Source organism: Nerophis ophidion, linkage group LG04 (assembly GCF_033978795.1).
Source record: "Nerophis ophidion isolate RoL-2023_Sa linkage group LG04, RoL_Noph_v1.0, whole genome shotgun sequence".
Taxonomy (NCBI): domain Eukaryota; kingdom Metazoa; phylum Chordata; class Actinopteri; order Syngnathiformes; family Syngnathidae; genus Nerophis; species Nerophis ophidion.
Window position 1 is genome coordinate 29,581,272 of NC_084614.1, and position 72,089 is coordinate 29,653,360.

Here is a 72,089-nt window from a genome sequence, read left to right on the forward strand (position 1 = left end):
AATAGAGCCAGCTCACTGGTAATTGCTGCTATTTGAGCTATTTTTAGAACAGGCCAGGGGACTACTAGTCTGGTCCTTACGGGCTACCTGGTGCCCGTGGGCACCGCGTTGGTGACACCTGGTGCAGACTGACAGCGATACGCTCAATTTGTTTTGCCAAGTTGCCGACACACTCGATCATGTTTATGATGATTATTTCTTTAAATCGATGAATATCATCCACTTCTTCTCAACACTGTCCTTCACACTCACTTTCTTCTTTTATCCGTGCAGGGAAAAACAAAGTCATGTCATTCTCTAGCTATAAGTTAATGCTAGCCAGTAAGGCCAGATGCTTTGGGCAGATCTTAGGGGGTTCATTGTGACGGCCATTGTCATAAACAAGGGATGCAGAAAAGGCAAGCATTGTGCAGGCAGAAGGCCATTTAATTAGGAACAAGGCAAAAGAAAAGTAATACAGATCTAGCAGGAACTCAGAAAGCAACAGAACACGTTGACGTACAGATAATGAAGGAGGGAACCAAACAGGAAAATTCTGACATAGGACAGCAAATGATACCAAACACAGGAAAATAACAAGGATTAAACAAACTGTCATGTGGGATCATGATATTCATTGGAACATTCTTTTAGAATGCTTCCAACTCTGATTTTGACTTGCAACCTGAAGCATAACAATTAGCCGTGAGGATGCTCTTATCTCAAAACACTCTTGAATTGGGGCACTCTGAAGTTGAGGTACAGCTGTGTATTCTGAGGTAGAGGTCAATAGGGGAGGTCAAGCAGTTGACATTTTTTTCAAGAGTGAGACAAATCTACCCTAGGAAAGCCAGACGAGGAGCAGAAGCTTGGGGGAAATAAACAAAACATGTTTATTTCTAAACTTGTAAAGGTTTAGATACAGTATGTTATCATTTTTGGGCTCCTATACCGTGAGAGTCCAGGTCGAGCACAAAATATTGGAAGCGATGTATGTGCAGTAATTCTTATTCTTGGTGTCAGAACCCACAAACTCAGACTTGAAATTTCTTAAAGACCTTATGTCTTTTTTTTTTTTATGTCTGTCAAAAATACAGAGTTAAGTCATGTGATTAATCACAAAAATATTGCATTAATCATGTATGCAAATGTAACATGCAATTAATTTTAGTTTAACTCTGACCGGATTTTAGGTAAAACTTGTAAATAGGTTTAGAGAAAATAAATGATGCGTAATCAAGTAAAACATTTAAAAACATTGAGTTTGAGTTTATTTCCAACATGCATGCAATTACAACATGGTACATCACCATTTTCAGTTTATTTTTTTCCAACAATTTCCAAAACGAGTAAGAAGAAGCAGAGCTTATTTAATCCTACCCCTTTTCCTTTACCAATTGCTAACACTTTTGTTCACTTCCTGTTCTTAATTTATTCCTGACAACAAAATGACATCTGTGTCCGAATTTTGGGCTGTTTTTTTTTTTTTTAAGTCAATCTAAATTATGCAAGCGAATAATAACGTGTCTTTAATCGAAGTTCAAAAGTGTGATTAACCAGATTTTTTAAATATTGTTTTAACAGCACATATATTTTTAAATGTTATAAATGCCAACAATTTAGAAGTGAATGTCTGGAAGTGCAAAACACTTAAACATTTCATAAAATAAATGACAATTTCAGAAAAACACCAAAACAAAAGACGAAACACTTAACATGAATTGATTAGCGTGGACCCCGACTTAAACAAGCTGAAAAACGTATACGGGTGTTACCATTTAGTGGTCAATTGTACAGAATATGTACGGTACTTTGCAATCTACTAATTAAAGGTTCAATCAATCAAACCAGATCCATAAACCGGAAAGGGAATGACCAAAATCTGAAACTGACAGCTAAATCAGCCAATCAGTTTGTTCATGTCTGCGGTGCCTGAATGAGATGAAAATGATTGCTTTACTTAGCTGTCAATCTAGCAATTGGGATAATTGTTTTACGTTTTATGAAATGTAAGTTGTTTAGTTTTTTTGTTCTGTTTCGTCTTTTGTTGATTTGTTTACTGAAATTATAGTTTATGAGTTTGTAAAGTTTTTACTCTTTTATTTTCTCGTTTCCTATAATTGTAATTTGTTTCATGAAACGTTAATGTTATGCACTTCCGGGCCACTGTAGTTTAGTAATGAATAGCATTCTTATTTACGTTTTGGGGCTTCACGGTGGCAGAGGGTTTAGTGCATCTGCCTCACAATACCAAAGTCCTGAGTAGTACCAGTCAGGGTTCAATCCCGGGCTCGGGATCTGTCCGTGTGGAGTTTGCATGTTCTCCCCGTGAATGCGTGGGTTCCCTCCGGGTACTCCGGCTTCCTCCCACTTCCAAAGAATTGCACCTGGGGATAGGTTGATTGGCAACACTAAAAAATTGGCCCTAGAGTGTGAATGTTGCCTGTTTATCTGTGTTGGCCCTGCGATGATGTGACGACTTGTCCAGGGTGTAAACCACCTTCCGCCCAATTGTAGCTGAGATAGGCACCAGCGCCCCCCGCGACCCAAAAGGGAATAAGCAGCAGGAAAATGGATGGATGGATTTATTTTTTGTACGGAACATGATAAACAAACTCAACTGAGGAATGGGCAAGTCGGATTTAGGAGGTTCAGTTTTGCACTCAAATATTTGATTGATCTCAATAAACCTTGTTTTCCTTCACAAAAGACGAGCAGACAACAGCAGATCACATTTGCATGAACTGGACATACAGGTTTAATCCGTTAACATTACTGCCATCTGCTGGAACATGACAGCATTGCAAGTGTTACAACAACTGCCACCAAAGAGGCTACAGCAGCATTGCTTGTAAAACAGAAACTTTATTACAACACAGACAGTCAGTGTATATACAGTCACTTTCAAAGTATGTATCTTATACAGTTAGTCCTGAGAAGTGGCTGAGAGGAAAACCAAAGTGTTGCAATTGTCAAGACACACCACATGCCCATTAACATCCATTAGCTCTGGACACTTCACAACATACAGTAGCTCTGAACATGCCAGACTTCTGGAAACCAGATTACTTTGCATAATAATAAAATGTACTATACAGGTCTATTGCATAATGATGTATTGTACAAACTGTAATAAAAAGACCACATGGGACAGGCTTCAAACTCTGCAAGAGTTCCTTGTAAATAGCTGAAGGTGCATGATAAATAGTATAATGGGAAACTCTTAAATATTTGGGTCCTTCTTATGAAAAAGCACCAATTTGTTTTTGTGCTAAGGCAACAATTCATGTAACAAAAAAGCAACAATAATGTAGCTGCCACATCAACAAGTTATAAATGAATGCAAGAATTGGACACTCATACCAACTGAGTACCAAAGCTTGTTAAATGGATTACTATGACAATTGTTATGCAAATCTTAAACACACATACAGGAATGAGGCAGCCATTCAAATATTTAGCAATATTAACTGGTTGGTGGATTGCTGACTAGACTAAGATGAATGCAGCGATGTACTTAGACATCCTGGATGAAAACCAACATTTCCCATCCAATCTGCTGGAGCGAGTGAGAAGCTGCAAAGAGGAATGGGCCTAACTGTGGGACCGTAATCAAAAAGACTGGATGCTGTAATTGCTGCCAAATTTGCACCAACAGAGTCTTGAAAAAAGTGATTTTGTTAGTTTTGATAAATGTGCTTTTTATTTTTTCAAATAAACCTTTTAACATTTTAATTAAGGGGTGCAGTCTAGAATTTTGAGGACAACAATGAGTGTATTCCATTTTTAATTAAGGCGTTACTGTAACATAAAACAATGTGGGGAAAGTGAAGAGCCGTGAATACCTTCCGGATGCACTATATATTCCTTTGTTGGGTATGTTCAATAAATTTACCAGAAGTGTTTTGAACAAATATTCAATTAGTTTACATGATCATTAATATATGGCAGGTTTGCAGAGACAGAGACTGCTGGTCTCAAGACTGTTGAGTTTAGGTTTGTAATCCTTCTCTTTTCCCCTTAAATGTCTAAGACAGCACTCTGGTGTATTTAAGAATCGGTTGCAAAAAATTTGAGTTTTTTTTTAACTGAGCACGTTGGCCAAATAGCCCAAATTATGAAAAAGAGGACCTAAAATGAACATGGAGGAATACTCTTTGTCTCCTATGTTATGGACTGAACTCAAGGGCTGGTATGGTGTCATCCTTGGGCCATCCTGGTGTAGCCTAATCACGCACAATAAAGCGTTTTGTGCCACTGAATGGTCATGTGTTGGGATGCGATGCAGCAGAACGTAAATATGATTCAAATGTGTAAAATTTTATCAATAGATTCTAATTAATTTGTTTCACTTTTCTATAATGAACAACCGTCAATTCAGGGATTGTAAAAATATTTTAAATAGATTTGTAATTATTGAAGTAAAATGAAAAAGTAAGAGAAGAACACGTTTGCCTTTCAAAATATCTTTTAGCTATACTATCGTCATTATATTCATGTATAAGTAAGAAAATAGACTGCGTACGTTGAATAAATCTACAGCTTCTGAAAAACACTAGTATTTAAGGGTGGGGTAAGGGAGTCTAGTAAAATGAGGTCAATGTAAAAACAAAACACATTTGAAATCTCAAAGTTTGCCACATATTTACAAAAAAGAGCAATTTTATAGAAATAAAGTCCATACATCTCGGAAGAGGTCTGTGTGTACGTACTCGGCACATGCACAAGGACGCCTTGTGTTGCTGCGGTAATACGGTACTGTTGTCCTCTGAGGAGACATCTCAAACAACATTTTTCACTTTTGCCGTGAGACATTTTATGAGGCAAACTTTTGTTGGGGAACCATTCCCCATACCACCACGTGGAGACCTTAATAGTGTCGTGGGTCCACATGGATTGCTGCGTCCTTCTATTGGAACACATCCAGTGGCCCGTGTAGAGTCAAGACGGCATGCTGGCACATGCTGAATGCCTGCTCCAGGGTGGTAGAGCGTTCTTTAAGCAGAGAGGAGGCATTTTCAAGTCCAGGCTGCTAAAATAAATAACAGAAAGTAAACTGTAATGACCTTTAAGAGAGAACATTTCACAAAAATAGTATTGCTACAGCATCACAACAGTAATCTATCATAGTCGGCAGCCAATCTATCAGATCACTTACATGTTATGAGGAAATACAAACAATTGATGTACAAGAATACGGTCAAATTAGCTGTTCAAAGATCCAACATTTTATTTTCTCACAAGCAACTACAAAAACGTGTATCATTTCAAAGTCAAAAGCTAAGCAGAACTGCAGTGTTGTTGGATGCACAAAGTGTCACGCATTACATTACCCCCCCAGCCACAAAGGACACGGGATCAAAGTGGATACATTTTATGTATGAATGTCATCCTAATGGGGCTACAGACCTCGGTTGGGAGCATGGGTGAGCTTTGCATTCTGATCCGAGGCGGAGGTCTGTGCCGTCTTGACTTCAGGGCTAATCCCCTTCTTTCCCGCTCTCCATGCAGTATTCAGACTGGTGTTGTAGTTTTTCAGGGTGAAACTTTCATTCCTACGTGCTATTGGCAATAAGCTTCTTACACTACTTGTGTGTCACCTCTTAAAAGGCCATGCACATCATAACTGCTACTGCAGTACCCCCCAATACCAGCTGCTTTGAACAGGGCTGTTTAAAGAGCGTTAAGTGTGCTCTTTGAGCAATGGGTTATTTTGACCAACACAACAGGCTGTTACATTATCATGTTCTTAAGTAACCTTAGAACAGTTTTAATATGTGAAAAATGAACATTTAAAGGAGAACTACTTGGTCTAATACCGTGGTTCTCAAAGGGTAGGAGGCCTATAACATCACCAAAATAATGAAACCATACAGTTTTGGGTTTTTTTGACAGAAAATTGCTCAATGACTGAGGGCAAACATTGTAATTGATTGGATAGCCAAATGGGTATAGAATGAAATCTAAATATGGAATGTAGGGTTTGAATCCCAGTCCGAGTGGATGCAAACATGTCCCATTGTTATTTTTTTTATAAAACAATATTTCTACATATCTGTCTAGCTCTCAACAAAGGCAGACGCTTGTGTATTTCCTGCTTTTGCTTCTTTGTCTCATCGAGTTTGTCTTCATTTTCCTTGGAGTCTCTTTTTGCACTGTTTTCCAAAATCTAGACAATGCAATTGATCAACGTGCCTCTAAACGAAATCGACTAGATCTTCTTGATTAAAAGCTCGGGTTTGGGGGAACCTGCCTGTCCTGACGGAGTGTTTGTTGCTGGACACATGATGGACTCTTGGGAGAAGCAGAGGGTCGTGTGCCTGGCGATTTCAGTATTAGGAATACCTTACTTATTAGGAACCGTTTTAACAGGACATCCGCTGATTGGAGTTAGTGTTGCCCTGGTGTATTGACAAATTCAGAAGATGCTGGCAGCCATTCAAGGTACCCTAAAGCTGCCATAAATGACTGAAAAAAGGGCAGAGCTGTGGACACTCAAAGAGTTTTGTGGTTTCTGAACTAAATTGCGAACTTGATAACATCTTGTAGAGCTGTCTGTTCTGCAAGGCTAATTTATGATCAATTCAAGCACCAGGAATGGACAATTAGAATGAAACGTTTAAATCTTTTTGTGCACGATCAAACACAAATATTATAATGTGGATTTGATTTTCCCGCAAAAATGGCTTGACAAAGTCGTTGCTACAAGACTCCCTTTATTCCTTCCCTGTTTTTCATGGATATACACATGTTGTTTGTTGACTTTTGTTGGACTGACTGGCTGTGTTATCGAGAAACCATTCTGCGAAAGCACTAAGGTCGAGAGACAAGCGACTCTTTAAGCTTACATACACACGCGTATCCATGGAAAATACACGCCACACACGGACGTACCCCAACCCACATCCCACTCTTTCGTGACTTCACTACCTCCCGCAGTATCATGAACAAAGGAGCACCGTCCATGGTGGCGGAAAATTCGGGCCGCATAATGCCTCTTCCCCCCCGTTGCAAGTCTCGGGTTTTGTGCTAAAATGTGCTTTGTTCAAATTTTTTTTCTGTTCTCAATGACCTCGTTCACACAGCAGGTCAATTCTGAAATTGTTGCCCATACGCGTGTCAGGCTTGCCACTGACAGTTTGTTTGTGTTTTAGTTTTTCCTCTGTGTGTGTTTAGTATTTCCTGTTTTTAGTTCCTGTCAGTGCTCTTATTTTGTCTGTTCCTGTTTTTTTCCCTGTGCACTGTTTTCCTTCAGATGCGGCTGATTGGCACCTGGCCACACCTGGTGTCAATCAGCCCGCTTCTATTTGAGCCTGTTTTTGTCCTCCAGTCAGTTGCTGGATTTTTGTCATGTCGATGTCGCTCTTGTCGTTGCTACCTGTCGTGTTTTGTCAATGCAGCGTTGCGGTAAGCTTTAGTTGATTGCAGTGTTTAGCTTACTGCCTTTTGTTCCCTGCTTCCAAGTTTGTTTTCATATTTCATGTACGACTTCTGTTTCCTGCTTGAGACCTGCTAGCTTCCATGCTAGGCCTTTTTGTTCTTGGTAGCTTCCATTCTAAGCTCCGTTTATTTTCTAGTTCCCATATTAGCTCTCTTTGTTTGTTATCCGCCTTGTGTGCGCTTTGTGTTAGTACCCTGTTGTTTGTTCTAGTTCTAATATTATGATTAAATCATGTTTTCTCACTCCATGCCTGCCTCCTTCTCTGCATCTTGGGGTTCGTCAACAACTAACTCTGACAATGCGACCTGTATTAGATTTTTTCATTTCAATGTGAACAGTGTAATTCCGAATTGTTCATATCCAACCAAGGCTTCCTTCCTATGTGGAAATAAATTGAATATATATGCGATGCGTTCTTAATGTGAACGCTGCCGCACTCATGTCCCATTCATCCGACCAGAACGTCATCAAAAAGCGATAAATGTCATAATTATTTGACAAAACAGAAGGTTACAAAATAAATAGTTGACAACAGAGCAGAAAACATGTGTGAAAGGAACTCATGTAAAAGTTCAACCACTCGTCTTTGACTGCTCGCCCACAGACGCGCAAAATATCCCGTAAAACTGCCAGAGCCAAAATCTTCTAGGCGCAGTAATTCAGGTCAGAAAAGGTTGACTTTGATTGCACGAAATCCTTGAATTCGCCACAGTTGCGCCAGTACTGAGACAACTAGATTTGAAGCCATGTTTATTTCCGTAAAAACTGCAGTGCGTGCTACGTCATTATGTCATGTCTGCATACAGGTCAGGTTGCATTCACATTAGAAATCACATTTTTTTTGTAATGCGAATGGCCACTTTAAAGATCGGATCTGACAAAAAAATTTCAAATTGGACATCCGACCCTGCGGCCTCATCCCCTCATAAGAGCTTAGTTTGGGATTCGCTTTTTTTTCCTCCTTCTTCCTCCAAGTTTACCTTTTTTCTACCTTTCTACAGGGTGCCGGCCGTTGTGGCAACCCATCAGTCTTTCGGCTCTGTCTACCTGTGTCTACTGTATGTCCGTTCTTGAACGGGGTGTACTGAAAACAAATGTTGTACTTTTTAAGCGCAATGCCAATTAAGTACCATTCAATATTATTTAAAGTTGTATCATTATGATCATTACAGATGTCCGAATCTAATCATGGTATCAGGAGTGTACTGAAAGATTACTTCAAAAGGGCTGCACGCTCAGGGAGACAAAATTACATGCCTGGATTTTAGAAGGGTGCGTGTTTTGCCAGAACACCCTCTCAATGTTGAGAACAAGCTGCAACCAACACTTCTATCCACAGTGCAAATCCTAACCTCCATGTCAGAAAATAACCTAATTTCCTTTCATGTACAATACCACTGGAGGATTAGAGGAAATGGAATGGCAAAGTCTGCTAAACACACTCCGAGCAGAAGAACACAAGAAGCTAACCGCTGAAGCTTCAATGTAAAATAGGGGTGATCGATCCAGATGACGATATTATCAATACCTTGTATATCAGTATATAAAATTATATTAATGTGACTCGATTAAATTATTACAAAATATTTTTTTGTCATCTTTATTATAGTTTAAAAACTTTGGGAAGTATGTCTCTGGATACAGGAAGGCTTCAGGGGAGAAACCCAAATTATTTAAATGGGAGCCAATAGCAGTTTTTGTTTGGTTACTTTAGTTCCTTGCTGTAAACCTTTTTTATTTCTATAACCTATTTTCAAAGTATCACAATGGGACTCGAAACCGGATCGGATATAAGGTCAAAAAATCGGATCGGGGGCTGAAAATGCCCTTAAAAATTATACTTATATTTTGTTTTTATTAGCATGGATTTTTTAACGATACTCGTTGTTAAAGGGTGTACTGAAAAAAATAAAAGAGGACCCCTGGTCCAACCATATTGCTGGTTGTATTGAATTAGTTGTTAATTGTATCACTACATTTTTTATTTAAAAAAACACATTGGGCTCATTTTGATATAAACTTATCCGTAAATGGTGTTTTGAATCTTTTAAGTCACGATAAATGGCACAAGAACTAAATTAGTTGGAAATATGTCTTATTAGCTCATGGTTAATCTGGTTTGCTCATTGATAGTTTTACACAGTTTTATGAAAAATCACCTGGCTACCACTCCAGGCATGTCCATCCTTCAGGTTCGTCTCCATATATATCATCTTCCTCATTAAACATGGTATCCTCATGCTCCACCTGTCCAAAAACCAAGAAGAATATGATGGAACACTGGATTCGGTCAGTGACAGAAAAACATCCTCTAAAGAAATTCCAAGATGCAACCATTAAGAGACTGACCTTTGGAACTTCATACATGCTGAACTGAGTTCCCAGGAAGGGAATGTGGTCAATTCCCTGAGCCATGTCCACCTTAATTTCATCTCGATGCATCGGGATAGTCGTACCTCCGCGCTCCTGTAGCGCCAGGACAATGACCGTTGTATTGTCTGCTCGTAACATGCGCTCTTTCCAAAAAAGCAGTGCAGTGCATCCCAACCGGCAGGCACAAGACATTCCCCTCGGCCCCTGGGAAGTAAAAGAGATATTAGAATATGTGAGTAGCCCTTTGTTCTTCAACTGTGTTTGTTTTTAAAAGGGCTTTATAAATAAAGTTGGTATGGTAAAAAGGAAATGTAGTGTACTTGAAAGCAAAAAAGTTAACTACGCACCACCATTTTGTCATGGTTATAGCACATGTTGACCGCATTCTTGGGAGGCATCATGTTCCATAGACCATCACTGCCAAGGATGATGTAGCGATGTCGTTTTGGGTCAAGTGTCATCACGGTTGTATCGGGCTCTGGCGATACCACAAACTCCCCGCTGTAGAAATCGTAGCTCCACAAATCGCCTTGCAACAGAAAACAAAATTTGTCATTTTTTTATTCCCAAAATGCAGAAGTGTTTAAAAGACACATTTATTTGCTAGAAATTCTTTACCAAGAGACCGTGCCACTGCCAGGAAAGGGATCTGGTCAATGACGGTACTCCTCCTGACGGGTCCATTGTGGGTCAGTCGAGGTCTTTTCCACACAACACGGTTCACCCCAGATTTCTTCATTACACTGCAGTAAAGACAAGCACAAGATTTTACACATTTGTTTTTATTTATGATGATACTAGTATAACAAAGTACTGCCAGTAGCATCATGTCTGGCAAAGGCAGATGGATTTGTGGGATCCCCAAAAGCGTCTAACATAAATGTTTCAATTAACACCTCAATATCATTCGTGCCGATATTGGTGTATTGGTGGCAACAGCTGTGGCTGTAGGCAACCTCCTTTTCTATTTTTATCAACTCCAAAATAGCAGCAGCTGCAGTTGAAGTATGTGTAGGTGTTGGAGCCAAATTTCCTTATTTGTTAATATTGTTTATTTTCTTTTCTTTAATTGATTGCTGGCCTCAGCCTAGAGAGAATTTCCTTTTTTGGTGGATTGCTCCGCCCACTTCCTGTTAAGTATCAGGAAGTGTTGACAGGGAGGGGACTGTTGATACGGGGTGGTTACCATGGTAACCTCTCTAAATTGGGTTCAGGTGTGAGCACGGGAGGGCGATTGGAAGACAAACAATTTTCGACCGTGTCGTTTTGCGCCCTGGCGTGACGTGACGTGAGTTGTTGTGACAATGCTGTATCAATATGCCTTTTGTGTTATTGCATACATTTGATTTAATTTGATAGATTAAAAAACAACGGATTGTCATATCCAATAATGTCACTTCCTGTTCATGAGAAAGGACGCAAAAGAAAAAGGCTCCGCTTTTGCTACCGGAGTTTTTGTTTATTCTGAAGATTTTGACCACTTATTTGCGATCACAGCCACAGGCATCCTTGACCTCATTTTGGTCAGTTGTGAGGCACTGATATGCTGAAATAAGGCAATTTGGATGAATCGTTTGCCTCAAGCCATCGGCGCCTTACCGCAACTCAAAGCGGTTGCCTAGCAACCAAAAACTACGGCGAGTTTACAGCTGTTTTAAAGTGCTTCCAACGTCGCAGTGTTATAAATTGACAGACTAACACCTCAAATTGATCTGTGAACAACACAAGGTACGCATTGTTTGAACAACCAAGTTAAACCTGCTGCAAGTTGCTAAAGTAACTGCCGTTTAAGACACAAGAGGCAGTGACGTCATCGATCTGCCGCTATGCCAAAAGCTAAAGGAAGACTGAAAGCCCGAAACCTTCGGTGTCAGCCGACACAGGACACAACTGGGACCAAGATTTGAAACTGGACACAGGACATGATGGGGAACAAGGAGTACTACTAAAAATACTCCTTGAAATGAAAGAAGAAATTAAAGAAATAAAAAAAGATTAAAAAAAGCAATGGAAGAACACAAACAAGATGTGAAAAGTCTGCAGCAAAATATTGAAAGTCTGCAAATTCAAATCATCACCAGAAAAAATGAAGTCTCTGATTTGTGCCAACATTTGAAGACCTTTCAAGAAGATATGCGCCAACAAATGAAGACCCCTTCAGGAAGAAAACTACATGCTGTGGAATATCATAGATGAAATGGAGCAGGATAAACGAATGAATGATATCATCGTGACAGGGCACCGAATTAAACCAAGATCCTATGCGAAAGCTGTGAATAATGAAGGTGAAACAGATGAAATGGATCTTGTCTCGGCAGAACAGCAAGTGGTCAACTTCCTGCAATCAAAGGAAATTGAAATCGACATTAATACCATCGAAACATGCATCCCACTGAAAAGAAGAGACAACAACGCCACTCCAGTCGTGCTCGTGAAATTTGTAAACAGAAAATCTAAAATGGCATGGCTGAGACAGGGAAAGAAGCTGAAGGGAACAAATGTGTACATGAATGAGCATCTCACTAAACGTAATGCTGGAATCGCCAAGAAAGCACGCGACTTGAGAAAGCAGGGAAAAATCCAGGGAACTTGGAGCGCCAACTGTAAAATCTACATCAAGCTGAATGGAGGTCCAGAAGCAAGAGTAATTGTTGTCAATGACATCAAAGACCTGGACAAATTTTAAGTTTACACAGCTTCCACAACAACGATGATAATGGACTCTGACAGAAAACAACCACCTAAATTCAACATCAACACTAAAACACTGCAAGGGACGACTAAAAAAGAAGACTTAGATTCAGGACTGCATCCATCTACACTTATAGAGATTATTGAAACGACATCAAAGATTGTTGAGCAAGGAAATATGGAACTACAAAACTTCTGCAACAAAGAGCACAAAAACCAGGATTTGGAAAACGATATAGATCCAGATACAAATTTTTTTTCCCACATTAGTATTAATTGTTTTTATTACACAGTTGAGCAATATAATAGCAACATTAAAAGTGACAACAAATTGTCAATTATTAATTTTAATAGCAGAAGCTTGTATGCAAACTACAACAACATTAAGAACTTTTTGGAACACATCAACGAACCCTTCAAAGTGATCGGCATCACAGAAACATGGATTGATGATAAAAAAGGAATAGATTTTGATCTGGAAGGATATGAACTAAACTATATTAACAGAACCAACAAAAATGGAGGAGGAGTAGCTGTGTATGTGATGAAGAACCTGAACTACAAAGTGGTAAAAAACATGTCATTTGCTATAGATAATATCTTAGAATGTATTACCATTGAAATATGTCAGGAAAATAGCAAAAACATAGTAATTAGTTGTATATACCGATCACCTAAGTCAAGTATAGAAACATTTGAAGAATGGATCAAGGCAACTTACATGGACAATGGTAAAAAAATAATTTTTTTATGCGGTGACTTTAATATTGACTTATTGAACCCTAACAAGCAAAAGTCTATTGTACAGCATCAGTTTATATCCTAAAATCACAAAGCCAAGCAGAATCACAGGACACTGTGCCACGCTTATTGATAATATTTTTACTGATGATTTTGATAATAACACTACAAGTGGTTTACTTATAACCGACGTTAGTGATCCTCTGCCAGTTTTTACAATATATGATGGAAACTGCAAAAAGAACACGGAAGACAAAAGGACATTTCAAAGACTGTGCACAGAGAAGAGGATGATTGCTTTCAAAATGGAGCTACAAAAGCAAGATTGGGACAATGTGTACAATGAAGAAGAGGTTGATGAAGCATATGAACATTTCTTAAACAAGTTCATAATACTTTATAACAAACATTGTCCATGGAGACAACTCAGTAGTAAACAGAGAAAGAATAATCAACCATGGATGACAAAAGGATTAAAAAATGCTTGTAAGAAGAAGAATACGCTATATAGAAAATTTATAGTACAAAGAACTACAGAGGCAGAAGTTGAGTACAAAAAGTATCAAAACAAGTTAACAAACATACTACGATCATGTAGAAAAGAATATTACAGTGAATTATTGGACAGGAACAAAAATAATATGAGAGCAACATGGGGCATTCTCAATAGCATTATTAAAAATGGCACTAAGAGGGATTACCCCCATTACTTCTTAGACGGAAATAAACATAATGACAACATAAAGGAAGTAGTTGAAAGCTTTAATAACTACTTTGTAAATATTGGACCAAAATTGGAAGAAAGGATTCCAGACCAAGTTTCAATTGAGGACTATTATGATACCATAGAGCGAAATCCCAACTCCATGTTCCTCAGTAATGTGACACAGGAGGAAATAGTTAAAATTGTGAAAAAATGTAAATCAAAGACTTCAACTGATTGTAATGGAATTGATATGGATACGATAAAAAAGGTGATTGATGAAATCTCAGGACCATTAATGTATATTAGTAACCTATCATTTCAAACAGGTACATTTCCAAACAAAATGAAAATAGCTAAAGTTGCACCAATTTATAAGACTGGAGATAAACATCTATTTACGAATTATAGACCTGTTTCTTTACTTCCACAATTTTCTAAAATCATTGAAAAAGTGTTCAATAACAGATTAGAGAGTTTCATAAATAAATATAGAATACTCGAAGACAACCAATATGGATACAGAGCTAATGTTTCAACTTCAATGGCTTTAATTGAAATCACAGAATAAATTACCAATGCAATAGATAGTAAAAAATGTGCGGCAGCAGTGTTTATGGATCTAACTAAAGCATTTGACACAATTGATCACAATATTTTAATCAAAAAACTGGAACGATATGGCATCAGAGGGTTAGTCTTAAATTGGATAAGAAGTTATCTAACGAACAGGAAACAATACGTGAAGCTAGGCGAACACACTTCTACAATGCTAAATATTTCCTGTGGTGTACCTCAGGGATCAATACTAGGACCTAAATTATTCAATCTCTATATAAATGACATTTGTAAAGTTACAAGAGATTTAATGTTAGTTTTATTTGCGGATGATACAACAGCCTTTTGTTCAGGAGAGAATACACAGTGGATAATACAAATAATAACAGAAGAAATGAACAAATTAAAAAAATGGTTTGACAAAAACAGACTATCATTGAATCTCAGAAAAACCAAACTAATGCTATTTGGTAACAGTAGAAAAGAAAGTCAAACACAAATACAAATAGACGGAATAGAAATTGAAAGAGTAAATGAAACCAAATTTCTAGGTATAATGATTGATGATAAATTGAACTGGAAATCTCATGTAAAAAATATACAACATAAAGTTGCAAGAAATAAATCAATAATGAATAAAGCCAAATATGTTCTAGACCAAAAATCACTTTATATTCTCTACTGCTCACTAGTGTTACCATATCTGAGTTACTGTGTAGTAATATGGGGAAATAATTACAAAAGAACACTTCATTCACTAACAGTGTTACAAAAAAGATCAGTTAGAATAATACATAATGTTGGGTATAGAGAACATACAAACCCTTTATTTATTGAATCAAAGATACTGAAATTCCACAACATAGTGGAATTGCAAACAGCTAAGATTATACACAAACCAAACTATAACCTGCTTCCCAAGAATATACAACAATTCTTCTCAACAAAAGAAGAGAAATATAATCTTAGAGAAAAATGTAATTTAAAACATTTGTATGCACGTACAACACTTAAGACCTTCAGTATATCAGTATGTGGAATTAAATTATGGAATGGATTAAGCAAAGCAATCAAACAATGTACTAATATGATCCACTTCAAGAAACTCTTCAAACTGGAAGTGTTTACAAAGTACAAAAATGAAGAACCATGATAAACATTCTGATTTTACTCACCCATTCATTCTCAAAATAATCCGACTTATCTCATCGTATTGGAATAAAACTTACCTAAGCAATGATTTATTTATTTGTATTGCGATTACTTATAGAGTATACATTGTGAATACATTGAGAACAGGAAGTGAACAAAAGTTTTAGCAACTGTTATGTAAAGAAAAGGGGTAGGATTAAATAAGCTCTGCTTCTTCCTCCTCCTTTTCGAACATGTTGAAAAGAGAAACTGGAAATTGTGATGTATCATGTTGTATGCTTGCATGTTCGAAATAAACTCAAACTCAAACCGTTCTACAGTACCGGACATTCTATCATTTACATGCGTCAAACTGGTCAACACCACAGTTTGCTCACAATTAACAATAATAATAATAATAATACATAATATATGAATAATATAAATATATTCTACATTTAAGTGCAGTCAAGAAGGAACATATGCATTATACAGTCTGATGGCTGTCGGTCTGAAGGACCTCCTGTGTCGTTCCGTTTTACATTTTGGGAGTCTGAACCTTCCACTGAACATGCTCATTCTCTCCGCAAGGTCCAGGTGTAGTGGGTGGGAGGTGTTGTCCATAATGGCTAGGAGTTTTGCTAGACTTCTCCTCTCTGACACCACCGCCAGAGAGTCCAGCTCCAATCCCACCATGTTACTGGCCTTCTCTACCAACTTGTCCAGTCTGTTTGCGTCCCTCACTCTCAGCCCGCTGCCCCAGCAGGCGACGGCGTACAAGAAAGCGCTCGCCACCACCAAGGGCTACACAGTAGGGATGTAACGATAAACGGTATAATGATAAACCACAGCAAACCGCCCCACGGTTAGTATTACCATTTTGAACTTAAATGATCGAAAAACCATAATTGATAACACTTTGATAATGTCAAGGACTGGTGACACTGCTCATTTATTGGAGAAGCAAGCTAGCACTAGCTACCTTGCTATAAATTGAATAACTACACTGAGTGGGCTCTTTTGGCATCTTGGCCATTATCCCGTGGAAATACCGCAACCAATGTTATACATCTGAAATATATATATATATGTCTTACTTAGCCGTCTTTGTTTGTGTGTTAGCTTGAAAAATGACAAATCTGCTATTTGGGTTGTCAAGTTGTGCAATTAATAGTTGAACAGTGTCTCGAGGACATCATTAAAGTGCAATGTACATGTATGGGTGTGAGTTTTCCTTGCCCTTATGTGGGCCTACCGAGGATGTCGTAGTGGTTTGTGTTGTGGTTTGTGCAGCCCTTTGAGACACTAGTGATTTAGGGCTATATAAATGAACATTGATTGATTGATTGATCTTGATTATTATATTGGCGGATAACCTCGGCTCGTCTCTCAGCATACTACAAAATTTGTTTTTTTTCAAGTTAATATTTATTTTTGGACATGTGGTATAAATAAATAAATGATAAATGGGTTGTACTAGTATAGCGCTTTTCTACCTTCAAGGTACTCAAAGCGCTTTGACACTACTTTCACATTTACCCATTCACACACACATTCACACACTGATGGAGGGAGCTGCCATGCAAGGCGCCAACCAGCACCCATCAGGAGCAAGGGTGAAGTGTCTTGCTCAGGACACAACGGACGTGACGAGGTTGGTACTAGGTGGGAATTGAACCAGGGACGCTCGGGTTGCGCACGGCCACTCTCCCACTGCGCCACGCCGTCCCTGGTAATAGTAATGTGTCTTGCTCTTGCTCTACTGTCTTTATTAGTAACGGTAAATCAGTACAGTATGCGTAATTTCGAAGTATTAGCTTCAGCATACTTACTGTTGCATAGATGTCCAGACGGTTAGCCTGCAGAGGGCGCTTCAAGTTGGTTGTATTTTTTTTGAAGAAAATCGAGACACAAGGTTTACAAGTTGTTCTGTTGTTTACTTCGCAAAACATGAATGATGTCCATATGTGTTCTCTCTTCTCTTTCTTCATATTTGTATTGATGTCTTGTATCGAGAATTGTTTTCCGGATGAAAAATCAACACAGCGTGCCTTACAAACACAGTAGCTCTGATTGGATACCCTCCATGCTTTTCCACCTTTATACCACATGCAACTGGGATTAGATATTTCGTTCCACCCGCTTAAAGAGGAAATTAAATATGATTAGATTGTCAACATTTTCGTCTCGTTTAAATTTGTTGACTAAATCGTCAATTATTTTGTCATTGTTTTAGTTAACGCGATTTCGTTTAGAGGTGGAACGATTCCTTGAGTAACTCAAGTAATTTGATTACAAAATATATTTGAGGAATTCTCGCTGCCTCAAGGCGTCGTCAAGTTTTGGGGGTTTTTACGGCATTTTGCCTCGTTATGTAGTCAAACCTCACGTTTCGCACGGACTGTATAGGTATATTGCACAGCGTGTGTACGTCAGCTCATACGGCCCCTGCACTGCACAACACGTCTCCTTTAAATGCGCTTGAGTTTAGTAAACTTTTTCGCCGACATGACTCGCAATGGCAGATGCCGCAGAAAGCAGTGGACAAAAGCCATAGCAAAACGAGGGGATTAAGAAGCGACGGAAAGTGTGGGAACACTTCACACTAAAATCGAAGGAAAACGTATGCAAACATTGCAAGGTGAAGCTCGCATACCACAATAGCACAAGTTCGATGCTGCAGCACCTGTTGAGAGAGCATCCGATTTGAGGGATGTTCGGAGGCGAGGTAAGTCATCCATCCATCCATCCATTTTCTACCGCTTATTCCCTTTTGGGGTCGCGGGGGGCGCTGGCGCCTATCTCAGCTACAATCGGGCGGAAGGCGGGGTACACCCTGGACAAGTCGCCAGCTCATCGCAGGGCCAACACAGATAGACAGACAACATTCACACTCACATTCAAACACTAGGGCCAATTTAGTGTAGCCAATCAACCTATCCCCAGGTGCATGTCTTTGGAAGTGGGAGGAAGCCGGAGTACCCGGAGGGAACCCACGCATTCACGGGGAGAACATGCAAACTCCACACAGGAAGATCCCGAGCCTGGATTTGAACCCAGGACTGCAGGAACTTCGTATTGTGAGGCAGACGCACTAACCCCTCTGCCACCGTGAAGCCATCTATTATCAAATATAAACGCAAAAGCTATGTTAGTAAAATAAATTTCATTCTTTATGAAAACCAGGATGTGTTCTCTCACTCAAGCAAAGTCATTAAATGCCGCCAAAAGGTGTTGAAAACCAACAAGGATCCGAGCTGTCGTTTTCAATTAGCCTTTCATTAGTAACCATGCGAAAGTAGTGGTGCAAAGTTATTTGGGTTATTCAAGTAATGCAACCACATGCTACTTGGATAGCTTGCACTTCCACCCACTATAGTCTCTATGTCAGGGGTAGGGAACCTATGGCTCGAGAGCCAGATGCAGCTCTTTTGATGACTGTATCTGGCTCTCAGATAAATCTTAGCTGACATTGCTTAACACGATAAGTAATGAATAATTCCGTTGGTAATCACAGTGTTAAAAATAACGTTCAAATTATAAAACATTCTCATTCATTTTAATCCAACTATCCCTTTTCTATCACACCTGTTCAAGAAGTCGCATTAATGGTAAGAAGTATTTTATTGATTATTGGTTAGCTTTACAATAACAATGTTATTAAAAAGAATAAGATACTTATTATACTCTAAAAATGTTGGTCTTACTTAAAAATACACGCATTTAATTGTATTCAGTGTTAAAAAATATTATATGGCTCTCACGGAAATACATTTTGAAATATTTGAAAAAGGTTCTCTAAAGCATAGGCGCCGATCTATCTGAGCATGAGCGCTTTTTGCTTGGTGGAGACTCACCACTTGTTGAACATTTCAAATGCAGTATTAAAGGTACTACCTAATCCACTTTTTTTGTTTGATATAATGAAAACTGTTTTTATTGTTTTATTTTTGATACCAAGAATATAGTTTTATTTTAACTTTCTCAGGTAATATTACTTTTGAACTAATTTTATATATGTGTTTTCATCTCAAACATGTTAAGATGGCAAAATGAACTTTGATAACTATATTGCATGCAAAGAATGCAATGAACTGTAATGCATTCTTAAAATTTTAAACTGTTGTTGTCATTATTAAGTGGTTTGTCTTTTTATATTGTTTATGTATTGTTGGCAGGTTGAAAACAGCTCAGCGGATTTGCGCGGAGAAACCACCATTTAAACGGCACTGTATAATAATCATCAAAAAAGCAAGAGAGACAAAACCTTGTTTATGCGGTCATACCACACAGCACATAGGGCTGTGAGCCCACCTGTTTAATAAGCACACACAAATTGGCCCCATCAACCACGGACGCATTTCAGCTGTGCGTGTCAGCCTTCAATAATGAAAACAGGCGTTTAGGAAATAAAAGACAATTAGGCCAAACGTAATAATTGAGGGCACATCTTAACATGTATAATTGAACCATAATTAAGCAAAAATATTGCTCCGTCCCGGCTGCACCAAATAATTATATAAATCCATTTAATAAAGTCAAAATACAAAAAAGGCAAAAAGACAAGTATCCCACACTTCTCTTTTGGAAAGTAAATTTGTACAGCCGATATGGGCATTGACATCAACAATATGATTTGCCTGAGAAGCCGGACAGGACGAAAAATAAAAATAAAAAATAAGCAAAAATATAAATTATTCGATTACTCGATTAATTGTTTGGGATATTCGATAGAATACTTGATTACTAAAATATTTGATAGCTGCAGCTCTACTTTCGTTTTTATTTGTTTTTGTTCTAATTTTGGCGAGAGAAAATAGGTCGTTGAGGATAACAAAGACGAAAATTTTTGGTGAATAAAATTAACATTGGTGGTCAAAGAATCCATATTGTCCTTTGCACTTTCTAATACACCCCAAATTGTTATGGTAATCTTACAAAATGTGCTTTGTTGGTCTGTTTCGTGGTTTTTAAACACTTACCTGCCGCCCAGTCGCTCGATCCTTTCCTTCTCTTTAGGAAGTTCAGGTTTATGGTCTTGGGTGACTTCAAGCGCCTGGAGTGTGATATCAGAGTCATTTTCTTTCACTCCAACGACTACTGCCGAGTCTCCCACATGAGCGACATACATGTGTACTCCACGGATCACAATCACACTTGCTGTGGTGCCTGATGTACTAGGAAGGCCTGTTATTGTTTTAGGCCAATCCGCTGTAAGGAAAGAAATGCAAACAAAAATCACTAAGTATGGTAAACACTAGGGCTCTGAAACTTTGGCACCACACGGTTTGATTCTTGGGGGTAATGATTCGATTCAAAATCTAATCTTAATTCAAAACGACTCTCTATATTCAATGTCTATACTTTTTTAATAACACTTAATGCCAGTTCTATGATTAAAAACATTCCACCATTGAATATATAAAACAGCTCTAATCAATTTCTATATTACTTAAAAGAAAACAGGTTTTGTTTAATAAAATGCTTCCCAAACAATAAGTTGAATACAAATATGGCAACAAGAGAAGTATCCAAGACTCCTCTTTTCTAAAGTAAATCTGTCAAGCAAATATGGGGCTTCAACATCAACAATATGATGTGCCTGAGTGGCTGGACAGGACAGATTGATAAAAATAAACAAAATAAAATAGATTTTTTTTTTAATCGATCATGAGTCATTACAAATAAGAATCATGATTAATCTGAAAATAAATTTTGTTGACACCTCTTAATGAACAAAATAAAACCAAATAGTCTTTTATAGAAAATATTGGCTGCTTCCATAGAAATTACCTTGATAACGATTGTTGGCATACCTCAGGAATGTTTGGATACATGAGCTTAACCCGCAGTTCAGTGCAATATTCACCTTTGAACATGCATGACTTCATTGTTGTCTCAGACATTTGCATTGCAAAATATGCTGTACAATCTGCGAGGTCACCTGATCATCTGAAACAGCCCATTTTGTTCTGCTGACTTGCTCACAGTGTTTAATTTAACAATACATTAGCAAGCCTCGCACTTAATTGATAATTTACCTTGGCTATAAAGTCATCTGGCCAGTAGCTGATTATTTTTCTTCCAAATAATTTCTCTGTGCCAAATGAGGGGGCCGTAAGGGATTGTCCCTAAGATTACGTCCATGTCATGCTTGTGGTTCTAGTACTAGCTAATTTTGTGGGTCAAATTTTGCAAATTTCAATATTTGTAAGTCATTGGGCATGTTTCCAAAGCAGGAACTTTCAAAAAATCAAATACCCCCTTGTAATTACAAAAAAAATTACACTGGTAAGTAAAGTTCCACAAGGAACTAATTTAATCCCCAGTCGTTAGTTAGGAACGTTTCTTAGGAATTTTTGAGGGCAGGCTGTGCTGTCCAACGCTGACTGGTTGAACACAGTTGAGACATTTCTAAAACTTTGTACTCATAATTTCAGAACATTTTAAAGTAGTCTGTGAAATTCAAATTGTAGCCTCAACCCAAGTAAAATAAATGCTAATGCTGAGAGGTAGGTAGCTCTGTTGTCTGTTGTTGTTGTATGTTTTCGCTGTTCGGTGCTGTCGAACGCTGATTGGTTGAACACCGTAGGGGGTGTTCCTAAAACTTCTACTTCGAACACATGACCGCCATTGCGGAGACTTGTTTATTTCTTATTTCTTGTGCATATATTAATGCAGTATGAACAAGAATGTTTTAATGTAGACACATAGAATCATCATACCGGTGTGATTATATGTATCAAACGTTAATTCAAGGCCAAGGCAAAATATCGCGATAAATCGTGTATTGTGACATGGCCCAAAAATATCGACATATTAATAAAGGGCCATATCGCCCAGCCCTAACCACTGGTACTTTTTATTACTACAGAATGCCCTTTTTGATGACAAGCAAAAAAACAAAAAGACTTTGAGAGGAAGAAATAGTTGTTGTTACTCCCACAAAATGTATCAAAAAAGATGCAACATCGTGGCCCTAAAACCAGCATGGTTACGTGTATTGTTACACCTCTAGTAAACACAATTATATATATCAACAAAATGACAGTAGTCAGCAGATAGCATATATTACCTCAATCAAACATGGTTGAAATGTTTGTTACAAGATACTGCAATAGTAAACAGTAGGGATACAACGGTGCACGGAACAATCCGTCTTGAACACAAAAAAAATTGTGATATTAATCGAGATTGGATGATATGAAAACATTTATCGTGATCATATTTTTTGCCATTTCGTCCAGCCCTATCGCGATATGTAATGTTATTGTATTATGGGCCCAGCTCTGAGTTGTATCATGAAATGCAACTTTACTCAAACAAAAACAATAAATGATTTATCCGGGAGAGTCTTGAAACTAATTTCCTTGACCCAGCCACACAAAAATAAGTTGTAGCCCGCTGAGTTTTTTCAGGTTTTCCTCTCTTTTGTCGTGTAAAATAGTGTCTGAGTACCAGATAATTTGACATGTCTGGGAATGCAACCGACAGATAATCATTGAGATCACTCGGCAAATCGTATTTGGAGAACGTATAGGGATAGATTGCATTGCATTGTTTGATATTTTTGCTTGTATCTGCTTTTAGTGGTAAGATCTAGGCCACTTGCATACACAGATAGTTTGCACTATATTTGCTGTACAGTAGCCATTTTAGTTTTGTGGCCCACCCACTTTGTTTACTTCCGTTCAAAAGTCCCATGACTGAATACAACCTATTGCTGTCACAATGAGTTCCTGTGATTTCAGCACCAGCTTGGCAAGTCAAGCAGACTGCAGCCACTGGCGGTGGCAGCCCAATGGCACCAGAGAAATGACCCGCTTTTGTGTCACTTACAAATGCTACAGCAAGAACCTCTCCTGGGTTGTAATAAAAAAATGAGTAATGAAACAAAAGTCAAAGTATTTCATATTGTTTTTTTAATACCACTGGTATGTTTAAAGTAAAAAGATTGCTAATATAGAATATTATAAACCAAATATCACACAACTTTCAAAACTCTAATCTGGCAGTGAGTTGGCTACTGTATACATTTTGTTGAAAATTACACAAATTATATTTACATTGAGAGTAATCAGAGTTACCCACCTACAGTTGTACCTATCATTGCAGTGACTATCTTTTCAAACGCGGTTACGGGGGGGTCAAACTAATGTATCTCCGGTCCACTCGTCTGTTTTGGTCAAGTACATCACTCTTTTTCTTCACCTTTTTCCAGATGTCCTACCCTGGGTTTCCCCTTAATGTATTTGATTGTGGTGGTGCGCCACGGTAACATATTAGCCGCCACACCTTAAAAATTAGGGTTGTTTATGTGGAAACAAAATAAAGTAAAATATGTATTGTAGCGTCCAGAAGACACAAAAAGTCAGACGCTCTTTTTAGCTTTTTATTTATCTCATGCGAACAGTGGTCCAAATTACAACAAGTATTTCTTCTGTGCACACTCAAAAAAGTCAGTGTTTCACTCCGAGACAAACAACACTTCTTAATTCTGAACGTATTTATTTAAAAAAAAAAAAGTCTACACAAAGGGAGCGTGCACATACTGTACACAAAAGCAGTCCCGGGCCCTGTTCACACAAACACGGACACTTAAAGGGGAACTGCACTTCTTTGGAATTTTGCCTATCGTTCACAGTCAGACAAGAACACACATGTCTTTTTTATTAGGATTTTAAAGACAATAAACAACAGTTGGAAGATGCAACTAGTGGGAGTCACTGTTGTAGCCTTCAAAGTCCTCTAAGACTATTGCAAAACCCTCCAACATTTTGTATACACACTGCAAGTCTATATATAATGTAGTAACATACATGTTCAAAACAATAAGTAATTTGTTTAATTTTTACCGTGTTTTGATCATTTTAATCAACGGGACCGGGACTGACTTCTTCCCCGCATTGATTTCCGTTTTCATAGCAGCGCACGTCCAACAATGTGTGTTCCTACTTCTGGATACAAAACGCTTGCGTGTGTTCTAATCATGACAGACTTGGTTACAAACAACAAAGACGACTATTTATGGACAAATGAGGATTCACAACATTATATTTTTGAACCTGATGAACGGAGGATGAACTGCTGCTTCTAGAAGCGAGCATGAAGAAGAGTGTGAAACATTGGAGCAGACGAAAGCCAATAGAGTGAGTTGAAAGGGAATCAAAGCTGCAAAGGGGAATTTGGAGACAAGGCAGTTTGACATAAATAGCGTGCTTACCCCGAATAAACCATAAAAAAAAGTCCCCGGCCAACTGGACCAAACAGACACCTGTCCATCCAGTGAGTCAAACTTAATGTTGATCATTATACACGCAGCACGTCATGCGTATATCATGACGGACAGCATATGCTGTCTGACTAGCTGTGTACAAACAAAACATGAAATGTGGGCTAATACTTAACAGATACTGTAATATGAGTGTTCATGTTTTTCAGTCAGTACATATTGGTTTATTATTGCATTATGTTGTGCATTACAAACTCAAATGCATTTCATGTTTTCGTAGAAACTAGCTTACCTTTTGCCGTAGTTACCTTTTACGGCTAATACCGAAGCGTGCCGATGTGTTACTAAGATGGAAGAAGAGTTCCTCAGTGTTCGCTCTTAAAAGAACAATGTCGCCACAGCTTGGTTATTCCACAGGTTAAGGAATGTACAGGTGTGTGTTCAGGTCTCACATAATGATTGCGAACGATAGGCGAAATTCCAAAAATTGTGCAGTTCCCCCTCATTTAACGCATAGTTATCTTTACGTTTTGGCCTCTTATCCATATGCAAACACATACTTTTGTCCTTACTAACAGTTTTGTAAAGGCTGGCCAATGTGAGGAGTTCCAAGACTCTCTGCTCAGGGTATGCGTGTTCACAGCTCAAACGGAGATGTGTCGTCATCTGATGCCGTCACGGTTGTGCACTGTCATTTCCAAAGCTCAACAACACTAACTTGATGCCTTTAAACACACTATTAGAGGACTTACTGTATGTTTGAACGTAAACATGCTGCTATTTTCACTCTACATTGATAAAACCGACACATCAAAATGGGCTTTGCGGCACTCCAGCCAGCTACAATGACAGTCAGCTGTTTTGTATACAATCGCTGTCAGACCTCCAGCTGATAGGACGACTTTGACAAGCAGGACTTATTTGCTTTGTGTGTTGGTTCCATTTGTTTAGATGGAGCCAGATGCGACCATGCTAAACTGTGCAGCTTCCCTTTAAGATAACCAATGACTAGTCAACTATCAAACTAGTCGATAGTTGCAGCCATCGTAAGAATTGTGAAATATAGGCAAAATTAATCAAATAAAAGTGCAGTCCCTCTTTTATTTTTTGGTCCACTGACAAATATACAAATGTGATCGCAAACCAGACCGTACTTAAGTGACCAACAGTGTTTTTTTAATTTTTGGTCCAGACTAAAGTATCGGATTACAAGTGCATACAAGTGCACCCTTAGCCGGTCCTGTCCACCTGTTTGGTGGACTGCAAACATGATCAAACAAACTGGACGAGCAAAGTAAACAAATTAGTGTTTTTTTAAACCTAATGTAGTGGTGGTTTCCCTTCATTAAAACATTCATATGATATGTGTGTGCACCTTGTGTTTGTAACGAAAAATCTGGGTCGTAAAACAATAGATTTATACTGCGATAGACACATAATCGACATCAATAAAAAAGGCCTTTGACAAATAAATATATATTTTTTCGGGTCGGAAGAAACCGGGAAGTATGAAGCACTGTTGGTTGCATAACCAAAGGCACCTGTGGTCAAGTAACATAGAAGTGATCATTGAGCAATTAGGGGGACACGCTAACACTCAATCATGCAAGAATATCAACAATCAGGTTTGCTTTCCCCATTTTGCTATCTTGCTGTTGATTCTCTACATGTAGTGAGAAAAGAATGTAAATCAAGTGCTACAGAAAGCAAATACATTGTGGATAAACAGGTAAAGTCACCCTGATTGTACGGCAGCCTTTTGGATTTTTTTCAAATGGACCGTAGTCCTTCACCGCGGTTTTACTTTTTTCGACATTTGTCCCTTCCATATTCGGATATGCAGAAACAACAAGTAAGAGCTAAAGTGTACTGTGAAGTAAATTATATTTATATAGCGCTTTTCTCTAGTGCAGGTGTCACCAACCTTTTTGAAACCAAGAGCTACTTCTTGGGTACTGATTAATGCGAAGGGCTACCAGTTTGATACACACTTAAATAAATTGCCAGAAATAGCCAATTTGCTCAATTTACCTTTAATAAATAAATAAATATATATGTATATATATATATATATATATATATATATATATATATATATATATAAATAAATATAAAAAAAGGATAGTTCTGTCTGTCATTCCGTCGTACATTTTTTTTCCTTTTACGGAAGGTTTTTGTAGAGAATAAATTATGAAAAAAATACTTAATTGAACGGTTTAAAAGAGGAGGAAACACAAAAAAAATGAAAATTCAATTTTGAAACATAGTTTATCTTCAATTTTGACTCTTTAAAATTCAAAATTCAACCGAAAAAAATTAAGACAAAAACTATCTAATTCGAATCTTTTTGAAAAAATTAAAAAAAGAATTTATGGAACATCATTAGTATTTTTTCCTGATTAAGATTGATTTTAGAATTTTGATGACATGTTTTAAATATGTTAAAATCCACTTTGAAATAAGATTTAAATTTGATTCTACACATTTTCTAGATTTGCCAGAATAATTGTTTTGAATTTCAATCATAAGTTTGGAGAAATATTTCACAAATATTCTTCGTCGAAAAAACAGAAGCTAAAATGAAAAATTTGATTAAAATGTATTTATTATTCTTTACAATAAAAAAATACTTGAACATTGATTTAAATTGTCAGGAAAGATGAGGAAGGAATTTAAAAGGTAAAAATCCTAATATCATTTTTAAGGTTGTATTTTTTCCTCTAAAATTGTCTTTCTGAAAGTTATAAGAAGCAAAGTAAAAAAATAAATGAATTTATCTAAACAAGTAAAGAACAAGTCTTTAAAATATTTTCTTGGATTTTCAAATTCTATTTGAGTTTTGTCTCTCTTACAATTAAAAATGTCGAGCAAAGCGAGACCAGCTTGCTAATAAATAAATAAAATAAAATAAAAATAGAGGCAGCTCACTGGTAAGTGCTGCTAATTGAGCTATTTTTAGAACAGGCCAGCGGGCGACTCATCTGGTGCTTGCGGGCACCATGTTGGTGACTCCTGCTCTAGTGACTCAAAGCGCATTTACATAGTGAAAACCAAAATATCTAAGTTACAATTAAACCAATGTTGGTGGTACTGGGAACAGGTGGGTAAAGTGTCTTGCCCAAGGACACAACGGCAGTGACTACGACGGCGGAAGCGGGGATCGAACCTGTAACCCTCAAGTTGCTGGCACACCCACTCTACCAACCGAGCTATACCGCCCCCAACCATCCATTTCCTACCGCTTGTCCCTTTTGGGTCGCTGGAGCCTATCTCAGCTGCATTTGGGCAGTTACACCCTGGACAAGTCTCAACCTCATCGCAGGCCCAACACAGATACGTCACACATATACTTCCCCCGTACTGTATAAATAAAATAAAAAACAAAATATAACAAAATGTGCTACTTTAAATAATAATTTGGTCCAATAATATTTCAATGATAATTACTGCATAACATGAATTCATTTCCAAACTTAAATAAAAATAACACAACAAATTAAACATTACACAGTCCATGTACATTCCTGCCAGTAAACCTGCAAAATAGTGTTCTTCTTTGGTTTTTCCATGTTTACATGTTCACTATTTTGTTCCACTTTATTAAGCATTTATTACATATTCCTTGAGATTTTAGAACTTTATTGACATTGATTTTTCGATTGTTTTCCGTGGTTGTGTTTAGATTCCCTTGCCTTTCTGCCTTGATGGCTGAGAAAATTATGATCATGAGGAAAGTTACATTCGAAATAAACATGTTAACATTTTATATATTTTATCCTGGTCCATATTTTCCATAGGTCATAAAAATATCAATTATTATCGATATTGACCGATGCTAAAATGCTTCTAACGTCATACAGTTTTCAGCCATATTACAGTATAAAATGTTTCAGGTATAACAAGTAGAAATACAAATATAAGGAGGCTTACGTAGTTGTTTCCACATTGCATGGTGACAGGCGATGAATCCTTTTCGAAGAGCAGCACAGACTTCCGAGTGATCCTTGGACCAAAAGCCCCTCTGTCTCTTCAACAAATCCCACAAATGTTCCCTGGCGAAGTGGGCTGCTTCCCGGCCGCCGTGACCGTCAAACACGGCGAAAAACGCCACAGACTTCCGAGTGTCGACAAGGCGTTCCTGCTCCACTTGTTCGTCCGTCAGCGGCGCGCTGTGGTCACCGGCGTCCCTGCTCGCTAGGCTCTCGACCCACATAGCAGAAACCGGGCCAGGCTCGGCGGGCACAGTATCTCCACGGCGCTCGCTTTCAGTCTGTTTGGAGGAGTCGCTCGGCGCGGTGTCCTGTCCTCCATGTCCGTGAGACTTGGTGTAGTCTTCACTCGGCGACGACGTCGGCTCATACTCGATTCTTATCTCGACAACATCCTCCATGTATTTCCTCCCTCCTTGCTCGGAAAACGCACTCATACGGAATATTATTGCATCGTCCATGATAGCTAGCGCCAATTGCTGCCAGTCTAGACAACAAAAGGGCGCATATAGTGCCTAACTGTAGCCCAGTAGCTAAATTTTTGAACCAATTTTGCCGCGATTGTATGGCCGAAGGCTTCCTTCCTTTTTTGTTTATCCTCTTACCACGTCACGTTGTGCGTCATGACGTCATAACGTCGCCCCATAAGTAAGCTACTGCGCATGACCCGCCCTGTCCGCTTTACCTACTGCTAAAAATACGACAACAATGTATTTATATGGGTCTTTTCTCACATCTGCAACCGCCTAAAACCTACACATTTAATTATTGTTGCATAACAAAACACAAACAGTGACCAGGCGCCTACATTGGTTGTAAATAGCAGCTATCAGCTATAACAAGGCTAATGCTAATGTGAAAACTACGGTGGCCAGCAACGTTCAAATGCGCCAAACTTTTTTTGACTTATACAATTGAGTAGGGGTGGGCAATATCGCAAATTTGGGTATCGATGCCGATCCGATACCGGCAGTATCGCCGATACCGGAAGTGTCGTCATCTGATGGGGGGGACTTCGGGGTATCGATACTTTTGAAAAAAATATTTGTACTTTTGCCTTTATTAATTGATTATGATAATAATACAACACAGGACAACAATTTAAGTAAAAAAATAAAATATTCATGACAAAAGTAATATCAATAGCAATAAAGTAATGCAAATAAGGTGCAAACAACTACTGGACCTGGCTTAAAAAAGAAAACACTAGTTATTAAACAGTTGTAAAAATGAACACAAAACAAAAGAACTGAGAAATTCAAATAAAAAAGTAATAATATCAATTACAATAAAGTAAGTAGTGCAAATAAGGTGAAAACAAATACTGAACTTCACTAGTCGCCTCACAACACACAAGAACATAAGTAAAAAAGAAAACACTAGTTATTAAACAGTTGTAAAAATAAACACAAAATAAAAGAAAAGAGAAATTCTTATCGTTATTTTAGAGCAATAAAATACTTTACAGTTTACAACCAAGACATTAAGTCGCACTGGAGACGCACGCGTGTGTGTGTGCGTGTCCGAGTGAACCTCGGAGCGAATTATACTGATGTGTGTGCGCGAACGCACCAAGCGTCATGTTAATTGTATTTATTTTATTTTATTTTGGGTTGAAGATGAAATTTTAAAGTGTTTTTAAATCTCGTCCGCGACCCATCACTAGCCTGAATACACCTGATAGAGGCTCCAGTTTGGACACCTCTGTTGTAAGGCAAAACTAATACCGTATTTCCTTGAATTGCTGCAGGGCATATAGTATGCGCCTGCCCTGAATTACTGCCGGGTCAAACTCGCTTCGCAAAATAATTAGCGCATGCTTAGTATTACCGCCTGGTCAAACTCGTGACGTCACGAGTGACATTTCCCCTGTCATCATTTTCAAAATGGAGGAGGCTGATTTCAATACCCATAATTTGAAATCGCATAAAGGGAAGATTAAGAGCTATTCAGTAGGATTTAAGGTCCAAGCTTACATCACACTCAAATTTTTACTGCATACCTTTGGTAAGTGCCAGAGTGAGAAGAGGTTTTAAAATAATTAGCGCATGCTTACTTTTACCGCATGCCTTTGGTAAGCGCAGGAGTGAGAAGAGGTTTTAAATTAATTAGCGCCCCGGCGGCAATTCAAGGAAATACGGTCGGTGGATAATGTTAATGTTAGAATAAGATTAATGAGACCAAGCATTGTAATATGCAGCACAAGCAATCCCCATATGCATTTTTTTTATACGGTGTTTGTGAGGTTTTGGTTTGGGGTCATTTTTGTGTTTTGAACTTGTAGACGTTTGCATGTATTGCCCCCCAAACAAAAATTAATCAACCAGTCTCACCTACTCAGTGGCCTAGTGCAATGGTGTTCAACTTTTTTCCTGTGATGTACCCCCTGTGAACATTGTTTTTAATTCAAGTAACCCCTAATCAGAGCAAAGCAGTTTTGGTTGAAAAAAGAGATAAAGAAGTAAAATACAGCACTATGTCAAATATTGCTCATTTGTAGTGGTCTTTCTTGAACTATTTGGAAAATAAGATATAATAATAACTAAAAACTTGTTAAAAAATAAACAAATGATTCAATTATAAATGCAGATTTCTACACATAGAAGGAGTGAAGTGAAGTGAACTATATTTACATACCACTTTTCTCTAGTGACTCAAAGCACTTTACATTGTGAAGTCAATCTATCAATGTTTATTTATATAATCCTAAATCACAAGTGTCTCAAAGGGCTGCACAAACCACAACGACATCCTTGGTACAGAGCCCACATACGGGCAAGGAAAAATGCACCGCAGTGGGACGTTGGTGACAGTGACTTTGAGAAACCTTGGAGAGGACCGCATATGAGGGCAACCCCCCCCATTATCTAAGTTACATTTAAACCAGTGTGGGTGGCACTGGGAGCAGGTGGGTAAAGTGTCTTACCTAAGGACACAGCGGCATTAACTAGGATGGCAGAAGCGGGGATCGAACCTGGAACCCTCAAGTTGCTGGCACAGAGACCAGAGGTGTACCGCCCGGGTACTTAAAGTGCCCTCTTTGGGGATAGTAATAGAGATCCATCTGGATTCATGAACTTAATTCTAAACATTTCTTCAAAAAAAAGAAATCTTTAACATCAATATTTATGGGACATGTCCACAAAAAAATCTAGCTGTCAACACTAAATATTGAATTTTTGCATTTCTTTTTACAGTTTATGAACTTACATTCATATTTTGTTGAAGTATTATTCAATAAATATATTTATAAATGATTTTTGAATTGTTGCTATTTTTAGAATATTTAGAAAAAATCTCACGTACCCCTTGGCATACCTTCAAGTACCCCCAGGGGTACGTGTATTCCCATTTGAGAACCACTGGCCTAGTGGTTAGAGTGTCCGTCCTGAGATCGGTAGGTTGTGAGTTCAAGCCCCGGCCGAGTCATACCAAAGACTGTAAAAAAAATGGGACCAATTGCCTACCTGCTTGGCACTCAGCATCAAGGGTTGGAATTGGGGGTTAAATCACCATAAATGATTCCCGGGCGCGACACCACTGCTGCCCATTGCTCCCCTCACTTCCCAGGGGGTGATTAAGGGGATGGGTCAAATGCAGAAAACACATTTCACCACACCTAATGTGTGTGTGACAATCATTAACTTAACAGTCTCAAAATCTCCATACATATTTTGTGTTCTATTAAATAGAAATTTGAAGACAATATGAAGGTCCCGAGTAGTCCTGAGTAGTCCTGAGTTCAATCCCGGGCTCGAGATCTTTCTGTGTGGAGTTTGCGTGTTCTCCCCGTGACTGCATGTGTTCCCGCCAGGTACTCTGGCTTCCTCCCACTTCCAAAGACATGCACCTGGGGATAGGTTGATTGGCAACACTAAATTGGCCCTAGTGTGTGAATGTGAGTGTGAATGTTGTCTGTCTATCTGTGTTGGCCCTGCCTTGAAGAGTGACTTGTCCAGGGTGTACGCCGCCTTCCGCCCGAATGCAGATGAGATAGTTTCCAGCACCACCCGCGACCCCAAGAGGGACAAGCAGTAGAACATGGATGGATGGCTGAAAGATGTACAAATATGAAAGTTTCACTAGTACGCAGTTGGCTTGTATATAATTAAAATAAAGTGGCTTTAGTTTGAAGACACTACTTTAACAATTCAATGCTTATAATTTAATCTACTAACCACATTGCAATCATTGTACAATACCTCATTGTTTAGATTTGATCAAACAGTCGGATTTTTTTCATTCTAAATACAAACCCCTTTTCCATATGAGTTTGGAAATTGTGTCAGATGTAAATATAAACGGAATACAATGATTTGCAAATCCTTTTCAACCCATATTCAATTGAATGCACTACAAATACAACATATTTGATGTTCAGACTCATATAATTTTTTTTTTTTGCAAATAATAATTAATTTAGAATTTCATAGCTGCAACACCTGTCAAAGTAGTTGGGAAAGGGCATGTTCACCACAGTTCTACATCACCTTTTCTTTTAACAACACTCAATAAAAGTTTGGGAACTGAGGAAACTAATTGTTGAAGCTTTGAAGGTGGAATTCTTTACCATTCTTGTTTTATGTAGAGCTTTAGTCGTTCAACAGTCGTATTTCATGGTTCGTAATGCGCCACACATTTTCGATGGGAGACAGGTCTGGACTGCGGAATGGCCAGGAAATTACCCGCACTCTTTTTTTACGAAGCCACGCTGTTGTAACACGTGCTGAATGTGGCTTGGCATTGTCTTGCTGAAATAAGCAGGGGTGTCCATGAAAAAGATGGCGCTTAGATGGCGGCATATGTTGTTCGAAAACCTGTATGTGCCCATGCCTTGGGCACTAATGCACCCCCATACCAACACTGATGCTGGCTTTTTAACTTTGCGTCGATAACAGTCTAGATGGTTCGCTTCTCCTTTGAATATTTCCAAAAACAATTTGAAATGTGGACTCGTCAGACCACAGAACACTTTCCCACTTTGCATCAGTCCAGCTTAGATGATCTCGGGCCCAGAGAAGCTGGAGGTGTTTCTGGATGTTGTTGATAAATGACTTTTGCTTTGCATAGTAGAGCTTTAACTTGCACTTACAAATGTAGCGACCAACTGTATTTAGTGACAGTGGTTTTCTGAAGTGTTCCTGAGCCCATGTGGTGATATCCTTTAGAGATTTATGTCGGTTTTTGATACAGTGCCGTCTGAAGGATCGAAGGTCACGGTCATTCAATGTTGGTTTCCGGCCATGCCGCTTACATAGAGTGATTTCTCCAGATTCTCTGAAGCTTTTGATGATATTATGGACCGTAAATTTCTTGCAATCGCACTTTGAGAAACGTTGTTCTTAAACTGTTTGACTATTTGCTCACGCAGTTGTTAACAAAAGGGTGTACCTCCCCCCGTCCTTTCTTGTGAAAGACTGAGCGTTTTTTGGGAAGCTGTTTTTATACCCAATAATGGCACCCACCTGTTCCCAATTAGCCTGTTCCAAATAAGTGTTTGATGAGCATTCCTCAACTTTATCAGTATTTATTGCCACCTTTCCCAACTTCTTTGTCACGTGTTACTGGCATCAAATTCTAAGGTTAATGATTATTTGCAAAAAAAAAATGGTTAGCAGTTTGAACATGAAATATGTTGTCTTTGTAGCATATTCAACTGAATATGGGTTGAAATTTATTTGGAAATCATTGTATTCCATTTATATTTACATCTAACACAATTTCCCAACTCATATGGAAATGGGGTTTGTATAATGTATAGCATTGCACCAAGCAATATGTCACTTTTCATATTTTACCAAAAAGCTATTTTAAGAAACACAGGGACTAGCGGTAGAAAATGGATGGATAGCATTGTGGGCATGATCTGGAAGCCACTACGTCAGGTTTATTCAACTGGCAGCCCACAGGTCACATACAGCCAGCCAAAACTTTTCAGTGGGCCCGCCAAACATTACCCAAATAGGCTTTATAAAATCATTTAAACTCGGGTGGTTCAGCGGCCCCTGCGACCCCAAAGGGAATAAGCGGTAGAAAATGGATGGATGGTTCATGTATGCTGTACTCACGCCACCCACAGGGGGAAACAGTGAGGCAAATGTGTCACAATAAAGCAGCAGTTGGGTGAGTAGAAGACTACTAAAATAAAATGGCACTATCCACCAAAATCAAAATAAACCGCGAAAATTGACCTTTTAAAAGCAACTGGACAACAATATATGAATGTTCTGCCTCGAGCCATTGTTTTCTGTCAGGCATTTAAGGGGGCGGACACACTGTTCCAGACCAGCAACAACAATAAAAATCCACATTTGTAAGTTTCATCATGAAACTTGTTTTTTTTTTTATTAAGACTTTTATTACTAGATTGCACAGTAGAGTACATATTCTGTACAATTGACCACTAAATGGTAACACCCAATTAAGTTTTTCAACTTGTTTATGTCGGGTTCCACGTTAATCAATTCAGATCTTCGTATAAGTAGAAGTTGTGCATAAATACCGTATTTCCTTGTATTGCCGCCGGGGCGCTAATTAATTTAAAACCTCTTCTCACTCCGGCGCTTACCTAAGGCATGCGGTAAATTTAGGCCTGCTCTAAAAAATTTGAGTGTGATGTAAGGATACTTACCTTTACTTATAAATGAAGTCCATGCGCATCTCCTTCTGATCAAAAGCATCGATAACTTGTTTATAGAAGTTTTCCTTATCTTTCTTCAGTTTTAAAAGTATCTCTGTCTCGATGGAGATCTTCCTTTATTACCTCCTTCTTCGATTGAAAGTCCAGTTTAGAAAACTGTTTTATTTTAGATATGTAATCCTCCATGTTGACAGTGCAAGCGAGAGGAAAAAATAAACACACGCTGCTCACTCTTGCTGCTTGTTGTCACTTCTTCTGCAGCCGAGTAGTCGCAAGAAGGATCACTAGCGCCCTCGACCACCAGGAGGCGGGAGTCATTTAATGACTCATATTTGACACACGCAGCTACAGTATGTTAATAAAACATAGCTGCTTACTGTTCTTTTTAGCATATTAAATAGATTGGACCTTAAATTCTACTGAATAGCTCTTAATCTTCTTCCCTTTATGTGATTTTAAATTATTGAAACCAGCCTCCTCCATTTTGAAAATGATGACAGGAGAAGTGTCACTCGTGACGTGATGAGTTTGACCCGGCGGAAATTCTAGGCATATGCTAATTATTTTGCGAAACGAGTTTGACCCGGCGGAAATTCAAGACATGCGCAAATAAAAATAATATTTTGCGAAACGAGTTTGACCCGGCATTAATCCTGAGCCAGCGGTAATGTTAAGCATGCGCTAATTATTTTGCAAAACGAGTTTGACCCGGCAGTAATTCTAGGCAGGCGCGTACAATATAATCAGCGGCAATTCAAGGAAATACGGTATATCTTTGTTTGTTTTATATTGAAATTGTTGATTTTGGGATTTATCTTGTATTCGTGTTCGTGTTTTCTGTCAGAGTAACTCTCTGGGAAGGAAAAGCTCCTTTTATACATGCAGCGCAAATTTGACCAGTAGAGGGCAATAACGCTACTCCCTAGATTTATTTGTGTTGAGCCATATTCATGTTTTAAAAATGTCTATATATGTGCAAACATTTGTAGGTCATTGTGTGAATATATTAACACTAAACCTTCTATTTTATTATGTAAAATACACATTAAATGTTATACTTTTGTAATGTTATTTTCAGTCTTACAAAGCCAAATTAAGGAAGAAGTGTGAACAAATAAAACTGGGGAAGAAAAAATATTTTAAAAAAGGACCGTTAACCGTGAACAAAACTTCTGGAGCTTCTGTTTCTTCATGCTGTTAAGTATCTGTCTAGCTGCACACGCTGGAAACGAGTAGCGAGGGCAAAATAATAAATGTTTTGACACTGTAATGTGAAAGCCGATTTGTTTTATTTGCAATTACGGTAAGTAAAGACAATCTCAAAGTACTTTAACCTGAGGGGGAACTTTTTGATGAAACATCCACATTTTGATGTTTGGCCCCTGAGCCCTAGGCATTTTGAAACTGCAGTCCTTTTCATTATCTAGTTGAATAGCCTTGCATTCCGTGTATCCCAGTCAAGTATTATTTTATTTCATTGACATTTTTATTTTGAATGTACTCTTTTTTTATTATATTTACATTGTGTATCTTCTGCTTTATTGCTGGTAATATAACACAAAATACAGCAGTACTTCAACTCTTAGCTCAATTGGTTCCGTGACGGAGCTCTTAACTTAAAACACTTGGATTTCAAATCAACGTTTCCAACTGAAATGATTGAAATCAACAAAACAGGAAAAATAAAACTAACTTAGAGGTATGTAATTCTGCATGAAAACAATACAATAAAATGTAGTACAAACACTTATAGTGGTTGCATGAGGTAATGTAATAATAATCTACAGCATTTACCTTGGAGACGGAGAAGCAGCTCCTTCAAAAACACCATCATCGGCGTTTTTATATTTTTATGGATAAATATCCAGCGTTTAGATATTATTTTAACAATCTTGGCTGGTGATGGACTCATTCCGCTTCAGTGTGGTGCAAGCTAGCAGTGGTACGCTGATGACAAGAATCCTGTTGTGTCTAAATACCGTGTACTCAGGCTGCTGGTAGGAAATACAACTGAGGTAAACACACGTGACATAGGGATATATTTTAGGTAAGAGCTCTGTGGCTGCCACGGGGTGGCACAGTTTGTCAATACAGTCACCCTGTAACATCTCCCTTCCTTTAGTAAAGTATCCACACCGGAACAATGCTGCCTGTAATTCAACTGTAGACCATCAACATACTAGTAAAACCAGATTCAACCTATACCTGGTTTCAATATCAACTATCAGATATCAAATATATAGCAATAGAACGTGACACTACATAGTAGCATGGTAAGAACACACCTGTCATCAAATCACAATCAATCAGAACATCACTTTTTTGTTTGTTACATCACTCTCTTCCTTTTTTTTAAATGTTTTGTTCATTTTTATGTTTTTTTTGGAATTCAACAAAATTCACAGTCAATGTGTGTTTAAAAGTGCACACAGTCCTTGCATGTTTTATTCGAGTGTATGTCAGTGTGTGTGTGTGTGTGTGTGTGTCTGTGTGACCTAGAGGTCAAGTCCATCAGGAGGCTTAATCAGCCTCCCACTCCGGCGCGGTGTGTCTCTGGCCTGCGGAGAAGATGGCGGTGACCTTAAGGCAGGTGAAGACCTTAGAGACTCCCCAGCACCGTCAACGCTGTCTCTGTTGCCACCACCACTCGTAGGCTGCTCTAGGGGCATTTCTGGTTGAGCCGACGGTTGGGCAGGGCTTGCCTTGACCAGTCGAAGATCAATTCGGTTGCGTCGATATGTGGTTCCCTCTACGTCGACCAGATAGGACCGGAGTCTCAACTGCTGCAGGCACACCCCTCGCCTCCATCTGCCCCTCCTGTCTTCCGGGAACAGCTTCATCCTGATGGGCTGGCGGACGTTCAGCTCCGGCAGATCCGTCACGGATTTATCATACACTAACTTTCCCGCCTAATGCTTGGCCCTCAGTTTGTCGGGAACCCCTGTGATGACCTGAGGTGCAAGGAGCTGGTCGGCCACCGGAAGAAGCGTTCTCAGCCTTTGTGACATGAGCCGCTGTGCTGGGCTGCAATGCATGCCCTCAGTGGCCGTGTTTCGCCAATGCAGAATGGCCTTCCAGGGGTCCTCTTTGGCACGGTCAGCCTTTTTGCACAAGCCTTCCACAATCTTTACTGCTGACTCTGCTTTGCCATCCGCTTTTGGGTGCCGCGGTCAGGACATGACGTGTTCGAAGCCCCACTCCCTCGCAAATGCCCGATATTCACTTCACGCAAACTGGCTTCCCCCATCCGAAATGGCTCGGAACTGCAACTTTCTCAGGCTCAGCCTGAGTTTAACTTCTATGCATCTGTCAAATTAGCGCAATGAGGTTTGTGTCATCGTCGCGGTTAGCCTCAACGTTTGTATCCCCGCAGCCAACTATGAGGATATCATCAACTATGGGCTCAATCCCCGTTAATCCAGCTATGAGCTCATGTTGCTTTCTCTGGTACAGTTCCGGAGCAACAGACACACCAAAGGGGAGCTTCAGCCACCGTTTTCTGCCCCCATGGTGTCCAGAACGTTGTTATCAGGCTGCTCTCCTCATCCAATCGGCACTGCAGGAATGCATCACTCGCATCCACCAACGTGAATATACATGCCTCTGGCAGCTTGTACAGCACGTCTTCTAAAGTGGGCATTAAGTAGTGGGACCATTTCAGGGCTCGGTTGAGTGGCTTCGGGTCAATACATAGTCTCAATTTAACCCTTTTTATTTTTCACTATGATCAGATTGCTGATCCAGTCTGTGTGACTGTGGTTAAATGTCCATCCTTTTCGTATCGATCGAGCTGTGCTTTAACAGCTGCCTTGAGGGCCACTGGAACTTTCACTGCACAGGAACCACACTGCTGTCCAGCTCAAAGTGAACATCACCAGGCAGGGACTCAACTGGACTGGTGAACACGTCGTGGTATGTGTTGATGAGACGCTCTTTGGTCAGGTCTCCTCGGGAATGGTGAATCGTATCAGGCCCAGTCTCTCACATGTCTACCCTGAAAGCAAAGGCCTCTGGCCTGTATGAACAACCTCAAAGTCCAGCTTGCGTGTTCTGCCCCTTATGACACACTGTGTGCTGTACAATCCCAGTGAGTTTATCCACTCACTGTTGTACAGCTTTAATCTGGTGGGACTCTTCTGAAAAAGGTGTTCTCGGCGCTAGTCTCATTTTGTCCTTCATGCTCATCACATTGCTGGTGGCTCCAGAGTCGAGCTGGCACTTCTGGACCCCTGTTGCAGTGGCAGACTGAAAACCACCTCTTCCCTTGCGTGTTTACAGCTCCCACGCTCTCTGCTGTGTACACAGCTCTCTCATCTCCATCACTCTCCTCCTGTTCCCCCGTTGACGGGTCATCCACAGCCTTAAACTGGAGGGCGTGCTAACCTCTCTACATTGCATACTTTAGCAAAATGGTTGGCAGTGCCACAAGAGCAGAAGGATTTACCAAATGCAGGGCACTGGTCTCGCCCATGTTTGTGCCTTGTGCCACAGTACTGGCATTCCCCTGTGTCTCTCATGCCCTGGGGCTGTAAACTGGTGTTAGTGTGCTCAGATGGCCTACCGGCAGACCTGCATCCATATCTTTGTCTCCCCTGCATGGCATTGATGCTCTCTCCAGACCCAGAGTTACCCAGTGACATGGTCTTTAATTTGTTGACCATGACCTCGGCTGCACGGCAGATCATGATTGCCTGATCCAATTTGAGATAATTTTCTCTTAGTAAACGACGTCTGGCGGCCTCATCAGCAATGCCAAGGACAAGCCTGTCCTTTATGAGTTCATCTTTTAAAGCTCCGTATTCACAAGAGGCAGCCTTATCTTTCAGCCCTGTAACAAAAGCATCTATGGGTTCTCCTTCCTCTTGCTTTATGTTTCCAAAAACATACCTCTCGAATGAGACCTTCCTCGCGGGGGTAAAGTATCTCTACAGTGCCTCCAGAATAGCACCCACATCTTTCTGTTGGTCAGCAGTGAGTCCCAGGTTGAATTAGTAAACTTGGAGGCAGTCGTTCCCCATTAGCCGTCTCAGCGCCGCTGCTTAGACGGGCTTTTCTTTCTCGTTGAGTCCGGTCGCCGCCAGATAATCCTCAAACTCTGCTCGGAAGTTTTTCCAGTTGCCTTGAGTGTCCCCAGCCATCTTCATGGGCTCCGGAGGCGCGATGTTGGAAGCCATTATACCAACGCAATGCTAAAGCTGACAGGATAACTGAATCTGCTAAAACTCACCAAAAAAAAAAAAACACACCCTGTCTCAACAACGGACAGAATGTGGGGCATAATCGGGTCCTGCTTGGACTTCTGACACCATGTTGTAAAGTGTGGTGCATTATAAAGATGACAAGAGTCCTGCTGTGTCTCAGTACTGTGTATTCAGGCTGCATGTAGAAAATACAACTGAGGTAAACATGAGACGCAGGGATATATTATAGGTGAGGGCTCTGTGGCTGCCACAGGGTGGCGCAGTGTGTCAATACAATCATCTTGTAACATGAGCTCAAATTCTTTCGCAAAGTTGGCGACCCGCTCGGTCATGTTTTTGATGTTTTCCTTCGTTAATGGAATGTATATAATCTATTTCCTCTCCTCAGCACTGTCCTTCACATTCGCATATCTTATTCATGGTTGAAAAAACAAAGTTATTTCAATCTCTATCTATAAGCTAATGCCAGCGAGTAAGACCAGATGTTTTGGGCGGATCTTACATTTGCTAGACTAACTGATGGCGGGGATGCTTGTAACCTAATTTTTTGCTTGCAACCTAAAGCATAAACATTAGCTAAGTGACATCTATCACCTCAAAACATCTTAAATTGGAGGACTCTTAATTTTAGGTACTACCGTACTAGCAACAGATTTATTGTGTGTTTAAACAGGGCCAATAAACAGTATGATGTGGAGAGACGCAGCCGTGGGGCCGACAGCGGGCTGAGAAAGGCGCTCTGGACCAAGATGGAGGCCAGGAGGCGGGGCATGCGGCGGCGAGGAGAGGCGTGACGCACGCGGAGCGGCAGGAGGACGGCAATCGCAGTCAGGTGCGCAGGACACACACCTACTCACAATCTGCGCATCTGCTCCTAGACTTTAAGAGAGGCGAAGGGGGCACGATCGGGGGGGAAGAGAGAGGAGGAAACCACGGCAGCCCGACCACGAGCCCGACAAACGAGATCACGCCAAAATGAGTCCCCACCACAGACGCAGCAGGCAAGCGCCGAAAGCTGCAGCGCGACCAGGAAGAGGAGCCGGCGCACTAGAAAGGGGCGCGCCCGACTGGCCCAAAGAAAGGTTGTTTGAAACAATAAATATGAATCAAACCTGCTACGATGCGTCGTGTGTCCAGTGTCACCGCAACCCACACGAGGATGGCTGGGAGGCCGTCACATATGAGTACTCTGAAATATGATTTTTAAAAATGCACGTTGGGGGGGATTTTAGATTTCCGAAACCACAAAAATGAGGAAATACCTCACCCATAGCCATATAAATGTATACATTTCTAGTATTTATTGTAATATACAGACTATACATATATGTAAAGAATATAATGATATGTTGCTTTGGTTCAAAAATTCAATGAAGTTGATAAACTTGAACTAATGCTGAGTGTAGTTATGCGTGACTACCAATGCCAGACTGTTTTATTGAGTAGTGCTGCAATGGTGCCATGAGGAGGCAGTATTAATCCAGCCAAATACATTTTTCTCCTGCTCCATCTTTTACATGGAGTCTAGACCGAAACAAACATTTTCATTAAAAATAAGAAAGCACTTTCACTTCCATCAGTGTTGCACTCCCGAAACTGTATGTTAATGTGTGTCAATGTAAACACATGAATTTTTAGTATTTCATGTTCTAACAAAATAAATGTGGAGAGGAGAATGCATGCTTTTTGAAGTAGAAATTCCCCACAAAAATCTTGCATCCGTTCCCATACCCAAAATCTGACCTTGACTTTTGTCTTGAAAACTCCATCGTTCTTCTGTTCTTTTTCCCTCCATTAATAGCCCAGCCCTCTGAGGTCCTGTCTGCACAGAGGCCACTATTACACATGAAGAGGCAAAGTGATTTCCATGTAAATGGTGTCAGGATGCCATTTTCGGGTGAAGCTGCTGAGAAAATGAATTCCCGAAGACGAGACGGATTACAAAGGGGCAATGACACCTGAATTGCATTCTTACAGATTCCCCATGCAGCTTTTGTATAATGGCCCATCCATAAAAATAGCTTTGTTTGGCTTCTTGTGTCGATGCTGAAGTGTCAGTCAACCAGACCAAAGCAGAGCAAGTGGAAATAGGGATTTGAATATTACCATATAAATATGGAAGCAAATCAAAGTTCAGTGATGAGAGGAGGCTCTCATGCCATATTTATAACAAACTTTTCTTCTTTCATCAAAGCAACCTTTAATGATGACTTAGCGAGGGGAGCAGATGTCATGTATAAGCAGACAAATTACATTTGTTACTCTGGGTTGGCTATTTGTCAAAGTGGCAGGCTCATCAACCTGCTAAACAACACAGTAATAATGAAGGAACAAAAATGCAACACGGTAAATAAAATGGTCGACTACAGGGCTATTCCACTAAATTTTATTTGGGGACGATGGGGACTGACTTCTCCCGTCACATTTAAAAAAAAAAAACATTTAATAAACATTCACATGTTTTTATTTTTACACTGCCCTACAACAGTGTATTGATAAAAAAGTTGGAACGCTCAGATTTTTCCCACAATTTTAAAGTGAAAATACCCTCATATCCCCTTTCAACAAAACATAAATGAAAAATATTGATTAATAGAAAATTAAAAAAGTTCAATAATTGACAGTAACAAAGTGGCAAGTTGTAAACTTGTTGCTGTAGCAGAGTGGAAGAAGACAGTTGTTCAGTCAGGTGAAATAAATTCATATATAAAATGTAGGGATGCAATGATATCAACAAGGGGTATGATTAAATAAGCTCTGCTTCTTCCTACCCCTTTTCGAACATGTTGAAAAGAGAAATTGGAAATTGTGATGCCTGCATTTTCGAAATAACCTTAAACTGAACTCAACATGTCATGGTACGATATCATGATATTAAGGCCACGGTACGATCTTATTGTGGTGTATGTAAAAAAAAAAGAAAATAAATAGAATGGCATAGTCTGTAAACTGAAGTGGCAGGAACATTTAAAATAAACACACTTGCTGTAATTGAACACAAAGATAATGATAACATTTTCTAATCTTATTTATTACTACAAACAAGTATTTTAAAGCGCAAATAATTGTGCGGAAAGATCCACTGTCTTTGAGAGATGCAGTGTCCTCTACAGTGACCATTTTTTCTATCGGTTTGAAAAATGCAGTTTCTCAGAAAAGTGAACTCATATTTTGACTTGTAATAATGTAAATACCTCACAAATTGACGCTTCTCTGGCTTTGTGGTGGATTACCATAATTTACCTACAGAACTTTAGTTATTCTTAGAGAGTTCCGGTGTTGTTTTTAATGTACTAGTAAGCGATGGATGTGGAGATACTGCTCCGTTGTTGATTCTGTGATTGGATGTATTCCGAACATGTCCCACCCATTTACAAGATTAAATTATCATATTATAATTGGATTTCTATGGAAGTAGTATTGTAACAACATTATTTGCAACATGTATCTCAATCTGTACACATGTACTAATTTGTGTGTCTTTATAGCAATCCGAGTGTGTATATACCGATCTACATACGTTTGTTTTAGATCTGGCTACGTGTGTTTTAAGTAATCAGAAAGAAACCCCGATACTACCTACTTACACGTTACTTTTGTGACACTTCTGCCGTGTAAGATTTGAGCGAGTGCATCCAGATTGATGAGCTTGTAAAACAACATGTGCATGCTCATTCAGAAGCGCGTGCGTGTAATACAATGCATGGGCGTGTGACTATCTATGATCTGCGAGACGCAAGAACCCTTTATTGGCTATCTTTTCTACAAGTGACTTTTGCGACACTTCTGCCGTGTACGAGTTGAGGGCATTCAGAAGTGTGTGCGTGTATTCCTGGGCGCGGCACCGCTGCTGCCCACTGCTCCCCTCACCTCCCAGGGGGTGAATAAGGGGATGGGTAAAATGCAGAGGACACATTACCCGAATAGGTTTTTCAACGTTTTTAAATCGGGGTGCACGTTAATCAATTCATGGTAAAAAGGTGATGGGTTCGAGCTGGATTTGAACAAGCGCACAAAGGAACTCAGTATAATCATCTACAGTCCTCCACTCTACCAACTGAGCTATCGAAGAGACCTTCTCTTACTGCTTTTTAATGTAACCAATAGGATGTTTGTGTGGGTGGGCTAATGCTAGAAACTTTGAGAGAACAGGATGAAACAACAAGGAAATGAACACAAATACCTTTTTTCCGATGTATGATCAAAATATTCCCACACGGTGGAAATGATCTCCGGTGACGATAAATGACAAATGACCAACGACAGAAGTGCGGCGATTCTGTTAGGAGCAGCATCTTGTTGACAGATGCGCTTCCTTATAAACACGGTTTGGCACGCAAGGATCAGTGCGACACAGTTCGCGTATCGGTCACGTGACCAAAACAGCTCATGATCGGTCACGTGACTTTCTAAGAGTGGTACGCGCACCGACACAGGGTTTCGCTCTATGAGCTCGACGCATGCGCCGATGCATCGGTGTTGCCGGGCCCATCACTACTGTATGTTCTGTGGTGGTGGTATCTCTCTTTTGGCTTTGACTTTATTGGGATCCGGTTTCACACCTGTTTTGTCGATCACCTGGCCAAGGAAGTTAAACTGGTTCTGTCCGAACACACACTTGTCTCTGTTTAGCTTTAGGCCAGCTGACTTCACTCTCTCCAGCACCTTTGTTAGATGCTGGTCGTACTCTTCTGGAGTGTTTCCATACACCAGGATGTCATCCTTGTAAACAGCTACTCCATCGAAACCATTCAAAGTCTCCGCCGTTTTCCGTCGGAAAATTTCCGGAGCACTTGTGATGCCGAATGGGAGCCGGTTAAAAGAGTATCTCCAGAAGGGTGTTATGAAGGTGGTTAACTTACTGCTTTCAGGATCTAGGGGTATCTGCCAAAACCCTGAGGCAACATCCAGTGATGTAAAAATTGTAGCACCACTCAGCTTTACAGTTATTTCCTCAGCAGTTGGGAGGACGTACCTCTCTCTCCTTACACAATCGTTTAGCCCCTTCAGGTCCACGCAGATGCGTACTTTGTTGTTCTTTCTTGCAACTGGCCCCATCGGTGCACACCAGTCTGTAGGCTCAGTCACCTTTACAATGACAGCATTTTTCTCCATACGCAGTAGCTCTTCTTTGACCTTCTGTATGAGAGGCAGTGGTACCCTGCGGGCTGCATACACTGCATATGGCTCCTTTAACAGTATTTTGACTGAGTCTGTTTTGAGAGTTCCATGTTCTCCAAATGCACTGTGCACTTCTTCAATGCGCTTCACCAGCCCCATTGCACATTCTGTGTCTCTGCCTAGCAGGTTGTTTGCGGTCAAGCTGCGGATGACATACACTGGGAATGAGTAGTCTATCTCTTTGTACTTTGCTTAAGCTTGAAACTTCCCCACACATATCAGCTGACCCTCCAGGACTGCTCATTGGTGGGATATTTGACTGCACCAGTTGCTGCTTAGGGCATGACATGTTGAATGTCTCTTCTTCCATAATATTCAAATAATCCCCAGTATCAACTTTAAATTTAACTGGTGTCACTCCAATCACAATCTGTACAGTCCACTTGTCAATATTTATGTATTGGTGAGTGTGCCTAGAAAGTATGGAGTCTGTGAGACAGGCTCTGTCCCTGTCACTTTTCTGACTGCCTTTGTATGACATTTAATTTCCCAGTGACCCACCTTTTTGCATTTGTGGCATGTCAATTTCAGGCTGGGCACCTTTCATGGTCTTTGTGCTGTATTTTTACAAATCTGCCACATTTAAGCATTTTTGTTGCTTCTTGCTCTCCACTTTCCCTTTTATTTTTCCACTGTTATTGTCCTCTGTGTGCAAATTTCCCATGTCCGCGGGTGATCTCCTGTACCGCCGTGCACGCATCTCCTTGTTGCTCGTTCACTTGTGCATTCACCTATCCGGACTGGCGAACAGTCTGTATACAAACTGTAGTTTGGGTTAGCGTCAAACCAGACTCCAGCTGCAGTTTGCGCGACAGTTCTTTGTCCACGATACCCACAACTATGCGGTCACGAATGTGGTCATCCCTCGCTGCTCCAAAGTCAGTGTTCAGATAAATCATAAAGAGCTCTGATAAACATCTCAACTTTCTCACCGGGCCGCTGTCCTCTCTGGTAGAAACATGCGCGCTCGTGGATCACGTTCCGTTTGGGATAAAAGTACTTGTCGTATTTTCCTAACACAACGTTGAACTTTTTCTGATCATCCTCTTACAACGTGAACGACTTGAAAATGTTTTCAGCCTCGGGACCCATAGCATATATCAAGCAACTGACCTGTACTTTGCTGTCCTCCTTTACCAGTTTTGTTGCTATGCGATACCGTTGGAAACGATGTTTCCAATCTCCCCATTCATTTGGTCGGTCGAACGCCAAACTATCCGGAGGATTAATCTTGGCCATTTTCTTGCCGCGACGTGACTGTCCGTCACTTCTGACACCATGTAATAAAGTTCAAACAAAAGGTATAATCCAATGAGTAACTTCACTGAGAGATTTGAGCAGGGTACAAGCACATGACGAACACTTTTACAACAAACCAGAAACATAGCAACCAGGGTAGCAACGCACCTCCTTTACGGCAGCTCTCGCAACGTTCTTAAAGAAACCGCAGCACATACATATATCCAACATATATGACAGTTGGTTAAATGTAGTGTGTCACTACTCGATCAGTACCGAAAGACAAAATCGGTCCACGCATCCGCGAATACCACGTAATTTCCTGGACTTGCATTTTCTTACGAAGGAACCTTGCGACGTCATGTCCTGTGATGTTTAAATGTTTAATTAATTTTTTGTATAAAAATGAATACTGTATTCTTAGGCAACATTTGTTTTGTCTTTAATCTTTTATGTGATATTGTGATTCAAATAAAGATGACGAAAAGAGAAAACAATGGTAACAGTAAAACAAGTTGACGGAAGTGACATAGTCTTCGTGCATGTGTGGACCGACTGTCTTTCGGTACAAATCGAGTAGCAACAGGCACACGCAATTACGCGTGTACAGATTGAGATACACATTTAAAAATAATTTTTCTACAATGGATCAATTACTTCCATAGATTTTTTTCATGTCAAAATTTTTGTCGACAGTAGTTAACTGACGGCTGAAGGGAGGGGGGTGTGTGTGTCTGTGTGCGCGCGCACTCACTGACAGCTGAGAGTCGAGAGAAAGCGATGAGGGAAGTTGATTGTATCCCCAGTGATATGAAAATTACTTGGAAAATGTAGTAAGCTAAGCTACAAGTTACTTTGGATTAAATGTAGTTAAGCTAGAGGGGAAGCAATCCCCAGAGAATTATAACCTACACGGCAAAAGTAGCTTGCAACATCAAAGCTGCATTTACCAGCATTTCAATCTATGGCCCCACATGTATAATATCAATGGTAATGTAACTTAGAATGTACAAATGGAACCAATAAGAGTCCATTACTATTAACTATCTGTCAACCGCACACCACTCTATGTATTTATTTAGTTTGCCTTTTCTTTGGCCCACCCCTATGATGTAATTCATTTTCTCTACCGACAGTAAAAAAAACAGCATCTCTCCACAGCTTGACAGAAAAAAACAATGACTTTTGTGTTGTTTGGAAACAGTAGGTAATGGTTATGTGCAGTAAAACTTTTCATGAACTCAACTCACCTTAATGTGTGTTCCACGCCTTCCATGTCAAGAGCAGTTATGATTTTGGTTTACAGAGTAAAAACTAAAAGGTTTTGTGCATTGTTTTCTCTGAACGCATACAATTGTCTAAGTATGGCCATGGACATGCATTATTGTGGGTTTCCTGCACATCAACTTCATCACTAAAGGAAAAATCTAATTTGCAAGAGAAAATCTCTGCCATTTTCAAGTGTTTCTTTTTTTTTTTTTGAGTCGTCAAGCTTGAAGCGTCCCTCTGTCTCCATGAGTACGTGTCTGTTATGATTTTGCTCACTAGTTTCAATGACCTGCCTTGTCTTGCCTCTGATTGGCCAGTCCGTAATGATCCACCCTAACCTTAGCCAATTCGTACTCATCATACAAACACCAATCAATCATTCATGGATTTTCTCCATATGTATGGATGTTCTCATTCATCCAGGTCATTGTATTTTCTCCATATTTTTTTGGGAACAGAACAAATACCCAGAATCCCTTGCAGCACTAACTCTTCCGGGACGCTACACTATAAACCCCTGCTAGCCCCTACCCACCCCCACCTCAAATATGCCCCCCCCCCAACACAACCCCGCCCACCTCAACCTCCTCATGCTCTCTCAGGGAGAGCATGTCCCAAATTCCAAGCTGCTGTTTTGAGGCATGTTAAAAAAATAATGCTTTTTGGGACTTCAGTAATAAATATGACAATAGCATGTTGGAAGTTTTTTCCATAACTTGAGTTGTTTTATTTTGCAAAACCTTGTTACATTGTTTAATGCATCTAGAGGGGCAGCACAACATAATTAGGCTTAATAATGTTGTAAATTCCACAACTGTATATGTCGGTATCGGTTGATATCGGTATCGGTAATTAAGAGTTGGACAATATTGGAATATCGGATATCGGTAAAAAAACTAATTATCGGACACCTCTACTGCTGATATTTGCCAAAACTGTCAATATTGCTCTGCATGCATGAGATCAAACTGCAACGGGTATGCAATTCTGACCACTAAAGCGATTCTTGCGAGAGAAAACCGTGTTTCCTCAGGAGATGACGATCTGTCCAATAGCACACTCTCAGCCTACTCCAACTGCAATGATAGATGGCCGTGTTATTGACTTCAGGTTAATTCAAAACTGCACTGCAGAGTGAGATGAATGGTCTTGATAAGAGCTCTGTTCATACTCACACTTAACAGTAACATATCCTTTTTGCTCTAACATTGAAGTTGTGAAACAATCTCATACATAGACATTTGGGTGGACACTGTTATGTTCCTTTAACTTGCGAATTGTTGTTATACAAGGGGTTTTAATCATGACCCAACATGATACAAAATAAAAGTGCATTCACAATTCCTGAGACCTTCATTGTGGTGCATGTGAGGTGGAATGAACTGAATAAATAGTGGAGGAGCAACCTTTAAGATCAATGTTTCTCTTTTGTTGCACACATCATTACACAGCAGAGAATGCATTCATCAGTCATTGTGGCCATGGTTTTTCAATAAAATCAAATTAAGGAAATCCCCCGAATCAATTATAAAAGTATTCAATCAATTTAGGAAGAGCAAAAAAAATGCAATGAGAATACACTTTAAGGAGACAATAGTGTGTGAATGTGAGTGTGAATGTTGTCTGTCTATCTGTGTTGGCCCTGCGATGAGGTGGCGACTTGTCCAGGGTGTACCCTGCCTTCCGCCCGATTGTAGCTGAGATAGGCGCCAGCGCCCCCCGCGACCCCGAAAGGGAATAAGCGGTAGAAAATGGATGGATGGATAGATACAAAGAAGATTTGTTCATCGATTGTCTGAGCAGCAGTGGGTTTGAACACAAAATCCAAGTTTCTTTCCAGTACATCTCAACCAAATATTGTGTTTTCTGCTTTCAGGCTAATTGTGCATGCTGGGTTCTTGCCGCCTTCCCAGTAGTACCTGGAGAAGAACTAAGAAAGGTGAAATGAATTCAGTTTCTTTTGGTGAAAGAGAGAGAGGCAAGCTTGTTTTTGCTGCAGGACCCAGTAGGATGCATTTCTGCAGTTTGTGCAGCGGTGGCCGTCCATACTAAAACAGATACTGCTGGTAACCAAACTTACAAAATATCTTAAATATTTCAGATGACAAAAAAGTATTGTTCAGTCCATGATGGCTCAATTGACCACAAAAAGGAATAAGATGAGAAAGGCTAATGTGTGTTTTTTTTTTAATTTTCATCAGGGTTAGATAAAAAAAGAAAGAGAGCTCAGTACAGAAGCGCAATGTTTCTAATGCCACAGAATGTATGAGCTGTCAAGATTGCAGCCTTAGGACCCTGAGGAAGAAGTGGACCAAGGTTGCTGCAGAGGTAGCTTTGCAATTTGTATGCACCCCATCTGATAACGTCTCTTGGATCACAGATGGATTAAGGATTTTCCTTCAGCATGGACACCTCCTTTTGATTTTGTTTCCTCCTCTTTTAGTTGGTATATGCTGAACCGTTTTTCCCCTCTTTCTTTTTCATTTTCAAGTGCTTGTGAAAGCCTGAAGAAGCAGACTGAGCATTTTTTTTTCTTTACCAAAGAGTGGGAGCCGTAACACAGGAGCAATAACCTGGACGGGTAAGTTGTTAAGTTACTATACTATAGTATATTTTGTCTATTTTAGTAGTTCAGGTAATGCATTTTTTGTCATACACACATACAGGCTGATTAATCTCAGCACTGCCTATTTATTCAGATTATTTCCAGGACTGAACTGCCCAAAGTTACATCTCAAATTGAATTTGGATCACTTTTTTTGCAATGATTGCAATTTTATGTGCTGCATAAAAGTTTGGTTTTTCTTTCAAAGCAACTTTGAAATAATTTGTTTGTTTATTTCTTGTTGTACACAGTAGCCAGTAGTCTTTCTGGGGTCCGTCACACAAGACAATGACAGCATTGAAAAAAAATCCCTCAACAATACACAGAAAAGACAATCAATTAAAACAGTTCAAATTTAAAATAAATAATAAAAAGAAAATGACAAAAAAACAGACATAAGTGTAGTATTTCTACAAGCTTCATTTTAAAAGCCCTTACATTTTTTAAACTCCTTTCAATACACGAGTAAACCTATGACACCATAGCAGTAATTGTTTTGCATAGCACAGGTTCTTGCTCCTGGTACTGCTACAGTATGTCTCCATTTATCTGTTGTTAAGTGGAGTGACTGTCTGTCACAAACATGAACACGTTTAGTGTAAGACGAGTGTGAGTATGAATGATATAAAACAATACAATGAGTTTGTTTTTTTAATAAACGCTTATCTACATGTAACCATGAGAGATCTCAATGCATACTTTCAATACCAGTCCAATTGTGCAGACTTATATTGCATTAGTTGGAGCTTTTGAATATCTTTCTTTGGCGCACACGACCAAATAACGGCGCAGTAATCGAACTGAGACAACGCCAATGACTGTTAAACTTTTTTGATTGAAATATCAGTCATACAATTACCACATCTTCTCATAACAAAAACCGTCCTGTCAATTTAGAACACAATCTTGTCCATAGGACAAGACTGTTCCCGCGTTCCAAGTGTATAAACTTTGCCGCACCTCCATTTTCGGATCTGTTTCCCTCCAGCGCACCTGTTTTCCATTGGTCATTAGGCCTATTTAAGTTCTTTCTGGTTGACCTGTCGGGCGGTGGATTATTGTATTGTTTCACTTTGCTGTATGCTCTGCTGCCACTGCGCACCTTTACACCCCCCCCCAGTTCAATTGAACTATTTCACATGCAAATCCCTGTCTATTTCTGCATCCTGGGGCCAAGACAAGCTCAACTATGCACAGCCGTGACAGAAATAGTTTTTTAACATATCATAGTTTTTCCATGAGCAGAGAACAGACCGAATCCAACTTGGTCTATTTCATTGCTATTTTACATATTTAGCCACATCTTTACTTCTCTCCCCCCCATTTTATATTGGAATGTTTGCCTTACTGAATAAAAAACAAGCGTTTACATTCCCTCAAACACTTATAACTCTCTTAGGGTTATTTTTCGCTTGATTTCTTTGACTTCTGGTATAGAAAATCCTTCTGTGGACTTGAAACCCCAAAAGGGATTAGGCTGACGACGTGTTGGAATTGCATTCAAACTAAAGCAGACTCTTAGGATCACATTGTATATGTGGTGCCCCCGCATTTTCCGGCTAGCTCAATACTACACATTTCAACATCGGAAACTGCCCATATTCAGGTACAAGGTTATTATTTATGTCCCTACGGTTTTCACTCTTTCAACGTGCGGACATTTCCACTCCAAGGTTTTAAATGCGTCAAACCGCGTGTTCATTTGCTGCTGACATGGGTCATTCCTCTTCGGGGACCAGAGGTCAATCCCCCTTGTGGCTGGTGTATGGGATCATCATCAGTTATCTTCAGGCCAGATTCACTCTCCCACCATGCCTACTCAGCTGACTATGAGTCGTTACTAAGAGTATTATCAACGCTCCAGATGTGGCCCATCATATTTTGAAGGCCCTTTGTCTTGCTCTGATAGCTCCCCCCTAATTCATGTAGTGACAGTGATGAAAACATGTAACCATTCCTTTACTCCGTTACCCCGACAAAGGTACACATTATAAACACAAGGAGGTTCTGATAGGAGCCGTGTACACTTTTGAAAAAAATAAATATTTTTGATTGACAGCAGACCTGAATCATGCAGATGAGTTGTGTGCAGATCAAATATTTGAATCTATCTCAATGAACGAAGCTCTTCTTTCGCTCACCGCCTGCGGCTTCCTCAGTTCTTCAATGAATCACACTTCCTGTCTGCCCCCTGCTGGCATTCAACACGCTGGCGCCATTGACACCGCACCTTTCAACCTGTTCACATGATGATTTAGTCGGGTTTTGTGTGACATGTACCAGGACAGATGTATTTATGGATTTAAGCGGAAACTTTATGATTGAATGCTTGAACAACTGGAAATATTGTAGAGAACGAACTACCATAGAACCGTAAAAACAATTATCACAATGTAGGAGTGTTTTGAATATACAGTAGTGTTGTCCCGATACTAATATTTGGGTACCGGTACCCGTACCAAAAGTATTTTGATTATTTTCAGTACTTTTTGGTACTTTTCAAAATAAAAGGGACCACACAAAATAGCATTATTGGCTTTTTTTTTAAATAAAAAACCTTATACATTAAACATATTTTTGTTATTGCAAGTTTGTCCTTAAATCAAATAGTGAAAATACTAGACATTTTGTCTTTTATTAGTTAGTAAGCAAACAAAGGCTCCAAATTTGGCTACTGATGTATGCAGTAACATATCATGTCATTTATCATTCTATTATTTTGTCAAAATTATTAGGACGAGTGGTAGAAAATTAATTATTAATCTACTTGTTCATTTATTGTTAATATTTGCCTGCTTTCTCTTTTAACATGTTTTATCGACACTTCTGTTAAAATGTAATAATTACTTATTTTTCTGTTGTTTGATACTTTACATTAGTTTTGGATTATACCACAAATTTGGGTATCAATCCGATACCAAGTACTTACAGGATCAGACATTGGTCATATTCAAAGTCCTCATGTGTCCAGTAACATATTTTCTGAGTTTATAAACATAAAAAAAAAACAAAAAAAAAACGAAATAAGCTGTTGTGATGCCAAAAAATATAGACGTAATCATAGTACTATCGACTAGATAAGCGACTGTACTTGGTATCATTACAGTGAATGTTAGGTGTAGATCCACCAATGGTGTTTTTTTACATTTTTGGGGCGGACTGGTACTTTTCAGAGGCGGTATAGTACCGAACATGATTAATTAGTATCACGGTACTATACTAATACTGGTATACCATACAACCCTAATAATATACAGTGGTAACTTGTTTTTTCTCTTTTAAATGAACATTTTCACCAGTGGTTTGCCCTTTTTTTTAATGTTATCATTAACCAGACATCGCACCTGACAAACTAGTCCGTTTGTCCTTTTAAAATTCCACTGAATCAAGAGCCTAAACAAATAACCCCACATATTGGTGACTCAGTCTTTCCGTGTTATTAATACACTGCTTGAGTCTAAACTATGTCTAACTGCATTAGCATGCTCTCAACTGTCGCTACACGATCTGTCCAAGTGCGTCAAACTTTCTGTTGTTGCTTTTCACTAAAATTTGTGCATGCTATCACTGTTACCATTGTATTGTTTTGTTTAATAATCTTGATATATAAAACATGTCTAAAAAACATACATCAAGTAGGAGTGTCTCAATCTGATAATCGGATATCTGGCCTATATCAGCAAAAAACAATCATATCGGCTTACATCTTTACTTTCTGAAATAAACTCCAATATCTTTTTATCTGTGTTGGCCCTGCGATGAGCTACCGACTTGTCCAGGGTGTACATTGCCTTCTGCCCCAATGCAGCTGGGATAGGCTCCAGCCCCACCTGCAAGCCCAAAGGGGACAAGAGGTAGTAAAAGGATGAATGGATGCATAAGCAGTCCTTGCTTGTGCAAAGCTGGACAGCCAGTCAACAGCTAAATGTCCTTCAATCAGCACACAAGGTTGTTTTTTTCCTAGTATTGTATGTTTTTATTGTTAATGTTAGCATGCCAATGGTTAAGAGGTGTCAAGTACTAACATAGATGACCGAGGTGTGTGCATGCAAAAGTATCAAAAAAAAGATTGGCACCCTAATGCTAGCATGCTAACATTAACATGAAAACAGTTTGCGTGTGTCAGGTACCAAGGTTATGTGACTCTGAGGTTTACGTCTATAAAACTAGCTACTAATGTTAAGATGCCGATGTGAATATGCTTGCATGTAAATATTTACACGGAACATTTTGACTTTGGAACGGTTGAATCGGTTGGGAAATGTGGAAGTAGTAATGCCCACTGACATTTTGGGGAGTGTGATCAATAGCACAATTGTCCTTAATAAGCTAAATGATTTGGTGTTGGAATTTTTTGTATCAGTTGATACATTTCGAAATGGTAATACTTTTTAATAGAGATGTCCAAAAATATTGGACTGCCGATAAATGGTTTAAAATGTGATATTGTATATTTTCGGTATCGGTTTCAAAAAGTAAAATTCATGACTTTTTAAAACGCTGCTGTACGGAGTGGTATACGGCTGTAGGGAGAAGTACAGAGCGCCAATAAACATTAAAGGCACTGCCTGTGCGTGCTGGCCCAATCACATAATATCTACAGCTTTTCACACACACAAGTGAATGCAAAGAATACTTGGTCAACAGCCAGACAGGTCACACTGAGGGTGGCCGTATAAACAACTTTAACACTGTTACAAATATGCGCCACACTGTGAATCCACACCAAACAAGAATGACGAACACATTTCGGGAGAGCGTCCACACCGCAACATAACATAAACACGACAGAACAAATACCCAGAACCCCTTGCAGCACTAACTCTTCCGGGACGCTACAATAGACACCCCTCGCTACCCTTTACCCCCCACCACCTCCCCCAACCTCCTCATGCTCTCTCAGGGAGAGCATGTCCCAAATTCCAAGCTGCTGTTTTGAGACATGTTACAAAAAATAATGCACTTTGTTACTTCAATAATAAATATGGCAGTGCCATGTTGGCATTTTTTTCCATAACTTGAGTTGATTTATTTTGGAAAACCTTGTTACTTTGTTTAATGCATCCAGCGGGGCATCACAACAAAATTAGGCATAATAATGTGTTAATTCCATGACTGTATATATCGGTATCGGTTGATATCGGAATCGGTAATTAAGAGTAGCTAATGCTAGCAGGCTAACAGTTAGCATGTGTCAAGTACCACATTATGTGATTCTAAGATGTACGTCTGCAAGATTACCTAAAAGTTATCATGCTAATATTAACATAATAATTTAACAGGGGCCAGCCAGTGTTGCAGTGCCAGGTGTATCGGGTAAACGTCACTCCCTGACAACTTCAAGAGTAGTGGTGGCAGCTGGCCTGCGAGCTTGGGCTTCTAGTTCAATGGTCAGTATACTTGCCTCTCAAAACAAATGACAAAGGTTTGAGACCTTGTGCAGAATGCGGTAAGAAGGCATTGGGGTCAAACCACCTGGTTTACTTTGGTGCCGTGACCCGGATGATAGTGGAATTTAGGGGGAGTGAGAGTAACGGGGGACAGTCAGAGCGGCTGTGCCAGGAGTAGGTTGGTATATCTCACTCCACGACGACTTCAAGGGTATTACTGGCTCGGGTTTTTAGCCCAGTGGTCAGCACATTTGTCTCTAACATGGATGAACAAGGTTCGTGTCCGCTTGTGGGATATGGCAAACAGGCAAAATAGCTGGGTTACACTAATAAATAGTATACGTAATGTACCAGGTTATACCATACTTGCCAACCTTGAGATCTCCGAATTCGGGAGATGGGGGGGTAGGGTTGAGGAGGGCAGTGTTGGGGGGAAGGCAGAGTGGTTTGGTGGTAGCGGGGGTGTATATTGTAGAGTACCGGAAGAGTTAGTGCAACAAGGGATCCTGGGTATTTGTTCTGTTGTGTTAATGTGTTACGGTGCGGATGTTCTCCCAAAATGTGTTTGTCATTCTTGTTTGGTGTGGGTTCACAGTGTAGCGTAAAATTTGTAACAGTATTAAAGTTGTTTATCCGGCCACCCACAGTGTGACCTGTATGGCCGTTGATCAAGTTTGCCTTGCATTTGTGCGTATAAGAGCCGCATATAGTAAGTGACCAGGTCGGCATTCTGTTTGTATGGAGGAATGTGACAAGTTGTAGAGGACGCTAAAGGCAGCGTCTTAATGCAGGGCCCCCAATATTGTTGTCCGGGTGGAAATCGGGAGAAATTCGGGAGAATGGTTGCCCCGGGAGATTTTCGGGAGAGGCACTGAAATTCGTGAGTCTCCCGGGAAAACAATAAGGGTTGGCAAGTATGGATTATACGCCTCTGAGGCGTACCCTGTAAAATTACTGACTCAAGTTAGCATGCTTATGTTAAAGGGGAACATTATCACAATTTCAGAAGGGTTAAAACCATTAAAAATCAATTCCCAGTGGCTTATTTTATTTTTCGAAGTTTTTTTCAAAATTTTACCCATCATGCAATATCCCTAAAGAAAGCTTCAAAGTGCCTGATTTTAACCATCGTTAGATACACCCGTCCATTTTCCTGTGACGTCACTTAGTGATGCCAATACAAAAAAAAAGGCGGATAGAGCTCCAAGGTATAGCGACATTAGCTCGGATTCAGACTCGGATCGTGTTGTTACACCCTCCGACAACACACCGACAAGGCATGATGTCTCCAAGGTACGGAAAACAGTCTAAAAAACATTTAAAAAAAAAAACTGATTTGACTCGGTGTTTGTAATGTGTTTGAGAAGATGGCAGATTGACTCCGAGAGCGAATAATAGAAAGGCGTTTAATTTGCCAAAATTCACCCATTTAGAGGTCGGAAATCAGTTAAAAAAACATATGGTCTTTTTTCTGCAACATCAAGGTATATATTGACGCTTACATAGGTCTGGTGATAATGTTCCCCTTTAACATGCTAACAGTTATGGTAAATGGGTTGTACTTGTTTGGCGCTTTCCTCAAAGCGCATTGACACTACTTCCACATTCACCCATTCACACACACATTTACACACTGATGGAGGGAGCTGCCATGCAAAGGCTAACCAGCACCTATCAGGTGCAAGGGTGAAGTGTCTTGCTCAGGACACAACGGACGTGATGAGGTTGGTACTAGGTGGGGATTGAACCAGGGACCCTCGGGTTGCACACGGCCACTCTCCCAACTGCGCCAAGTCATGTGCTTCTGGGGTGTATGCCTGCAAAAATAGCTGAAACAGTTAACATGCTTTTCAGCAATCACACAGTTATTGTGGAAACAACAATTTGTCTATCATGCATAATAACTGAAATATTGCAAGTAATGTAATTGTGTCTCAAATGCCTTAACTAAACATATAAGCACAATTTATGTCATACAGTATATAAATACCACAGGTTTAGTTCATTAAAGCGGAGAATTACAAGGTGTATCATTATTGTAGTACTGAAAAATGCCATAGGTGCTTCTAAATACGACCAATATAATTATTTAGGGTGAGTATGTGTTTATCTGTACAAAAGGAGTTGGAGGCAAGAAAAGATGCCATATCGGCTGTTGCACACGGAGCGTAGGGGGTTGCGGTGCTCCTGAAAACCGATTCTGGTCACGCTCTAGCGCCTGCTGGAGTATTGTGATCTGTCTAGGGTGGTACAAGGGGAGCTCCTGCTCTTTCTTATTGACAATATGTTAGATGGTGAGCTGTGATTATTCGCTAGCAGTCGGAGGGAGGAAGGAAATCAGCGCTCCCGTCTCCTTTGATCTGAAGACTCTGCCCTTGGTTCAGTGCACGAGAAGATCAGTCCAACAGATATTTTGTTATATCCTTCAGGAGGGGATGCCTGGTGTGAATGCTCAACATTCACTGGCCACTTCATTGGTTACACATGTATAAACCATGTGAATATGAGAGCAACTTCAAAAATCAGTGTAATACAACACATATTAGGACATACTTTGGTTGCTAGGTTACAGAGAGTGCGAAGAAACTAAGTTATTCAAAATACACCTACAGTTAAAGGGGAACATTATCACCAGACCTATGTAAGCGTCAATATATACCTTGATGTTGTAGAAAAAAGAACATATATGTTTTCAACCAATTTCCGAACTGTAAATGGGTGAATTTTGGCGAATTAAACGCCTTTCTATTTATCGCTCTCGGAGCGATGACATCAGAACGTGACGTCACATAGGTAATAAAGCCACCATTTTCTCAAACACATTGCAAACACCGCGTCTCAGCGCTGTTATTTTCCATTTTTTCGACTTTTTTCCGTACCTTGGAGACATCATGCCTTGTCGGTGTGTTGTCGGAAGGTGTAACAACACTAACAGGGAGGGATTCAAGTTGCACCACTGGCCCAAAGATCCGAAAGTGGCAAGAAATTGGACGAAATGTGTTCAAAATACAAGGTTGTGGGGAAAGCCGACGAAATGGTCAGTCGTTTGTTCCGCACACTTTACCGACAAAAGCTATGCTACTACAGAGATGGCAAGAATGTGTGGATATCCTGCGACACTCAAAGCAGATGCATTTCCAACGATAAAGTCAAAGAAATCTGCCGTCAGACCCCCATTGAATGTGCCGGAGTGTCTGCACATTTTACCAGCGATGCTAAGGCAGACATGGCACAGAGATGTATGGATATCCTGCAGATGCATTTCCAACGATAAAGTCAACGAAATCGCAAAGGTGAGTTTTGTTGATGTTGTTGACTTATGTGCTAATCAGACATATTTGGTTGCAGCATGACTGCCAGTTAATCGATGCTAACATGCTATTTAGGCTAGCTGTATGTACATTTGTAGCTATATTTGCATCCAGCGTTTCCCTCCACCCACATTTAATGCCAAACAAACACTTACCAATCGACAGATTTAAGTTGATCCAGTGTCACAAGATGCGAAAGTCCTGATCGTTTGGTCTGCACATTTTACCGGCGATGCTAAGGCAGACATGGCCGAATAGCATCAATAGCTATTCGCGCAATAGCTTCAGTTTCTTCTTCAATTTCGTTTTCACTATCTGCCTCCATAATCCAACCATCCATTTCAATACATGCGTAATCTGTTGAATCGCTTAAGCTGCTGAAATCCGAGTCTGAATCCGAGCTAATGTCGCTATATCTTGCTGTGCTATCCGTATTGGCATCACTGGATGACGTCACAGAAAAATGGACGGTGGCTTCACAGTTAGCGAAAATCAGACACTTTAAAACCGGGATATTCCGGGATGGGTAAAATTTTGAAAAAAACTTCAAAAAATAAAATAAGCCACTGGGAACTGATTTTTATTGGTTTTAACCCTTCTGAAATTGTGATAATGTTCCCCTTAAAGTACATTGTTTAGTCAAGATTCTGGACAGGTAGTTTACATTTAAAGTTAAATATTTCTTTCATAATGAAGTGGTGGTATCATGAGTAGTTACAAAACGAATTTAGAATCCTCACTTCAATTATACAGGCTTTCATGAAACAAATTCGAGCTCCACTTTTCAAATAAAGAATGGGTACCAAATTTGGTATTGGGTATCTTTTTACACATAAAATCAATCAATCGATCAATCAACGTTTATTTAAATAGCATTAAATCACACGTGTCTCAAAGGGCTGCACAAGCGACAACGCCATCCTCGGCTCAGATCCCTCATCAGGGCAAGAAAAAACTCAACCCAATGAAATACAATGAGAAACCTTGGAGTGGACCGGGCGACCGGTGCAATGGGTGTTGAGTGAATCTAGTTAATAGTGTGAGAGTCCAGTCCATAGTGGGGCCAACAGGGGATCCTCTTGAGTGGAGACAAGTCATCAGGGCAGAGACGTCCCCAACTATACACAGATGAGTGGTCCACCTCGGCGCCCTAACTTTGAACATCATCTGTGGTCACCTAATAACCTCCCCACGCAGGAAAGGGGGGCAAAGCAGAAAAGAGACAGCAGATCAACTGGGCTAAAAGGGGGATCTATTTAAAGGCTGGTGTATACAAATGAGTTTTAAGATGGGACTTAAATGCTTCTACTGAGGTAGCATCTCTAACAGTCTAAATCAAACTATGCCATATTTTCATAACTTTGTTGCTGGTGGTGTTAGGTCTGCTTACAGACTTTTGCTCAAAACACTTGGCGAGGATTCAAGCACTCAAGCAGCTCTCAGAGCAAACTCAGGCAAAGTCTCCTGACGTAATTTTGTAATTTTTTAAATGCCAACAAAGCAAACATTTCTGACAGGAAATCCTCAAACAAAAAGTCAAGTGGTCAATGGTCTGTATTAAAATAGTGCTTTACTATACCTGCACAATACTCAAAGTGCTCTACATTAAACATCACATTCATCCATTCACACGCACATTCACACAAATGGGGGAAGCTGCCATGCGAGGTGCTAACCACGACCAATCAGGAGCAAGGTGGGTGAAGTGTCTTGCCCATGGACACAACGGGCTCCCCGTTTTCAAAATGCGCTAGCGCTAACGTGAAGGCTACGGCTTTGTCATATACATGCTACTTATTAGTATGGTGACTTCAATACTTCCAAACTTGGTAATGAAAACTTTAACTATGATGCACGTTACTGGTGTGTAATACAAGTACCATACTTATGGTATACAGACGTTGTAGGGTGCAACATAATAGTACACTGGCACATTCAGTTTCCTTGCAAAGACTACTTTCTCAATAGGCAACATACAGTAGTCTACACAGCTACTGCCATCTAACGTCTTAAAATTGCAACTGAATGCAAAGTCTACGATGTAATATTTGCAAATGAGACTCAGAAATGTACAAACACCGTTTCCATATGAGTTGGGAAATTGTGTTAGATGTAAATATAAACAGAAAACAACGATTTTCAAATCATTTTCAACCCATATTCAATTGAATGCACTACATGGACAAGATATTTGATGTTCAAACTCGAAAACTTTATTTTTTTTTTGCAAATAATAATTAACTTAGAATTTCATGGCTGCAACACGTGCCAAAGTAGTTGGTAAAGGGCATGTTCACCACTGTGTAACATCACCTTTTCTTTGAACAACACTCAATAAACGTTTGGGGACTGAGGAAACTAATTGTTGAAGCTTCGAAAGTGGAATTATTTTCCATTCTTGTTTTATGTAGCGCTTCAGTCGTTCAACAGTCCGGGGTCTCTGCTGTCGTATTTTACGCTTCATAATGCGCCACACATTTTCCATGGGAGACAGGTCTGGACTGCAGGCGGGCCAGGAAAGTACGCACACTCTTTGTTTTACGAAGCCACGCTGTTGTAACACGTGATGAATGTGGCTTGGCATTGTCTTGCTGAATTAAGCAGGGGCGTCCATGAAAAAGACGGCGCTTCAATGGCTGCATATGTTGTTCTAAAACCTGTATGTACCTTTCAGCATTATTGGTGCTGTCATGATCCATGGCTCGGATCATGTCATATTCTGGTTTTGTTCTGTTTGTATATCACATCCTGTTTGGTTTTTGTCTTCTTTAGTTCCTGGTGGCACTTCCTGTTTGTTTCCGTTGCCATAGCCACACATTAGTGTCTCCTGCATCTTGTTTTTCACACACACCTGCTCTGTGATTATCTCTTTTTATTTAAGCCTGCCCTTTTTGTTCATGCAGTCTCGCAGTCTAGTTTGCTGTACGATGCAACAGGTGACGTCGCTATCCCCGATTGTGCTAAAAAACTTTTTTGTATTCATTAGCTTCCACGCTATTCCTTTGTTTGTTTCCCTAGCTTACATGCTAGCGCCTTTAGTTCCTTCTAGCGCCCATGCTAGTTCTGTTTGTTTTGTCTCTAGTGCCTTCATGCAAGTTTTTCTGTTCCTAGTCTGTTTTGTTAGTATTAATAAATCATCCTTTCTTACCTTCACACTGTGTGTAAGTCCGACTGCATAATTTGACAGAACGAACCAACACCACGATGCCAGCGAAGCGTCACAGGTGCCTTCACAGATGTGTAAGTTACCCATGCCTTGGGAACTAATACACCCTACATACCATCACAGATGTTGGCTTTTGAACGTTGCGTCGATACCAGTCTGGATGGTTCGCTTCCCCTTTGGGCCAGATGACACAATTTTGAATATTTCCAAAACAATTTGAAATGTGGACTCGTCAGACCACAGAACACTTTCCCACTTTGCATCGGTCCATCTTAGAGGATCTGGGGCCCAGAGAAACCGGCGGCTTTTCTGGATGTTGTTGATCAATAGCTTTAACTTTGCATAGTAGAGCTTTAACTTGCACTGACAGATGTAGCGACAAACTGTATTTAGTGACAGTGGTTTTTTGAAGTGTTCTTAAGCCCATGTGTGATATCCTTTAGAGATTGATCTCAGTTTTTGATACAGTGCCGTCTGAGGGATTGAAGGTCACAGTCTTTCAATGTTGGTTTCCGGCCCTGCTGCTTACATGGAGTGTTTCTCCAGATTCTCTGAACCTTTTGATGATATTATGGACCGTAGATGTTGAAATCCCTAAATTTCTTGCAATTGCACTTTGAGAAACGTTGTTCTTAAACTGTTTGTCTATTTGCTCACGCAGTTGTGGACAAATGGGTGTACCTCGCCCCATCCTTTCTAGTGAAAGACTGAGCACCCACCTGTTCCCAATTAGGCTGCACACCTGTGGGATGTTCCAAATAAGTGTTTGATGAGCATTCTTCAACTTTATCAGTATTTATTGCCACCTTTCCCAACTACTTGTCACGTGTTGCTGGCATCGAATTCTAAAGTTAATGATTATTTGCAAAAAAAAAAAAAATTATCAGTTTGAACATCAAATATGTTGTCTTTGTAGCATATTCAACTGAATATGGGTTGAAAATGATTTGCAAATCATTGTATTCCGTTTCTATTTACATCTAACTCAATTTCCCAACTCATTTGGAAACGGGGTTTGTATAAGAAACAACAACTCTCAGCTGATTTTTAAATGTTACATTAAAAAAATTAGATTTTATAATGAAAGAATTAACAATTATTAACACACTAAAGTACTGAAAATGGTAACATAGATTACCGGTATCGATTCCCAGGTACTGGTCCATAAAAGGCCCCCAGATCCCATGCAGATATTTTTTTTTATCAGTAATTTGTTATGCATTTTCATTATAACGCCACCATGCTGGTATTCTGCAGTTTGTATTTCCCATAAGACACCGTGCGTTTGATTCGACCAAATGATGCAATGTTGTTACTGTCAGCCACATTTAAATTTCAGCCGTCTCCAGAATGCAATCTCCTTTGATCATTATGTTAGATCCACATCAAGAATTTTTGTAGCAGTCCCACAGAATATTAACATGTTTCATACAGAATATGGTAAAGCTATTGGGTATTGTTTTTATGAGATGCTTTTGAATGGATGTGTCGAGTGTGTTCACACAATCTCAGCTTTGTAGCACATGTTCAGTATCTGTAGAACGCACTTTTGTATATTGACATCATAACAGCTACTTTGTCCTATTGTTTACACCCCTAAAACATTTGCTGTCCCCAATAGGCGCGAGGTGGACCCTTTTCTGCCTAAGTGTATTGACATATTTGGCCGTGGATGTTCATTTCGCAGAACAATTAGAGTGGCGCATGGCACTGGTGGGCGGTGGGCGCAAAAGACAACCCGGGAATCTGGCTGTCCATCAGACATCCGGGATGAGTTGCAAGGCTTTTTTGTGGCACAGATGGCTGATCAGCAGAACTGACGTACTATGCCTGCTGCTTGGAGCTGTCAATTTCTTTTTTTCACTGATGTTATGTTTGAGTGTGTTGTGAAATGTATGATTTATGGGTAAGACTGAGTAGATTGGACGCAGGTGTATGTCCCAAAATATGCATAAACACAACATTAAATACACCGGCACACAAATTGCCGTTTCAAATATAATAATGCATGGTTGTAAATCATTCCTGCCTCCTTATTTACCTGCGCAAGAGGAGCAAAATATACAACTTATTCATATTCCACTGCAAATTACCTCAGAATATCTCATAGATCATATTTTGACAAGGTCAATCAAAACTTGGCATTTGTATGAACAGCTCTTTGGATTAATTGTGCGAGTGAATCTACACTAATGAATTGGCTAAACAACGTATATTGTGCGCAATATTTCAGTGAAGACCAAATGGCCAGTTTCTCAGAGTATGTTTAAAAGAGCAGGTTTATAATGTGCTATGGCGGGATATAAGTAACAGTGGAGCTGTAGTAATCTGCATTTTTTCACTTTGTGAGGACGTGATCAGACTATAAGAGAATGAATCACAGTTTGACTGCATGCTGGGCGGGATTTAGAAGAAAGTCCATCCGTCTGTTTCTAGGAGGCTTGCACGGTACGTGCCAACAGCAATGGTGGGTACTAGAGTTAATACTTCAGAAACACGGCATTAAAAAAAAAGAATGCTCACCTATACCAGGGCTAAGTTGATGGCGCTGTGTGGTTACGGCATGAGATGATATAACAATATGTTCAAATGTGTTCTGATTGCAGGTCTGCTTGGATCCAATTGAAAAGGCATAGGCAGGAACCATGCTGCCTCATCCCATCACATTACTTATCATCGTCCTTGGTGTCGAGAGGATGGAGCGCAGCCATGCTGTGGACCTTTTGTCAGGTCAGAAACTGTTCAGTGAGCAAGCACAGGTTTATATTTGGAATGGGCTTTTTGGAGGGGGTTTTCTTAAAGATTTTCCATCAAAATGTTTTGTATTCAGTCATGTGACTTTCGTCTTACCTGTTTACTTCCGATGAACAAAGTAGTGGTCAACCAAACCAGAATGACTACCGTGCAGCAAACAGTGTGCAAACTATCTGAGAAGGCAAGGGGCTAAAAGCAGATACGATTTATTGAGAAATCTGAAAGAATACCTGTTTGTCACGATCCTAAATATGTCAATCTATCTGGTGGTTTTACCCATCTTTATCAAAATACATATAGATGTCAACATTGAGTGTGTGTTGAAAACTTCATGTGTTATAATAACCTTTGGTAAAAGCCTAACTGGTTTTGCTCACATTTTACTTCTTTTATTTAGATAATACCTAAAAGGGCTGTTTGCAACATTTACACAGATGCCTAGAGGGCGCCAACTTTTCAATGTATTGTACACAGTATATCCAGCCCTCTTACGGATTCTCGTATGTAGTTAATTACTTAATTACATACGTACGTAACGCATGCACGCTCATGACCTTTATGTGTTTTTAGCGAATGACTGCAATTTGGATAGCTAGCATTAGCGGTCAATAATTGTACAAACCCCGTTACCATATGAGTTTGGAAATTGTGTTAAATGTAAATATAAACGGAATACAATGATTTGCAAATCCTTATCAACCCATATTCAATTGAATGCACTACAAATACAACATATTTGATGTTCAAACTCGTAAACTTTTTTTTTGCAAATAATAATTAACTTTGAGTATCATGGCTGCAACATGAGCCAAAGTAGTTGGGAAAGGGCATGTTGTCCACTGTGTTACATCACCTTTTCTTTCAACACCACTCAATAAACATTTGGGATTTGAGGAAACTGTTGAAGCTTTAAAAGTGGAATGCTTTCCCATTCTTGTTTCATGTAGGGCTTCAGTCGTTCAACAGTCCGGGGTCTCTGCTGTCGTATTTTACACTTCATAATGCGCCACACATTTTCGATGGGAGACAGGTCTGGACTGCAGGCGGGCCAGGAAAGTACCCGCACTCTTTTTTTACGAAGCCGGGCTGTTGTAACACTTGCCTTGCTGAAATAAGCAGGGGCGTCCATGATAACGTTGCTTGGATGACAACATTTGTTGCTCCAAATTATGTATATACCTTTCAGCATTAATGGTGCCTTCACAGATGTGTAAGTTACCCATGCCTTGGGCACTAATACACCCCCATACCATCACAGATGCTGGCTTTTGAACTTTGCGCCTATAGCAATCAGAATGGTTATTTTCCTCTTTGTTCTGAAGGACACCACGTCCTCTGTTTCCAAATATAATTTGAAATGTGGACTCGTCAGACCACATAACACTTTTCCACTTTGCATCAGTCCACCTTAGGTGAGCTCGGGCCCAGCCAAGCCAGGGAAGTTTCAGGATATTGTTGATAAATGGGTTTGTCTTTGCATAGTAGAGCTTTAACTTGCACTTACAGATGTGGCGACCAACTGTAGTTACTGACAGTAGTTTTATGAAGTGTTCCTGAGCCCATGTGGTGATGTCCTTTACACACTGATGTCGGTTTTTGATGCAGTACCGCCTGAAGGGTCAAAAGTCCGTAATATCATCGCTTACGTGCAGTGATTTCTCCAGATTTTCTGAACTTTTTGATGATTTTACGGACCGTAGATGATAAAATCCCTAAATTCCCTGCAATAGCTCATTGAGAAATGTTGTTCTAAAACTGTTTGACAATTTGCTTACAAAATGGTGACCCCCACCCCATCCTTATTTGTACATTACTTAGCATTTCATGGAAGCTGCTTTTATACCCAACCATGGCACCCACCTGTTCCCAATTAGCCTGCACACCTGTGGGATGTCTCCTCTCTGAGCTGCTACCTTACCGTGGTAGAGGAGTTTGCATGTCCCAATGATCCTAGGAGCTATGTTGTCTGGGGGCTTTCACGCCCCCTGGTAGGGTCTCCCAAGACAAACAGGTGCTAGGTGAGTGATCAGCAGCTCAAAGACTTCGATGGAACTACAACAAAATGAACTCAGATTTCCCTCGCCCGGACGCGGGTCACCGGGGCCCCGCTCTGGAGCCAGGCCCGGAGTTGGGGCACGATGGCGAGCGCCTGGTGGCTGGGCCTGTCCCCATGGGGCCCGGCCGGGCACAGCCCGAAGAGGCAACGTGGGTCATCCCTCCAATGGGCTCACCACTCATAGGAGGGGCCATAGAGGTCGGGTGCATTGTGAGCTGGGCGGCACCCGAAGGCAGGGCACTTGGCGGTCCGATCCTCGGCTACAGAAGCTAGCTCTTGGGACGTGGAACGTCACCTCACAGGGGGGGAAGGAGCCTGAGCTAGTCCGCGAGGTAGAGAAGTTCCGGCTGGATATAGTCGGACTCACCTCGACGCACAGCAAGGGCTCTGGAACCAGTTCTCTCGAGAGGGACTGGACCCTCTTCCACTCTGGCGTTGCCGGCAGTGAGAGGCGACGGGCTGGGGTGGCAATTCTTGTTTCCCCCCGGATCAAAGCCTGCACGTTTGAGTTCAACCCAGTGGAGGAGAGGGTAGCTTCCCTTCGCCTTCGGGTGGGGGGACGGGTCCTGACTGTTGTTTGTGCTTACGCACCAAACAATAGTTCAGAGTACCCACACTTTTTGGGAACACTCGAGGGAGTACTGGAAAGTGCTCCCACGGGTGATTCCCTTGTCCTACTGGGGGACTTCAACGCTCATGTTGGCAACGACAGTGAAACCTGGAGAGGCGTGATTGGGAAGAATGGTCGCCCGGATCTAAACCCGAGTGGTGTTTTGTTATTGGACTTTTGTCCTCGTCACGGATTGTCCATAACAAACACCATGTTCAAACATAAGGGTGTCCATATGTGCACTTGGCACCAGGACACCCTAAGCCACAGTTCCATGATCGACTTTGTTGTTGTGTCATCGGATTTGCGGCCTTATGTTTTGGACACTTGGGTGAAGAGAGGGGCGGAGCTTTTTACCGATCACCACCTGGTGGTGAGTTGGCTGCGATGGTGGGGGAGGGTGCCGGACAGACCTGGCAGGCCCAAACGCATTGTGAGGGTCTGCTGGGAACGTCTGGCAGAGTCTCCTGTCAGAGAGAGTTTCAATTCACACCTCCGGGAGAACTTTGAACATGTCACGAGGGAGGTGCGGGACATTGAGTCCGAGTGGACCATGTTCCGAACCTCTATTGTCGAGGCTGCTGATTGAAACTGTGGCCGCAAGGTTGTTGGTGCCTGTCGTGGCGGTAATCCCAGAACCCGTTGGTGGACACCAGCAGTGAGGGATGCCGTCAAGCTGAAGAAGGAGTCCTATCGGGTTCTTATTGCTCATAGGACTCCGGAGGCAGTGGACGGGTACCGACGGGCCAAGCGGTGTGCAGCTTTAGCGGTCGCGGAGGAAAAAACTCGGACATGGGAAGAGTTTGGGGAACCCATGGAAAACGACTTCCGGACGGCTTCGAAGCGATTCTGGACCACCATACGCCGCCTCAGGAAGGGGAAGCAGTGCACTATCAACACCGTGTATGGTGCGGATGGTGTTCTGCTGACTTCGACTGCGGATGTTGTGGGTCGGTGGAGGGAATACTTCGAAGACCTCCTCAATCCCACCAACACGTCTTCCTTTGAGGAAGCGGTGCCTGGGGAATCTGTGGTGGACTCTCCTATTTCTGGGGCTGAGGTCGCTGAGGTAGTTAAAAAGCTCCTCGGCGGCAAGGCCCCGGGGGTGGATGAGACCCGCCCGTAGTTCCTTAAGGCTCTGGATGCTGTGGGGCTGTCTTGGTTGACAAGACTCTGCAGCATCGCGTGGACATCGGGGGCAGTACCTCTGGATTGGCAGAGCGGGGTGGTGGTCCCTCTCTTTAAGAAGGGGGACCGGAGGGTGTGTTCCAACTATCGTGGGATCACACTCCTCAGCCTTCCCGGTAAGGTTTATTCAGGTGTACTGGAGAGGAGGCTTCGCCGGATAGTCGAACCTCGGATTCAGGAGGAACAGTGTGGTTTTCGTCCTGGTCGTGGAACTGTGGACCAGCTCTATACTCTCGGCAGGGTTTTTGAGGGTGCATGGGAGTTTGCCCAACCAGTCTACATGTGCTTTGTGGACTTGTAGAAGGCATTCGACCGTGTCCCTCGGGAAGTCCTGTGGGGAGTGCTCAGAGAGTATGGGGTACCGGACTGTCTTATTGTGGCAGTCCGCTCCCTGTTTGATCAGTGTCAGAGCTTGGTCCGCATTGCTGGCAGTAAGTCGGACATGTTTCCAGTGAGGGTTGGACTCCGCCAAGGCTGTACTTTGTCACCGATTCTGTTCATAACTTTTATGGACAGAATTTCTAGGCGCAGCCAAGGCGTTGAGGGGATCCGATTTGGTGGCCACGGGATTAGGTCTCTGCTTTTTGCAGATGATGTAGTCCTGATGGCTTCATCTGGCCGGGATCTTCAGCTCTCACTGGATCGGTTCGCAGCCGAGTGTGAAGCGACCGGAATGAGAATCAGCACCTCCAAGTCCGAGTCCATGGTTCTCGCCCGGAAAAGGGTGGAATGCCATCTCCGGGTTGGGGAGGAGACCCAGCCCCAAGTGGAGGAGTTCAAGTACCTAGGAGTCTTGTTCACGAGTGGGGGAAAAGGGGATCGTGAAATCGACAGGCGGATCGGTGCGGCGGTTTCAGTAATGCGGACGTTGTATCGATCCGTTGTGGTGAAGAAGGAGCTGAGCCGGAAGGCAAAGATCTCAATTTACCGGTCGATCTACGTTCTCATCCTCACCTATGGTCATGAGCTTTGGGTCATGACCGAAAGGATAAGATCACGGGTACAGGCGGCCGAAATGAGTTTCCTCCACCGTTTGGCGGGGCTCTCCCTTAGAGATAGGGTGAGAAGCTCTGCCATCCGGGAGGAACTCAATGTAAAGCCTATGCTCCTCCACATCGAGAGGAGCCAGATGAGGTGGTTCGGGCATCTGGTCAGGATGCCACCCAAACGCCTCCCTAGGGAGGTGTTTAGCACGTCCAGCTGGTAGGAGGCCACGGGGAAGACCCAGGACACGTTGGGAAGACTATGTCTCCCGGCTGGCCTGGGAACGCCTCGGGATCCCCCGGGAAGAGCTAGACGAAGTGGCTGGAGATAGGGAAGTCTGGGCTTCCCTGCTTAGGCTGCTTCCCCCGCGACCCGACCTCGGATAAGCGGAAGATGATGGATGGATGAATGGACCTGTGGGATGTTCCAAATAAGTGTTTGATGAGCATTTCTCACCTTTATCAGTATTTATTGCCACCTTTCCCAACTTCTTTGTCACGTGTTGCTGGGATCAAATTCTAAAGTTAATGATTATTTGCAAAAAAAATATTTTTTTATCAGTTTGAACATCAAATATGTTGTCTTTGTAGCATATTTAGCTGAATATGGGTTGAAAATGATTTGCAAATCATTGTATTCCGTTTATATTTACATTTAACACAATTTCCCAACTCATGTGGAAACGGGGTTTTTATTATTCTAACTGAACTTTCTTTTTTGTAACATGCTAAGTGAATACGTGTGCTTTTGTGGTTATTTCCTCATATTTCTGCACAATAACCAATGTTACCAGTCATGGTAACATTGGCAAACAGTAGAGAATATAATATAAAGTGATTTTTGGTCCAAAACATATTTAGCTTTATTCATTAAGGACGTATTTCTTGCCACTTAATGTTGTATATTTTTATGAGATTTTCAATTCACTTACTCATTTATTATTTATTTTATTCTTTCTCCTTCTATTTATATTTGTATTTGACTTTCTCTTCCACTCTAAACTACTGAATAGCATTATTTTAGTTTAGCAAGGAGCGCGTCTGGTATCCGCTTCTTGAGACGTCGGGGTCTAGTGCAGGGACCTGTGCTAGTGGGGTGGCCCAGCTGCACCCAGCCAGGCAGCAACTTCAGGCCCGGCCACCACCACCAGTCCTTCAGCATGCGAAGCCACCTTCGCCAAGATCATGGCTAACCTCAGCCCAGGTGGGCCTGAAGACGCTATCCTCTCCACAACCTGTCCCTGCTCCAAGGCTAGCACATGCTCCAACGCTAGCACCCGTCCCTGCTCCAAGGCTAGCTCGTGCTCCCAGGCTAGCACCCATTCCTGCTCCAAGGCTAGCACCCGTTTCCTGCTCCAAGGCTAGCACCCGTTTCCTGCTGCAAGGCTAGCACCTGTTCCTGTTCCAAGGCTAGCACCTGTTCCTGCACCATGGCTAGCACCCGTTCCTGCACCACAGCTAGCTCCCTTTGCTGCACCACAGCTAGCACCAGTTGCTGCACCTGATCCTCGGCAAGCACCAGTTCCTGTTCCTGCGCTGAGGCAAGCACCAGTTCCTGTTCCTGCACCGAAGGCAAGCTCCAGTTCCTGTTCTGGTGCCAAAGCAAGCTCCAGTTCCTGTTCCAGCACCTCGGCAGGCTCCAGTTCCTGTTCCTTCTC

General features: G+C 40.7%; 1 protein-coding gene across 2 annotated transcripts; it reads right to left on the reverse strand.

Annotated features, from left to right (window-relative positions):
- Window positions 1-2,708: 2,708 nt before the first annotated feature.
- On the reverse strand, window positions 2,709-29,470 carry LOC133551269 (protein phosphatase 1D-like). 2 transcript variants are annotated; one of them, XM_061897815.1, is made up of 7 exons: window positions 28,780-29,470; window positions 20,600-20,828; window positions 10,412-10,536; window positions 10,141-10,322; window positions 9,770-9,997; window positions 9,580-9,667; window positions 2,709-5,008 (listed from the first exon to the last, which is right to left on the reverse strand). In XM_061897815.1, the coding sequence occupies exons 1-6, from the start codon at window positions 29,297-29,299 to the stop codon at window positions 9,584-9,586; spliced, it is 1,368 nt and encodes a 455-aa protein (XP_061753799.1). In that variant the 5' UTR covers window positions 29,300-29,470; the 3' UTR covers window positions 2,709-5,008; window positions 9,580-9,583. The 2 variants fall into 2 exon arrangements, with proteins under 2 accessions (XP_061753799.1, XP_061753798.1); XM_061897814.1 differs by having other exon boundaries at window positions 2,709-5,011.
- Between the last annotated feature and the right edge of the window lie 42,619 nt (window positions 29,471-72,089).

What these genes read in the sequence shown, in the direction of transcription:
- LOC133551269 (XM_061897815.1), bottom strand. Translation starts at nt 29,299, where the DNA reads ATGGACGATGCAATAATATTCCGTATGAGTGCGTTTTCCGAGCAAGGA. An exon ending in TGCAATGTGGAAACAACTAC is followed by an intron (nt 20,829 to 28,779) that starts GTAAGCCTCCTT and finishes CTTTCCTTACAG; the next exon opens with CGGATTGGCCTAAAACAATA. An exon ending in GGCAGTGGCACGGTCTCTTG is followed by an intron (nt 10,323 to 10,411) that starts GTAAAGAATTTC and finishes TTCTGTTGCAAG; the next exon opens with GCGATTTGTGGAGCTACGAT.